General features: G+C 42.4%; 3 protein-coding genes across 4 annotated transcripts in view; 1 reads left to right on the top strand and 2 right to left on the bottom strand.

Moving 5' to 3' along the window:
* Positions 1-229: 229 nt before the first annotated feature.
* On the bottom strand, positions 230-15,142 carry ccne1 (cyclin E1). 2 transcript variants are annotated; one of them, XM_068049348.1, is made up of 12 exons: positions 15,067-15,142; positions 14,557-14,602; positions 14,337-14,418; positions 14,177-14,236; positions 12,262-12,425; positions 11,978-12,113; positions 10,771-10,917; positions 10,597-10,692; positions 10,226-10,360; positions 1,992-2,103; positions 1,754-1,911; positions 230-768 (listed from the first exon to the last, which is right to left on the bottom strand). In XM_068049348.1, exons 2-12 carry the CDS (start codon positions 14,568-14,570, stop codon positions 628-630), a joined length of 1,245 nt encoding a protein of 414 aa, XP_067905449.1. In that variant the 5' UTR covers positions 14,571-14,602; positions 15,067-15,142; the 3' UTR covers positions 230-627. The 2 variants fall into 2 exon arrangements, with proteins under 2 accessions (XP_067905449.1, XP_067905450.1); XM_068049349.1 differs by lacking the exons at positions 10,597-10,692; positions 15,067-15,142 and having other exon boundaries at positions 14,557-14,971.
* A 53-nt stretch (positions 15,143-15,195) lies between these two features.
* On the top strand, positions 15,196-49,808 carry zgc:162297 (uncharacterized protein LOC555865 homolog). The gene is made up of 6 exons (XM_068049350.1): positions 15,196-15,488; positions 15,563-15,645; positions 21,705-21,885; positions 23,842-23,992; positions 32,711-32,838; positions 40,695-49,808. The coding sequence occupies exons 1-6, from the start codon at positions 15,416-15,418 to the stop codon at positions 40,883-40,885; spliced, it is 807 nt and encodes a 268-aa protein (XP_067905451.1). The 5' UTR covers positions 15,196-15,415; the 3' UTR covers positions 40,886-49,808.
* A 5,596-nt stretch (positions 49,809-55,404) lies between these two features.
* The window catches only part of si:ch211-260e23.9 (uncharacterized protein LOC555795 homolog), a 20,245-nt gene continuing 3,560 nt past the window's right edge, over positions 55,405-72,089 (bottom strand). Inside the window, exon 3 of the mRNA XM_068049351.1 lies at positions 55,405-56,508. Coding sequence (XP_067905452.1) covers positions 56,265-56,508 — 244 coding nt within the window. The 3' untranslated portion in view covers positions 55,405-56,264. The remainder of the gene's footprint in view (positions 56,509-72,089) is intronic.

Raw genomic sequence — 72,089 nt, forward strand, 5'->3', positions numbered from 1 at the left:
AAAAAACAGGCATGGATTAGAATAGATATGTTTTAAGAATTGAGGGGAAAGGGAGATGTGGTCAATAGTTTGGCACATCTCTCAAAGACCAAACCGATCCTTGTAATTTTGAAAGTTGGGTGTGGAAAGAACAGGACAATACCAGAGGGAAATCATTTAAGCTAATGGTCACTCAGTTCACTTATTTTCTAGAGGGCAAAAAATGTCGATAGACAACTGATTTGTCCTCTGACAGCACCTTTTTATTTAAAATAAACATAGCAGCTTTAAGTACATAACAATTTCATAAATCAATACTTTTAAGACCTTACTGTTCATTTTTCCAAGAGCCACCCTCCCTAGCAGCATTCAGGATTACTTGGAAAGTACCCCTTATTTGGTTGGAGTTCTTGGCAAAGTCCACCAGTTTAAAAAGGTCAATATTAAAAACAAAGTTATAGAGATAGTTTTAACATCCAGAATTAAGTGACACTGCAACTACATGAATGCAATTAAAATTCTACAGCCATCTTCTGCATTCACAGGTAGGTCACAAGTCCACTTGGAACCCAACTTTTGTTCATTGCATTGTCATATTACTAAATTCAGACTTAGAGATGAGAAATTCATCTAGCATCAGATCTAGTTTCAGGATTGCAGATGCTGTTCGCAAGGACCCACACCAGAGTTGTGTTTCTTACTGCTTTGTGGTGGGGTTAAAATTCCAGATGGTACAGGTGAACTTCTGCTCTGTTCTGTTAGCAGTGCTTGCATAGAGTGAGCTTTATCCTGAAAAAAGGTGGAGGGACAGGGGGAAAGAAAAATGAAAGTTGATTGCTACCTAATGTTCCTCGTTTGAGGAAGACCTTTTCAATTTGTAAATTTGTTACACAAGCAGGAGGAAATGTCGACCAGCAAAATGGCTTCCAACTCTTCAGTGCCCTCTATACAGTAGTACTAATTTTTCACAGCTTATAACTAACTTGCATTTATATAGTTATCTTTCATTAATATTCCAAAGCACTTTACAATCAATTAAGCAAGCATAGTCATTATAATGTAGGAAGAGGCCAATTTGTACACAGCAAGTTCTTAAACAGCAATACAATGGCCAGATAAACTTAAAATGGTGCCAATTGATAAATGTGGGCTAGGACATGAGAATTACTCTATCTGGTGGCTGTAGGATCACATGGCACTGTGGAGGGCAGGTTTAATGTCTCACTTACCATCTGACAGTGCAGCACTCCCAGTACTACACCAAGATGTCAGTCTGGAGTGGAACTTGAATCCACTACCTTGAACCAGACATGAAAGTGCCACCACTGAGCCAAGGTTAAGGCCAGGAGTCTGAGATGAACTCACTCTCTTCCTTCCCCCCCAGAGAACCAATCTGAGAAGGAGACAGAAATCTCATGTAGTAGTGGGGTGGGGTGGTGGAGGAGAAAGAGAAACCCAGTTACTGCTCTCCCATCCCTTAGGGACTTTTTTTCTCTCCTCCCCCCCCAAAATGTTCTGCCCACCATGACCGGAATATACCCTTCGCTTGATGCATGCTAGAAAAAGAGATTTAAAAAAGGATGCAACTAATAGTGCTATCTACTAAAGGCAGTGGGTTAGTGGTTTCAGTTTTACAGGATTGTAAAAAATTAAATTAAAAAAAATCACAAACAGGTGTTACAGAAAAAACAACTGAGGCTACCAAGCTTACAGTGGTTCTACTTTATATAGTACAACCATCTATAATCCTGTATCTATATAAAATAAACCTTACCAGTAATGACAAACTGTTGGAGTGTGTCTGTATATTGTGCACATCCTCTGGACAGACACCTTTCAAATTCTTGAGTTTTATATTTCCCACTTCTCTCAAGGCCACAGCAAATGGAACCATCCATTTCACACATCCTTCTATTTCACTCCATTCAAATCCTAAGCATTAAACAAGTTTTGTTATCTGCAATACTTACTATAGAGTATTAAATTTGCATGTGTTTTAAGCATTACCCTACCTGTGACTTTGTGAACTAATTCACAAGAGGAAAAGTGATACAAAGCAGAAGCTGCTGTAACTCCATATGTGAACTCCAAACACTTGAGATCTAAGATACAGAGATCCAACAGCTGTAGATAGAAGAGTTTGGTTATTACAAAGTTATCTTATAATTCAGCTTAAAGCCAAATAATTGGTACCCATCTTTATAGAAACCTAACTTATAGCCTGTGGAACAATGTAACCCAATCATGGGCTGTGCTTAAGTTTTGAGGTTTATGGAGGGGAGTGGGGTTGGTTTGGGCTGAAAGTTGGCAAAGGCTCAGGAAACTATCCCAATATTAACTAGGATAGTTTGTGTGAAAAGAATTGAGGGAGCAGAATTCTTGAAGTGCATTCAGGAGAACTGTTTTGGTCAGTATGTAGCAAGTCCAACAAGAGGGTGCAGTTTTGGACTTGGTTTTAGGAAATGAAGTGGCAGGGAGAGCATTTTGGTGGTAGAGATAATCAGTTTGTCCTTTTCCATAATTGTTAAAACTAAGAGAACAAGAGTCAGAGTCCTCAGTTGGGGCAAGACCAATTTTACTAAGCTGAGGAGTGATTTAGCAAAAAACAGCTACTGGAAGGTAAATAGTGTCAGCAATGGGAGGCATTCAAAAAATAAAGGTTCAGGGTAAATGTGTTCCCACAAAGAGAAAACGGTGGGACAGTTGAATCTAGAGCCTCCAGGGCAAAATAAGGCAGAAAATAATTTCCTAAAATCAAGTCCAAAATTGCACTCTCGATGGACTTGCTACATACTGACCAAGAGTTTTCCTGAATGCACTTCAAGAATTCTGCTCCCTCAATTCTTTTCACACAAACTATCCTAGTTAATATTGGGGTAGTTTCCTGAGCCTTTGCCAACTTTCAGCCCAATGAACCCCACTCTCCTCCATAAACCTCTTGAAACTTAAGCACAGCACACAGTTGGGTAGCATTGTACCTGTTAGAAAAAGAGCAAGGGACAGACTAAATAATTACAGGTCAGTCAGTCCAACCAGAGTAGTGGGCAAATTATTGGAATCAATTCTGAGATTGAAGATAAACTTATCAAAGGCATAGAAAAGTTATGGCACAGAAAAAGAGCCCATCCTATCTGCACCAGCTGAAAAAACTAGCTGCCTATTCTAATTCCACCTTCCAGCATCTGTGCTGTAACCTGCAAGGCTACAGACCTACAGGTGCAGGTCCAGGTACCTTTTATATGAACTGGGGGTTACTGCCTCCACCACTGCTCTGGACAGCAAATTCCAGACACACCACCCTCTGGATGAAAAGAAGTTTTTCTTTATGTCCCCTCTAATCCTTCTACCAATTACCTTAAAATCAGTGCCACTGGTAATTGACTTCTGCTAGAGGAAACCAGTCCTTCCAGTCTGTCTAGGCCCCTCAATTTTGTACACTTCAATTAAGTCACCCCTCAGCTTCCTCTGTTCTAACAGAAACAACCCTAACCTATCCAATCTACTTATAGCTGCAATTTCTCAGTCCTGGCAACATTCTTGTAAATCTCCTCTGTACTCTTTAGAGGAATTATGTCCTTCCTGTAATGCGGTGACCAGAATTGTTCTCAATACTCCAGCTGTGGCCTAACCAGCATTTTTATACAGTTCCAACATTACATCCCTGCTTTTGCATTCTATACCTCGGCCAAAAAAATAAGCATTCCATAGGCCTTCACTTTACCTACCGGTCCTGCCACTTTCAGGGATCTGTCAACATGCACTCCAAGGTCACACTTCCTCTACCCTTCAATATCCTCCTATTTGTGTATTCCCTTGCTTTTTGCCCTCCCCACATGCATTACCTCAGACTTGTCTGGATTGAATTCCATTTGCCACTTTTCCACCCACTCAACCAAACTATTGATATTCAAAGCTAGCAAATAGAAGGACATAGATCAATCAAGGATAGTCAGCATGATTGAGAAGATAGCATCTAAGTTGATTTTTTTTTGAAATAGCAACGAGGATTGATTAGTGCAGTTGATGTAGTCTACATGGATTTTAGCAAGGCTTTTGACAAGATACCACATGGCAAACCGGTTAAAATAAAAGCCCATGGGATCCAGGGAAGTGTAGTAAGCAGGATACAAAATTGACTCAGTGGCATGAAAAAAGGTAATTATTGACTGGAAGGCTGTTGCCAGTGGCATTCCGCAGAGTTTGGTACTAGGTTCCCTGCTTTGTGGTATATATTAATGATTTGGACAAAGGTAGGGGGCATAATCAAGAAGTTTGCAGATGACACAAGTTGGCCATGTGGTTGATAGCAAGGAGGGACCCTGTAGACTGCAGGAAGTTATAAAATAGACTGGTCAGGTGGGCAGAAGAGTGGCAAATGGAATTCAATCCAGAGAAGTGTGAAGTGATGCATTTAGGCTGGTCAAACAAGGCAAAAGGAATACACAATTAATGGAGAGAATACAGAGTTGTAGAGGAAGTTAGGGTCCTTGGAGTGAATGTCCACAGATTCCTGAATGTAGTAGGACAGGTAGATAAAGTGAAGGTATATGGAATCCTTTGTTAGATGAGGTATAGAATACAAGAGCAACAAGGTTTTGCTGGAATTGTATAAATTATTTAGGCCACAACTGGAGTACTGTGCACCGTTCTGGTCACCTCATTACAGAACAGGATGTAAGTGCACTAGAGAGGCTACAGAGGAGATTTAAAAAGGATGTTGCCAGAACTGGAAAAATGCAGCTATGAGGAAAGATTGGATCGGCTGGGGTTATTCTCCTTGGAACGGGGAAGACTGAGGGGAGATCTGATTGAAATGTACAAAATAGTGAGGGGCCTGGATAGAGTGGTTGGGAAGGGCCTATTTACCTTAGAGAGGTTAGTGACTAGGGGGGCATAGATTTAAAGTGATTTGTGGAAAGATTGGAGGGGAGATGAGGAAAGGAAATGTTTTTTCACCCATAAGGTGGTGGGGGTCTGGAACACACTGCCTGTAAAAAAAAGATAGTAGAGGTAGAAACCCTCAACTATTTAAAAAAAAAGTGTCTGAATATGCACTTCAAGTGCTGTAACTGGAAGGGCTGGAAAGTGAAATTATGCTAGGTGGCTTTTTTTGGCTGGCACAGATACAATGGGCCAAAGTGGCCTCTTTCTGTGCCATAAACTATGACTTTGAAAAAAATAAAATGGCGGCAGAGTTGTGTAGGCATTGAGCCCAGCATTTCATTCTGGGGAGATGCACACTCCTAGAATTGAACCAAAACATTAGGCATTAGGGCTTTGAATCATTTTCTGTTCTTCCAATACCAGTGCACATCTCACCATTCCTTGACGAGCCTTTTCCACTGTTGGTTTGCAACAATATAGTAGAGGCTTTTCATTTCTCCTGAATTTGAAACTATTTATGCTGCCCCATTTACAACCAGTGTACACAAGTTGGGAATTTGGTGCAAGAGGTAGGAGGTGTGCTGCCTTCAGTACTTTGGTGGTTCATGCAAGCTTGAGGCAGCAATTATTTAAAAGTTTTGTCCAGTGTTTTAGTGCAAGTTAGTGTAGATAAAAGTAAATACAGATAAGAGGTATGGCAGATCAAGTTGTGCCAGGACTGCAATATGAGCATTCGTGGACAGCAAGACTGTCTGAACAAGTCTTCAGTAGATGTTGGTCCTGAATTTCTCTGGCTCACAGCCATTGAGTTGGAGATGTTCTGACAGACAAGGAAGTGGAAGTAGTCTAGAACAAACAGACTTTGATCACACCTTAGATTCAGGTTCAGAACAGGAATGGTATGACTGCAGAGTGGGGGGTGGAGGCAAGGAAAAAGGAAGCATGTATGAGAATTTACAGAAACTGATCGTATGCCAATAGGCTTGCTGCCTGTAAAGGATAAGGATACAGACTGTTGGAAGGTCTGTCAAAGACAACTACAATGCAGACTATGGCAGTTGTCCTAGGGTGGTGGAGGAAAAGGGAAGAGGATGAAGAGCATACTGCTAGTTGTAGGGGGTTCAATAATGAGGGGAGGGGAGGTGGTGTACAGATAGCATCCTTTGTAAATAGGATCAAGAGTCGCACATGGTATGTTGTCTACCTGGTACCAAGGAGAGAGACATCTCAAACCAGCTTGAAAGGCTATTGGGGAAGGGAAGGATCCTGTTAATGCAGGGGCTAACATAGGGAAGAGCTGGCAGGAGATTTTTATTCATTTTATGGGATGTGGGTGTCACTGGTAAGGCCAGCATTTGTTGCCCATCCTTAATTGCCCTTGAAGGTGGTGAGCTGCCTTTTTGAAGTGCTGCAGTCCATCTGGTGTAGGTACACCCATAGTGTTAGGAATAGCATTCCAGGACTTTGATCCAACGACAGTGATTATATTTCCAAATCAGAATGGAGTGTGGCTTGGACGGGAGCTTGCAGATGATGATCCCACTGTCTGCTGCCCTTGATGGAAAAGGTCATTGGTTTGGAAGGTCAAGTAAAAAAAGGAGGTCTCATGAGTTGCTGCAGTGCACTTTGTATATGGCACACACTGCTGCCACTGTCAATGGTGGAGGGAGTGAAATGTTTAAAAGGTGACGGTGGATGGGATGCTGATCAAGCTGGTTGCTTTGTCTGGGATGGTGTTGAGCTTCTTGAATGCAAGTGGAAAGTATCCCATCACACTCTTGACTTGTGCATGACGGCCAGGCATTGATGAGTCAGGACATGGGTTCTTGCAGAATTCTCAGTCTCTGACCTGCTCTGTTGCACTTGTGGCTGCTTCAGTTGAGTTTCTGGTCAATGGTAACCGTCGGGATGTTGATAGTGGGGGATTTAGTGATGGTAATGCTGTTGAATGTCATGGGGAGATGGTTAGATTCTCTCTTGTGGAAGATAGAGATTGCCTGGCACTCATGGTGCCAATACCACTTACCAGACCAAGCCCTGTAGAGAGTACCAAGAACTAGGAGTGTAATTCAAGAACAGGACCCCAAGGTCCCTCACCTTGGCATCAGGTAGGCAACATGTGCGACTCTTGATCGTACTTACAGAAGGATGCTATCTGTCCCCCTCATTATTGAACCCCCTACAACTACCAGCTTATGCTCCTCATTCTCCTCCCTTCTCTTCCTCCACTACCCTAGGACAAATGCCATAGCATTCTGGTTTCCTTCTGACAGACCTACAAACAGCCTGTATCCTTTACAGGCAGCAAGCACATTGTACCAGTTGGCAAAGGATCAGTTTCTGTAGATTCTTGTAAAAGCATGCATGTACACTTTTTTCATTCCTCCACCCCCAAGCCCCTCTTTGGTTTATTACCCAAGCCACATGAAAATTATTATAGGAATAATCAGATTAGGGAGGCAAAGATGTGGCTGAAGTGGTGTGGAAAAAAAGGGAGTGTTGCATTCCATGGGGCACTGGTACCAGTAATGGGATTGGTATTCTAGAAGAGAGATCATGGTAAATTTGCAGGGGCGGGCGAAAGAGAAAAACATAAAGGCAGCATATCAGGTGGAAAAAGGTAGTATAAGTAACAGCTCTCAAATTTAAATATTGAAATGGGTCAAATTGTGCTTTAAGCACGATAGGTGGAAAAAAAAAAAAAGAGGGAAAAACTAGATGCTAAAAGTTAAACCAGGAAACGAAGAAGTGGACTAAAGCATTACAGCAGGAGAGGTTAGGGTGTGGCCCAAATAAGCATTTTATACAAATGAGTATAACAAAAAAGAAAAAAAATTAATTGAATTGCAGGTGCAAATTCAACCCGGAGGGCAACAATATGGCTGCAAGACAGTTAGGACTGGGAACTAGATACATTAGCATAGATCTACAGGAAAAAGGTTGATGAGGAGGAGTAGCCTTTATGATTAAGACTGAAATCACTTCAATGAAGAGACAAGTGATAAGCAGGCAGTGCAGGTAGAATTAAGAAATAAAAAAAAAAAAGATTTAAGACTAATAGTTGTGTATTGGCCCCAGAAGCAGCTGTGAAGGGACAGAATGTGTAAATGCAAAAATTAGACAAACATGCAGAGTGGATTTAATGGGAGAAATTTTAACTTTTAGATTAGGGTATGCTTAGAATGTCAAACAGGTGGCTAATTTCTAGTGTCCAGGATAGTTTTCTGCAGCAATAAGTCCTCTAGCCAACAAGGAGGTATGGCTTAGATTTAGTAATGAGCCTTAAACTGTGTGAACATTTTAGTGATAAATTTGAAAAGGGAGGAGAAGTGTGAAACAGCTACTTAAATTCTAGATTTAGGCAAGGCAGACAGAGAATGTTCACAGTAAACAAGACAAATTTGTTAATAGGTGAAGAGAAAAGATCAGTGGGAGGCGTTCTAAGAATTTAAAATGTGATACAGAACCAGTTTATACCCCCAAAAGGGACAAGAGCTCCATTCGCTAAAAAAAAAGTTGAGTAAAGTCATGAGAAAAGTCTTTAAAAAAAGATGCAAATGGGAGAAACAGAACAGCAAAAGGATAAAACACTAAACTACAAAAAGGGAGTATGAAAGGAAACTTGCAAGGGATATCAAAATCAACGATGTTTACAATTAGCAAAAAACGTGAGGAGCACTGTAGGCCCCTTGAAATACTGATAAGTGATAGTAAAAAAAGGGAGCAGAGGAAGAAGTCAGCATGCTGGATATCAAGGAAAAGAACTGAATCAGGGACTCTCCAAAATTTAATGTAAACAAAGTAACTAATGGCACTAAAGTATGACAGACCCCCAGGATTAGACAGTTTCCATCCAGTCTTTTAAAAACGGTGGAGAGAACATTGCAGGTACCTTAACTATAATCTTCTGAAGTTCAATTTAAGAACCATTCTTTAAATTGGAAAAACTAGGCATGTCACTCTTATCTAAAAAAAAGGTAGGCAACAGAGGGAAACCAGGGAATTGCAGACCAGTTAGCTTGACATCTGTTAGGAAATTACCAGAGTTTATAATTAAGGATGGAGTGAATGACTACCTTAAATTCAGCTGATCAGAGTGCACAAGCATGGATTTGTAGAGAGTAGATCATGACTGATGGCCAGATTGAACTTTAAGGGGTGACTAAAAAAGTAGTGGACAGATCATGTTTATTATATAGACTTCCAGAAGACATTTGATAAAGTTCCTAAGAGACTGTTAGCTAATATTGAAGATTGTGGAATTGAAGGCAAATTGTTGATTTGGTGAGGAAATTAGCAGAGTGGCAGGAGAGCAGGGATAATGGGCAGGGACTCGGACAGGATGTGACTAATGGTGGCCCGCAAAGATCTGTTTGGGGCCTCAACTATTCACCATATTTTAGAGTTATATGATGGGTATAGAAAGCTACATATCCAAATTTGCCAATGACTTGAAAATAGGCAGCAGTGTAGATGAAAGTATAAAATTGAGATATTGATGGTGAATGGACAAAACTGAAATGGGAGGTCATCTACTTCGTACCTAAAAAAAAAAGGGAATTTTATAAATGGTGAAAAATTAAATATTGGAGGTTCAAAGACCTGGGGAGGGGTGGGGTGAATACAGACACAAATAATGAAAAAAAGCTAATGTAATGCTGGCCTTTTATCTAGAGGACTAGAACAAAAGTAGATAAAGTTATGTTACAACTATACAAAGCCTGGGCACCACAAACTTAAGGTATATTGTCCTTGGAGGGAATGCAGCATAGATTTACCAGGACTCCAAGGGTTGTTACAAGGAGCGAGACAGATTATACAAACTAGGGTTATATTCCATGAATCTAGAAGGTTATTGGCTGGTTAGATCAAAATTAGAAATATAAAAAAGGGGAACTGAGTTTCTCTCCAACCCGATTTCCACAGTTTGGGGAGGTCCAGTACTAGGGGACATAGTCTAAAGGTGACATTTAGAAACCTTTCTACACAGAACTCTTCTGCAAATGGTGCTGGATCAGTTGTTAATTTGTAACATTGATAGATTTGTTATCCAAAAAGGTATTAAAGGGATATGAGGCAAAAAGGCAGGTATATGGATTTAGGTTTCAGATCAGCCATGATTTCATTGAATGGCAAACTGTTTCATGGGGCTAAATGGCCTACTCCTGTCCCCATGTTTAAGAGTAAGGATCAAAATTTCTTGTAGTTACATGCCACATCACAAGCCCATGAGAAATACTGAAATCTCAGACTTGTTAGGCAAGACAAGGAAGCAAAATGAAAAACACTTTAAATGTAAAGTATCATTGCAGCACTACAACAGTAGCCAAAAAAGTGCAATAAAATGTCTGAAATTATTTACCTCCATTATTTGAACAAACATTTCTTGAGGATACTGTGGTATTAATACTTCATACATTTCCTTCAAATACGCAACTTGCATGTAGATGTTAAGCCAAGACACAATAGTTATTGGGCACAAACTCCACTTCAGAGCCTAGAACAATTTGAATACAACAGATTAATTATCTGCTACACAACAGAGTCCCATTAATCTTATTGGGACTAAAATATTTTGCAGACCTTCAATCAGTTGAGGTCACTTGAGATCTGCTTTCCATTCAAGACAATTGAATAGAAAGTCTCATTCTGGTTTCTCGACTGATCCTATACATTAATTCAACCAAAGAATTAAAAATATGCAGAACTTTGACATTTCCAATCATGAAATACCTTCAGAACAACAAGTTCCATGTTGAGGATTTCTTCTTCCGTGCAAGCTCCATCAGTAACATAGGCAAACTGGTGCAGCTTTGGTGGGTAGATTTCCTGCAGAAAACCATAATTAAGTGCACTAACCATATAGGAAACAGAAAATTTAAGTCTCGTATATAACTGTTACCTTACCTCTAGCTTTGCAGCAATAAATAAAGCTGAAATACCAATAAGCTGTAATCGAGTCTTCACGACATTTTGCTGTGTTGCCATAAACCTATCGAAGAAGTCTTGGGCTAAATAAAGTGTTTCTCTGTGTAGCTTGTAGACTTCGCAAACCTTCAGTGGTAGGAAAAATTTTAAAACAGGTTGGAAAACTTTCAATTTGGCTGTTTCCGATTAAATAACCTTTTAACTTTTTTTGAAATTTATAGAATCACTTCGAACTAAACCAGAATTGATATTTTCAAAGCCATGATAATACAGTGTTTGATAGGTCTACACTCCACACAAACCTACTGTTACTTCATATTTGAAGAAAAAGTTTGAGCAAGATAATCTACCATTTCAATACAACTGGAAGATACTGGATCTTGAGCACTGATGTGGATGTTGGATGAATCCAAAGTACTGCATTAGCATTAATAAGCATTGCAGCACTAGACAGTAAAGAGCTTTCACCAATTATGTAAATCCACATGCAGCACATCAGGCCAGAGTAATATGAAGTGGGTGGGGAGTGAAGAGAAAATATTGCACTGTTCACTGCCTGCAGCTGTGTCAGGACGTCCTAAGAGTACTTTTGAAGTACAGTCACTATTGCAATGTAGGGAAAAGTCAGCCAGTTGAGACCTTTCTGTACACAGCAATGCGATTAGTGATGTTGGTTGAGGTATATAAATATTGGTCATAACGCCTTTGGTCTTTGAACAGTGCCATGGGATCTTATTCCCATCCAAGATGGCAGCTTAATGTACTGCATTCAAGTGTCAGCCCAGATCATGTGCTTATGTCTCAAGTGGGCTTCAACCCACAACTGACTGAGGCAAGAATGTGATAATTGAAAAAAGAAAGTAATTAAGAACGACCCAGCCTCCTCCTGCTATTATAGTCCAATGGTCATTCTTGAATTCTTTACTTGCACATATCTATCACTGGGTTAAAATCCTAACTAGCAATCACCACAAGGACTGCAGCAGTTCAGGCTGATGGTCCAGCAACATTCAGGTCAACTAGAATGAGAGTGATTTTTGCAATATTACATTAACAAAAAGTTAAAACATTGATTTTAGATCATTTGAATTGGCAGTCTCAGGGGAAGATGCATTTCAAATACTGGTTTGATAAAAAAAAAAGCAAAAGTTGAACATGTAAAATGAGTATTTAGTGAAGTCCTTACCTCCATTAACCAGTCCAGAAGAATAGTCCTCATCTTTGGTTGCAAAAGTGGATGTTTTTGCAAAACATCTTTGTCTCTTAAGTAAGTCTGTTCCTTCTTCAGAAGAATATTCCATACTTCTTCTCGATTTGCCCAGCTATTAGTATTTAAGAAAAAAAAACATACTATGATTGACCTATGTAAAGCTCACTTTTCTTGCATTATGGGTAATGGCTGCTCACACTCCACACTTGATATACATCCAAGATACTAAAAAAATGTATACTGCGGGGGAATACACTTACCAGAATACTGGTAATGGTGAAGCTCTAGTTGGAGTGACTAAGCCATTTTTGAACCTGTACTGCACATAACTAGTAGAGTTTGATGTAACCACATCTGGATTTGAGAGAGATGTTGAATTGAGTCTGTAAGGACTTATACAGTTGGTCATGGTATTCCAGCAAGCCTGCAATCAATTTTGCAAACATATTAGAAGGATAACTAGGACAAAGATTGAATTCAGCTTAAATGATAGCAAAATCAAGACCCAGCCCAGTTCTAAAGTCCCAATTGAATCAGCCAATTTTTGTTTTTTAGTGGTATCCCCAATAAAGAGAAGGTTCTTGATTTGTGTCAGGTTTAACTCTGGCCTAATCAAAACTAGACATAGTATGAGATACATTCAACACCTCAATTACATACTCATTTCCTCATTAGGATGTTGCAGTTATCACACAATCCAAATAGTGGCACTTAAAAGATAGATACAGGTGTACAAGGAAATTTTACAAATACAGTAAATCCACAAGTTTCTAGATCAGCTCCAGCAATAGGACTGGAACTGATGTAGCAGTTCTACTGCCAGCCTTTAAGTAAGTCTTAGTGACATTCAGTTGTGTCCAAAGCCTTAGAGAACAGAAAAGTCTCAAGACAGACTCCCTGAATGCTGGGAAAATCAACAGAAGCATAACTTGATCTATGTGACTATATTCAAAATCAGAGTTGGTTGTGATGTTCCTACAATCAAATAACATTCAGTACTCAATGTTTGGCATCACAAGAATTGGCATTTGAGCGAGCTACTCGTACTATGGCAGTCAAAGGTTTTTAAAAAAAATATTTGTTTTTGGGATGAGAATGTCACTGGCAAGGCTAGCATTTATTGCCCATCCCCAATTTCCCTTGAAGGTGATGGTGGGCTGCCTTCTTGAACCACTGCAGTCCATGTGGTATAAGTACATTTACAGTGCTGATGCAGCATGTTCCAGGATTTTGATCCAGTGACAGTAAAAGGAATGGTGATATAGTTCCAAATTAGGCTAGTGAATGTTTCCCATGAGTCTCCTGCCCTTGTCCTTCTAGGTAGGAGAGGTTGCAGCTGTCAAAGGAAGCTTGGCGAGTTACTGTAGTGTATCTTGTCGATGGTACACCTTGCTGCCACTGGTGGTGGAGGGAGCGAATGTTTAGGTCTTTGAGATTAACATCCTGTGCCCCTATCCCAATGCTGACACTTTTTTTTTTAAAAAGATTGCACAGGTTCATACAAGAATGGCTATTTAAAGGATGGCCAGTAATGTTGTAACTAATGCCTTCAGTTAGAAGGCAAATTTGGGAAGGGGATCAAGGTGAAGAAAAACTATACAGCAAGAATTCCTCCAAGTTATTATATGTGAATTAGATACATGAAATAAAGATGGTTACTGTGCAAAGGACCCATGGAAACCCAAGATTGCTCAGATGATTAACTTTTCTGGTCACTTTAAATGTGCTAGTCACATATGGCCTTTTAGGTTTTACCCACTTGTTCCACTGGCAATGCCATTTTAGACTGCTAGGTTTGCTAGTTTGTAAAAGACTCTTCACTGCTACCCTGTTAATAAACTCCAAATTCATCTACAGTTTACTTTTTTTTTTGGAGGGAACAGAAGTATTTTTCTCAATTTAATTACACAGGAACAGTGGTTGGTGGATTCTAGTATAGTTTATATTGGGCCCATAAACGCAATGATGTGTAACCAATTAACCCACTGACAAAAACGTTCCATAGGATAAAGACTTACATTTATGCAGGAAGTATAGCAGTAGAGTCCAGTTGATAAAATGTTGAAACTGATCACAATCAGCTCAAAGTTGGCACAAGAAATTGTTCTATATATGTACATAGTAAAAAAAAAAAAGTTATGCTTAAATAAAATTGCAGACCGGGTATGCAATTACCTGACTTTCATATGGTTTCGCTGCCTGTACTTCTGTAATTTCATCCAAGTCTTGCAAACACTGCGATCAAAAAAGATTGATTACCAAATTTAGGGATTTAGGAAACGTGTTAATGCACACTGTGTTAATGTACAATGTGTTAATGTGCGGTTAAACTCACAATGGCAACGTCTGCTTTTCTCTTTCTGGAACGCAACACAACCCCTTTGGTTTCTTCGGTCTTTGTTGACTGGTCTATTTCACTAAAAAGAAATAAAAGTTAAGAAGAATACACATATGCTCATAATGGCGAAATACCTAATACAGATTAGGCCTCTGGAGATGCCCACCATGAATTATAACTAGCAACACGTACTGTTTTAATTCAAGTTAAAATGTACCTTTTTCTGGGCATCTTCGGCGTTGGTTGTGTGGGTTAAAGGTCTCCTGTAATTTAGAAGGGACAGGGCTGGAGTAAGTTACTGTCGCTTCTCAAGATTGCTGCTGCTATTACTTACAGGAGCTGCCCTCAGGTCTGAGCGACAGGCTGCTGGGCGCGGGATGGGGGTGGCTGCTCCGGCCCAGTCACATTACTGGCTGCCGGTAAGAGGTGGAGATGGAGACAGCTCCAGCCTCTGCTCCAGGAGGTCGCGGACACTGCTCTCGGCGCGCAGCCGAAGATGGCCGAAGCCGGGACCCGCGCTGCCGCCCTCAGACCCCGCCCGATCTTCAGCTGGGAGTGTTGGCAGGACCAACCCGTGGCGGCGGAATTAGCAGCCGGTGCTCAGCACCGAGGCCTGGTGTTGCCGTCCCACTCCGGCTAGTCCTAGTGCTGAGCTACTCTGTCCGGTTTCTGCCGGTGGTGTTGCTGCCCCATAACCCGCTGCTCTGACTCTAACTCCCGCTCTTACCTGGTGCCACTATAGAAAGCCGGGCAGCTGCGCCTCATTGCGCTTGCGCTGTTCCCTTTAAATCGCTGGCGGGAGTGGAGCGCGCGTTCTCCGCCGGGGGAAATGGTCACCAGGCTCCGCCTCCCCGCGCGCCAGGCCCCGCCCCTTCCCGCGCGGGCTGGTGATCCGTCAGCAGCTTGGCGCGCGATGTGGGCGGAGGCGATGACGGAAGTGATAGCAGCGTGCGGCCGTTCCCCGAATGTAAACAAATTCGGCCCCGGGCGCAGCTAAACCCATACTTCGGCCCAGGGTATTTCCAGCGTCATCGGGGTGAGGGATCGATTGAACTCGCGCTAAGGTCTCGGTCGCCATGAGGCTGCAGCAGCTGTGGGGACGCGTTCGCTGTGCTGTGCTGGGCATGGTGCATCTGCGGCCGTTGCCAGGTGAGCCCAAGCCCGAGAAGCCACCGGCTGGTAATGCTCAATCACAGTCTCACTCTCTGTCTTCTCTCTTTCAGGGGCTCCTCTCCACCGGCTGTCGGTGTCTCAGATAGCCGAGAAGGCCTGTCAGGAAGCGGATGTGTACATCAATGCTGGCGTCGTAGGTATCTCTACATTTTAACCATGCGACACACTTTTTATTTCCAAAATATACTTTATTCATAAAAATCTGTAAAAGAAAATACATTACCAGTTTCAAACAGCACCGTCAAAAAATACAAACAGTGCAAAGATGATCAGTTTGCGTCAATACAATAATGAGTTAACTCACAACCCTTCCATTTCATTTGTCATGCCATATACATTTTTACATTTTACAACAAACAAAAATTTTCCCGATACAGTTTGAGGGGTTTTCCATGGATCCAGCCCCTCCATCCAGCTTGGTGGGGGGACCTTACACAGAGGTCTTTCCCCATTGAGCCTTTGCTGCGGCTGCCCCAAGCTTTAGTGCGTCCCTCAGCACGTAGTCCTGGACCTTGGAATGTGCCAGTCTGCAACTTTCGGTCGTGGACAACTGTTTGCGCTGGAAGACCAGCAAGTTTCAGGCAGACCAAAGGGCGAATTGATAGTCCTCCAGCAGCAGTTGATGTTTATCTCTGTGTGCGTCCCTGGGAACATCCCGTAGAGCATAGACTCCTGTGTTAGAAAGCTGCTTGGGATGAACCTCGACAAAACCACTGCATCTCTTTCCACACCTGCTTTGCACAGACACATTCCAGAAGGAGGTGGGCAACCGTCTCTTCCCCACCACAGCCACCGCAAGGGCATTGTGCGGAGGGGGTGAGACTTCGGGCGTGCAGGAAGGATCTGACGGGGAGGGCTCTTCTCACCACCAGCCAAGCTACATCTTGGTGCTTGTTTGAAAGTTCTGGTGATGAGGCATTCCGCCTAATGACTTTGGCGGTCTGCTCGGGGAACCATCCGACAGGATCCACCGTCTCCTTTAACCATGCGACACAATCCTCGAACAGCTGGCTTCAGCAATTCGATGTCTGTTATCTATTTTATTTTTTCACTGCAATATGCTGACCTGAAAACACGTTCAAGTAAAGGTGGAAAGGATCCTTCCCACAATAGATTGTAAAATTGTTAAAAACTCTCTTGTTGCAAACGCATCACGTTCTTTGCTTGCCACCCATCTACTGAAATTTTCTTCATTCACTAATACAGCCTATGGTTAGAATTATTAAGTGACCGAATGTATTAATTCAGAGATTAGGAAGCTTGTAGTAAAAGCAAATTTATTTTAATCGGAGACTTCGATTTTCATGTACATTAATCAGGAAGGACAGAGTAGCTGAAGTTGAAAGACAAAAGAAAAGCTGTAAAAAGGGAATATACAAAGAAACTTTTGAAGGATAGCAAGATTAGCATGTTGGCCCAGAATATGCGGTTGTAAGGATGGCGAAACTTACCTTTTGTACATGCCGCGGTTAAATGTGGAAATCCAGAAGTTGCTGTCTGTGATTCCTCGCTCCTCCACATTATGCACTGTTGAAGTCCTCACAGATGGAAATCAATTAGAAATCACTGAATTTGCATGAACATCCACTTTTTATGCTACTATTCTTGCTGTAGAAGCCCTTGAAACAGTTACTCCATGCTGAATGATGTGTAGCTGAGTTTTTAACAATGTACTAAGTCATAATTACTGCTGAACAACCTCACTGACCCTGAAAACTAATTTTATGTTGTTGGAATGTCAAATCATTCCATAATAATTACACAGATTTTAATTTTTTTAAAGTTTGTGTATATTTCTGTACCTACCTTAATCCCATGTGTATATCCTAATCTTTATTTCAATTTCTATAAAATACATTAAAAGGTCTGACAGTACTTAGGCAATGGATAGTCTTTAAAGAAATATTACATACTCTACAGCAACTATACATTACTTCAAGGCACAAAAACCCTAAAAGTAAAGGCAGTCAACTGTGGATAACAAAGGAAGTTAAGGATTGTATAAGATTAAAAGAAAAGGCCTATAAAGTTGCCAGAAATAGTAGTAAACCTGAGGATTGGGAGGATTTTTAGAATACAGCAAAGGAGAACCAAGAAACAGCAAGCAAGCAATTAAGAAGGCTACTGGTATGTTAGCATTTATCACAAGAGGATTTGAGTACAGGAGTAGTGAAGTCTTGCTTCAATTGTATAGAAACATAGAAAAATAGGAGCAGGAGTAGGCTATTCGGCCCTTTGAACCTGCTTCGCCATTCATTATGATCATGGTTGATCATCCAACTCAGTAGCCTGTTCCCGCTTTCGCCCCATACCCTTTGATCCCTTTAGACCCAAGAGCTATATCTAACTCCTTCTTGAAAACATACAATGTTTCGGCCTCAGCTGCTTTCTGTGGTAGCGAACCTCGGTGAGACTGCACTTGGAGTACCGTGTGCACTTTTGGTCCCCTTGCCAGAGGAAGGATATTATTGCTATAGAGGGAATGCAACAAAGGTTCACCAGACTTTTTCCCGGGATGGCGGGACTGTCCTATGAAGAGAAATTGGGGAAACTGGGCCTATATTCTCTTGAGTTTTGAAGAATGAGAGGTGATCTCATTGAAACCTACAAAATACTTAAAGGGATAGACAGGGTAGATTAGATGCAGGTAAGATGTTTCCCCTGGTTGGGGAGTCACGAACCAGGGGACACAATTTCAAAATAAAGGGGAAGCCACTTAGGACAGAAATGAGGAGAAATTTCTTTACTTATAGGGTTGTGAATCTTTGGAATTCTCTACCCCAGAGGGCTGTGGAAGCTCAGTCATTGAGTATGTTTAAAGCAGAGATTGACAAATTTCTAAATACAAATGACATAAGGGGATATGGGGATAGTGTGGGAGAAATGCATTGAAGTGGATGATCAGCCATGATCGTATTGTATGGCGGGGCAGGCTCAATGTGCTGAATGGCCTACTCCTGCTCCTATGTTCCGATAAAAAGTGAATGATAAAACCTGCTTGTGACGTCCTGGTTTGCTGTCTGAGAATTCTTCAATTTGATTGGCTGCTTAGCATGCTGGATGCCACAGATCCCCAATAGCTGACGCTGGAAATAAATCAATGTCGGTAAAGGTGAAAACAACACCATAGAGCTTGCTAGATCTTTGTGGGCAGTTTTCTTCGAGGTCAGCAGCGAGTGCCGTCACCTTGCTGCTTACTGTAAATTCTGGCCCAAAAAGTTTTTACAATTAAGTTAGAAGAAAAAGAGTAGTCATGGGTAACCTGAGCCCTTTAACATGGATGCTTGTAATATGCAAATGAAAATGAGGAAATGGCAGACTTGTTGATTAATTCCTTTATGTCAGTCTTCACAGTGGAGGAAGAGGTAAATTCATAATAAATTAAGGGGTGGAATTCACTAAGTTAAAATAAGCCTGAAGACAGTATTAGAAAAAATAATGACATTAAAGACTGCCAAATCCACAAAACATGATGGATCCCCAGGACATGATGGTTTCCATCCCAGGGTTTTAAAGGAAGTAGGTGAAGAAATTGCAAATGCTTTGACCATAGTCTTCCAAAGCTCTCTCACATAGTCTTCCAAAGTATTTACAGCACAGAAACAGCCATTCAGCCCAACAGGCCAGTGTTTATGCTGCACTTCAGTCTCCTCCCACACATCTTTATCTAACCCCATCAACATATCCCTCTATTCCTTTCTCCCTCATGTTTATTTACTGTAAATGTTTATCTACCGTCTCAACTATTCCTTGTAGTATCCACATAACAACTCTGGGTAAAAAATTTTCTTCTTGATTTCCCCCTTAGCCTTTAATTCTGGTCTGCCCCACAAGTGGAAATATTTTCTGTATGGCTACCCTATCAAGTCCTTTCATAATTTTTAAGGCCTCTTATCAGGTCACCCATCAATCTTGGAGATTCAGGAATTGTCCCATTAGATTTAGAAATTGCAAATGTAACTCCACTATCTATGTGAGACACTGAAATCAGAAAATTATAGGCCTGTTGGTCTAACATTTGTTGGTGTAACGATATTGGAATCTATTAAGGGCAAAGTAACTGAGTACTTAGAGAAATTTGACCTGATTAGAGAAAGTCAACATGGATTTGTAAAGGGTAGGTCATGTCTAGCGAACCTAATTGAATTTTTTTTTAATTCATTGATGGGATGTAGACATCGCTGGCTAGGACAGCATTTATTGCCCATCCTAATTGCCCTTGAGAAGATGGTGGTGAGCTGCTATCTTGGACCGCTGCAGTCCATGTGGGGTATGTACACCCACAGTGCTGTTAATGAGGAGTGATGTTTTTGAGGAAGCAACTAATGTGGTAGATCCTGGAATGTTTCTGGATGAAGTTTATATTGATTTCCAGAACGCATTTGATAAGCTGTTAGCTAAAATTAAAACTCATGGAATTGAAGGCAAAGTGGTAAGGAGATTGGTTAGGTACAAGACAGAGAGTAGGGCTAATAGGTGTACTCAAATTGGAAGGAATTGAGTAGTGGTGTCCTACAGGATTTGTGCTAGGGCCTCAACAATGCATTTTATTTATTAATGGTTTAGATAACATAATATCCATATATTCAAGCCATATGTTCTGTGCTGTAACAGTTTTGTAATTCTGTGAAATTTGCAGGTGATCCAAAGACAGATGGCTTAGTAAGTATTGTAGACAAGAGTATATTACATTACAAAAGGACATTGATAGATTAAATGAGTGTGCAAAACTGTGGCAAATTGATTTTAATGCAGCTAAGTGTGAGGTCATCCATTTTGAACCAAAAAAAGGATAGAATGGCGAGAAGCCAGGAACAGTGAAGGTCTAAAGTCATTTAGGGGTCCATGTAAATAGATCGCTAAAATGTAGAACTCTGGTACTGAAAAAATCAAAAACACTAATGGGATTGATAAGCTGGATACAAACCTTTTCCACTGTTGGGGGAGTCTAGGACAACGGGACATAACCTTAAAATTAGAGCAAACCCAGGAGAGAAGTTAGGAATCATATCATTACACAAAGGGTGGTAGAAGTTTGGAACTCTCCCACAAAAAGCAGGAGATGCTAGCTCAATTAATACTTTTAAATCTGAGTTAGATTTTTTTTAGCCAAGTGTATTAAGGGATACGGAGCCAAGGGGAGTGGATGGAGTTAAGATTAGCCATGATAATAAACAGCAAAACAGGCTAGAGGAGCTGAATGGCCAACTACTGTTTCTATATTTTTCAGGCCTGTGTTATAAATGGGTGCATCGCTACTGCAAGCTTAACATAGGGGTGAATCAATTCAAACTTGCCCCAATTTGCACGTTAAAGTGAGAGTAGGGCCTGACCTGTTTTATCAGTTCAATAAAATGTCAAATCTGCTTTCCAAAATGTTTAGGGGTCCACCAGACCCTAAGCAGTAAGTTTAGAAATGTAGACACTCCCTCCTGAAAGCTGCTTGCTCTCCTTTTCCTATGCTGAATGGTGCATCCGTTCCAGAGGAGACTGGGGCAAGCTTGACAACACATTTCATTTATTTTAACACCTTTAACCTAGAAAAACATCACAACGTGCTTTACAGAGGCGTAATCAGATCAAAGTGAACTTTGAGCCAAAGAAGGAGATATTAGGTGGGGTGACTAAAAACTTGGTCATAGGAGTGGAGTTTAAGGCATTGTGAGACATGCCTGATTTTTAAATTGAAATTGGCTTGCAATACTGAAGTCTGCTTCTCAACTATCTGATGATTGAACTGCAGGCTGAAACTTAATAGACAATCTCATAAATGCACATTAATAATTTTTATGACTCCAAATATTTATATTGTAATTTGTGGGACAAAACAACTTGTCAGACCAGGCAATAAGGCACTGCTACTGTACAAATGATCAAATTAAATGGTAAAATGAAATATAGATAAAAAATTAGAAATTATTTTAGCAATGACTGAATTGAAATTCTTCAGGTACATTGTACTGGTTTCGAGCAACATACAATAACTGAACAATGGTTCAAGTCAAAAGAGCTCAGATTAGTTAATTTCATTTATAAAATTGTTAATCTCATTTTTAAAAGTACTTTTGGCTTTGAAAGAACTTTCACTGAGAACAAAATGATGACACTGGTTGATATGAAATAAAGATTATGACTTTAAAACGAAGTGTATTTGTTCACCTAATCCTTCTGGATTTATTTGACTTTCCAAAGGATGGACTGATTGTGGAAAATATGCATGATATTCCTTACAACATGACTGTTGGTCCAGAAGTGACTGCTATCATGGCGACTATTAGTGCTGCTGTGAGACATTCCTATCCCAGCATTCCTCTGGGTGTTCAGATCCTTTCTGGAGCCAATCAACAAGCAATGGCTGTTGCACTTGCTGCAGGTCTGTATATCAGTAAAAAATTGCCTTGCAGTCACAGATCAGGTGTAAGGACAAAATACTTGCATTTAGATGTTGATGCATAATCATAAGATGCAGTTGTAATAATCTCTATTTTTACTTAATCTACCTTTGTAAGAATCAACTGTAGTACTTTGGTAATTACTTGTGAATCCTGAAATTCTGATTGTGGTAATCAGCAAGACTTGGACAATATCCAGACTTGGGCTGATAAGTGGCAAGAAACATTTGTGCCACACAAGTGCCAGGCAATGACCATCTCCAACAAGAGAGAATCTAACCATCTCCCCTTGACATTCAATGGCATTACCATCGCTGAATCCCCCACTATCAACATGCTAGGGGCTACCAGTGACCAGAAACTGAACTGGAGTAGCCATATAAATACTGTGGCTACAAGAGCAGGCCAGAGGCTAGGAATCCTGCAGCGGGTAACTCACCTCCTGACTCCCCAAAGCCTGTCCACCATCTACAAGGCACAAGTCAGGAGTGTGATGGAATACTCTCCACTTGCCTGGATGGGTGCAGCTCCAACAACACTCAAGAAGCTCGGCGCCATCCAGGACAAAGCAGCCCACTTGATTGGCAACCCATGCACAAACATTTACTCCCTCCACCGCCAATGCACAGTGGCAGCAGTGTGGACAATCTACAAGATGCACTGCAGCAACGCACCAAGGCTCCTTAGCACCATCCAAACCCGCGACCTCTACCAACAAGAAGGACAAGGGCAGCAAATGCATGGGAACACCACCAGCTGCAAGTTCCCCTCCAAGTCACACACCATCCTGACTTGGAACTATATTGCCGTTCCTTCACTATTGCTGGGTCAAAATCTTGGAACTCCCTTCCTAAGCACTATGGGTGTACCTAACCCACATGGACTGCAGCGGTTCAAGAAGGCAGTTCACCACCACCTTCTCAAGGGCAATTAGGGATGGGCAATAAATGCTGGCCTGGCCAGCGACGCCCACATTCCATGAATGAATTAAAAAAAATTTCAAGTGATTAATAGTCAACATTTTGGGGTATTCTACACAGGTAGTCAGGATCAAATGTAGTCTTCAAGTTGGAGGTTGAGAGATAAGTATAAAGATGAGTAGCCCTATTTTTCTAATGTCTTTATCATTTTTTGTAGTTGTGTTCATCCCTTGTTGGAGTCCAAGCTAGTTGCTGTGTTTCACACGTTTGATAAACCAATCTAGATTGGATTTTATTTTTGTATGTAAATGCCATGAAATCCTTTTGATAAGCTTCCAGCTAAATCTTAGGAAAAAAGCTCCATGAGAAACAACCCCAAAATGCTATAAGCAAAATTTCTTGATGATTGAGAAAATTTGCTAATAGTTCCAAAACCATGAAATGGACCTCCTTTAAGAGCAAAAAGAGCGATTTGTTTCTAGCCAACAAATAAATGATTGCATCTCATGTTATTAAAAAAGGAGGTATAAACAACCCTTGCACAACCTGTATAAGCCAGGTCTAACCTAAACATATCAGAAGAAAATGTAACAAATAAAAATTACTTTCTGTTTGAAAGATAATGTTGGGTCATTCCACACAGTAAGTCTGGATGTCCAGACCTACACACTGAAATTATCACTGGTGTATAGTATCTCAATATCTGGTAAGCTCAGTTGCATTCTGTAATCCAGCCATAAAGCTACTTTTCTGTTCTCCAGCAGCCAAAGATTTCTCTGACATATCAGCAATCTGACATTAAATGAACATAAGGTCAAAATGAAAATGCCAGTCAGCCCATCTAGCTTCTTGCATCATTGGCTGGGCAAAAGCCTGATATCAGTAGGCAATAAAACAATGTGGATGAAGATGATTTTTGCGTCCAGCTATTCTTTCCCTAATATTTTATTTTTGGTTTAGAATCTATCTATATTCAGAATAACATTTGTGACTACAATGTCATCTTTTCTTTCCCAGATGCTGATTTTATTCGAGCTGAAGGTTTTGTGTTCTCGCAAATTTCAGATGAAGGTTTTTTGGATGCATGTGCTGGTGACCTTCTGAGATACCGCAAGCAAATAGGAGCTGAGCATATTCAAATCTTTACTGACATTAAAAAAAAACACAGGTATTGCTGAAAGTGCTAGTTGTTACGGCCCATGCTTAACTTATTGGTTCATATCAAACACGCAGCAAGCTATAAGGCATATGGGATACTTTCCTTTATTAGCCGAAGCATAGAATATAAGAGCAGGGAGTTGGTAGAGGCATAAACCCTCTTCGTGTTTAAAAAATACTTGCCTGTGCACTTTGAAGAGCCGGCCAAGAGCTGGAAAGAGGACTTAGGCTAGATAGCTCTTTTTCGGCCAGCACAAACATAATGCGCTAGCTGATTGGCCTTCAGTGGTGTATATTTTCTCTGTTTCTATTTGGCAGGTCCATCTGCATCTGATGTAACATGGGTTAACCCTCCCAATATTTGTGATAGACGTCAAGAGGATGTAGGCAGGTCGGCGGAATGGACACTTGGCAGATGAAATTTAATGCAGACAAGTGTGAAGTGGTACATTTTGGTATGAAGAACAAGGAAAAGCAATATAAACAAAGGGCACAATTCTGATGGGGGCTGCAGGAACAGAGAGACCTGAGGGTTTATGTGCACAAATCGTTGAAGGTGGTAAGGCAGGTTAGGAAAGTGGTTAAAAAGACTGCATAAAGAGTACAAAAGCAAGGAAGTTACGATGAACCTTTCTGGTTTATCCTCAACTGGAGTATTGTGTCCACTTCTGGCAACCGCACTGTAAGAAAGTTGTGAAGGCATTAGAGAGGGTGCAGAAAAGATTTACAAGAATGGTTCTGGGGATGGGGAAACTTCAGTTAGATGAATAGATTACAGAAGCTGGAGTTGTTCTCCTTAGAGACGAGAAGAGATTTGACAGAAGTGTTCAAAATCATGAGGGGTCTAGATTGAGCAGATAAACTGTTCCCATTGGAATGGTCGAGAACCAGAGGACACCAATTTAAGGTGAATAGCCAAAGAACCAACAGCGACATGAGGAAAAACGTTTTTACGCAGCTAGTGGTAAAGATTAGGAATGCACTGCCTGGAATTGTTGTGGAGGCAGATTAAATTGGGGTTTTCAAAAGGGAATTAGACAAGCACCTGAAGAGAAAAATTTGGAGGGCTATGGGGCAAGCGCGGGGTTGTGGGACTAGCTGAGTTGCTCTCGCAGAGAGCTGAGATGGACATGATGGGCCAAATGGCCTCCTGTGCTATAACCATTCTGTGATTCTAATTTTATATACTCACTTTTTAGTGCCATAGTTCCAGTTAAATGTTAAAGGCAATAAATCTATACAGAATTTGAGTGAAAGCATCAAAAATGGTATCAAGACAGGGTGATCTGATCCCATCTATAGTATATAAAAGATCTTGCATCTTTGTACACTTCATATTAGCATTACCATTATAAATTCCTGTGCCCACATTTATAATGGAAACTGCTTATGTAAACCTAGCAACTGTAATTCACTCTCCTACCAGTGCAGGTACCTTTGATGTCTCAGTTTTGCACCTCCAAGCTCCTCAACAGAGACTAAAGAGACGCTCCTATGTTCCAATAGCTCTACTCCTCAAACTGCTGTATGTTTTGGTATTCAGGTATAAGTAATAATATAAATTCAAAATATTGTATGAAAATAAGAGTAGAATATTTAACTTTGACACAGGACTGAATTGTATCTAAACTCCTTGGCCTAATTATCCCCTGTCCTCCACTCCAGCTTTATTTGAAGACTGCACTTGGTCTTGAGCCCCATGTGCAATGTCATAGGAGATCAACTAAATAATTAATAAATGTAGAATTTTTTTGATTTTATCATTTCAGGTTGTATTACTCAGATGGTTTCAGATATTCAAGAGTGTGCTGAAAACATAAAAATCATACTTCAGCAGTGTTACTTGGGAAATTTAAAAAAAGAGAGTAGTGCTTGACTGAGGACTGTCTCAGGATGTGCTATACTGTTTAGTTCATCTGAATACATGCAATGTGAACAAGTTTGACTGATTTAGGCAGCAGAGTAGACTAGGAAAAAATCCAGGTTCAATCCCTGCCTGAGTGAGTTAGTTGACCTCAGCAGAAGTGGAAGTAGAAATGCAGCAATTAGCATCAGTGCCTCCGAGGTGGGATGTGGCAGGGGGAGTTGGCCAGTAATCTTTGCTTGTAGTGGCTTTGTTTACATGTTAGTTGAGAACAGGATTGGGCTCAGCTGTAATGCAACCACCGTTGAAATAGCCAGCAGATTTTAACCTAGCTTCACATCTGAAGAACAGCCACCTGGACAACGGATCACAGAGAGTCAGCATCTCTGAAATCATACCCCAAGAAGCAATCATTGCTTTTTAAGATAATGAGGGGATATAATTGGCAAAAATTAAATACACTGTGAATTGTATTACTCAACAGCAGAAGGAACATGTGGCACCATAGTTGTGTATTAACCAAATTGAACAAATGACACGGCATATTGTTAAGAACAGACAATTGTCAACCTTCTAGATTGTAGTCAGTTTGTAACTAGGTCTGTCTGTCTTCAGTGCCTAGACTGTGATAAGTATATCATATGATCCAATACTCTGAAATCTATATCGCCTGAAACAATACAGGCCTGAAATCTATCACCCTTCCTATTATACTGCAAGATTTCAGTAAGTATGGTGGTCGGGTTAGGTGAAGTTAGGTATTTACCAGGTTAGACCCAGGCTGAATGACATCCTTAACTTCCAGCAAACATGGTTGAATTGCTGATTGCAGTTTCTTTCTGATATTGACAAACATTGAATAAACAATAACAACGAAAGCTGACTTCATGCTTGATATAGCCAGTCAGATCAGTTTGCAATCATGCCCTTACATAGGACAAACCCAGATTGAAAATTGATGTAACATCAGCACTAAGACGTTGGATACTGTTGTGCAGTTTCCAGTCTTATCCTTATGTCATGTAACCCAGGTGTTAATGAATTTCAGTCCATAAGTTGGCTGATGCAGCCTCTATAATGGACTGAACTGCAACCAATCTCGAGCCTACTACACCATGCAACTCAGTAATGCAACCTGCCAAGATTTGCAGATCATAGAGTGTTGTAAGCCCCAACTGCTTACTTCCATGTCCTAATGTTGCACCAATCAACTTGCCTTGGAAGTGGTGACAGCCATCTCTATAATCATGTAGCCTTTTTGTTTATGCCAAAATCTTAATCTAAAATGAGTTTAGGTAATTTTCTCTCTTTAATTTGTAGTGCTGCATCTTCTGTGGTCAAATACATCTGTTCCTGAAGCACCATCTCTCTCCTGTCAAAGTCCCCATCAACATTCCTGCTCAAAAAACACATTGGCCCCATACATCCTTGAACTACTGTCCCATCTCAAAATGTTTTTCCCTCAAGATACTCACTGCCTCCTAATTCAGTGTTAATTTCAAACAAAATTCATTGTTTGAATCCCTCCATTTCAGCTACCCTTCTTACAGCAACAAAATGACCCTTGCAAATGTCACAAAGGACATGGTGTATGAAGGGTCTTTGTCGATTTTCCTTCTTGGTTCTCATTTACCTTTCCACAACATTTGATTCTATTGACCACACCATCCATCTTCAGCGCTCTTTTCTGCCATCCAACTGTAATGGATTGTTCTTGCATGGTCACATTCCTACCTGTCAGTATACAGCCAGTGTATTTCCAGCCATGGCTCTTCATCCTTCCTTCACGTTGCCACGTCCGTGGTTCCCCAAGGAGCTATCCACTGTGGTGCCCCTCAGTGATATCAACTGTAACCACAGTGTCAACTTTCACTTGTACACTGATGATACAATATCTACAAGATGAAAGCTATTGATCCCCATCACAAACTCCACTTCCTTGCCACCAATTCTATCCCCCCTCTCAGGTAGACTGCACTAGACCATTCACAATCTTATGTTTGACTCTTGAATTTCAAACCCAACAATCGACAATCATCAAAACCACTTACTTCTACTTTTGAAACATTTACTACCTTTTTATATGTAATTCTTCAAGATCTGAGTGTCGCTGGCACTGCTAGTTGCCCTTGAGAAGGTGGTGGTGGATCTTGTTGAACTGCTAAAGTCCATGTGGTGAAGCTACTTCCGCAATGCTGTGAAGTAAGGAGTTCCAGGATTTTGGCCCAGTGACAATGAAGAAACGATGATATATGTCCAAGTTAGGATGGTGCATAACTTGGAAGCAATGGTGTTCTCATGCACCTATTGAAATTGTCTTTCCAGGTGGTGGAGGTTGCTATTTTGGGAGATGCTACCAAAGAAGCCTTGCTGACTTCCTGAGTTTCTGATCAATGGTGACAGTGGGGAATTTAGTGATGATAATTTTGTTTTATTTGAGGAGGGAAGCTTGCAAATGGTGATGTTCCCATGTGTCTGCTGCCCTTGTCCTTCTAGGTGGTAGAGGTTACAGGCTTGAAAGATGCTGTTGAAGGAGCCATGGCGAGTTGCTGCAGTGCATTTTGTAGATGGTACACACTTCTGCCACTGCGCTGGTGGTGGAGGGAGTGATTGCTTAAGGTGGTGGATGGGGTGCCAATCCAGTGGGTTGCTTTGTCTTGGATGGTGTCTAGCTTCTTGAATGTTGTTGGAGCTGCACTCAGCCAAGCAAGTGGAGAGTATTCTATCACACTCCTAGCTTGTGCCTTGTGTATGATGAACAGGCTTTGGGGAGTCAGGAAGTGAGTTATTCACCACAGAATTCCCAGCCTCTGACCTGCTGCTGTAGCCATTCTATTTATGTGGTTGGTCCAGTTAAGTTTCTGGGAAATGGTAACTCCCAGGATGTTGAAAGTGGGGGATTTAGCAATGGTAATTCCATTGAATGTCAAGAGGAGATGGTTAGATTCTATGTTATTGGAGCTTGTCATTGTCTGTGCCCGTGAATGTCACTTGCCACTGATTAGGCCAAGTCTGAATTTGTCCAGGTCTTGCTGCATGCGGACACAAACTGCTTCAGTATCTGAGAAATTGTGAATGGTACTGAACACTGTGCAATCATCAGCGAACATCCCCACTGCTGACCCTATGTTGGAGGGAAGGTCGTTGATGAAACAGCTGAAGGTGATTGGGCCTAGGACACTATCCTGAGGAGCTCCTGCAGCAATGTCCTGGGGACGAGATGAATGGCTTCCAACAACCACAACCATCTTTCTTTGTGCAAGGTATAACTCCAGCTAGTGGAGAGTTTTGTCCCTGATTTGCTTTCATTTCAATTTTGCTAAGGCTCCTTGATGCCACATTCGGTCAAATGCTCCCTTGATTTCAAGGGTAACTTCTCTCACCACACCCCTGGAATTCAGCTCTTGTGTCTCTGTTTGGACCAAGACTGTCGTGAGGTCTGGAGCGGAACCAATTGCTATTGAATGTCACTGTTAGACTGTGTTTTGTTGGAGATGGTCAGTGCCTGACACTTGTGTTGTGCAAATGTTACTTGCCACTTGTCAGGTTATGCCTGGTTGTTGTCTAGGTCTTGCAGTATGTGGGCATGGACTGCTTTATTCTTTGAAGAATTGCCAATGGAGCTGACTGCTGGAATCATCAGCAAATAGCCCCACTTCTCACCTCATGATGGAGGGAAGGTCATTGATAAAGCAGCTGAAGATTGTTGGTGTAGGAAGTTGGGCTGATGAGTGGAAAATGCCATTTAAAACAGATAAAATAAAGAAGTTGCATTTATACAGCACCTTTTCTGTCCTCAGCCAAACACTTTTGAGATGTAGTTATTGTCAATGTGGACAGTTTCAGCAGCTAATGTGCAAACTGCAAATACATTGACCACTTTTGTGAAGATGTTAGTTGAGCAATAAATATTGGCCAGGACACCAGGTACCATCCCTACACTTGAAGAAAATAAACTTGCAGGACTATGGGGATTCAGCAAGATGTGGGACTGACTAGATTGCTCTGCGGAGAGCCAGCATGGACTAGATAGACTGACTGGCCTGTTATGCTGTTAATGACTCCATGACGTTAGCATCATAATGAACACATGTGCATGGGTCTAGAGAGACACTATCTTACAGTGCCATGGAACCTTAATCATTCACTTGAACAGGCAGATGGCGTAGTGGTTAAAGTCCCATCTAAAAGATGACACCTCTGACAATGCAGCAGTTCCTCAGTACTGAAGTGCCTCCTTCAGTTATGTGCTCAACCCTGGAGTGTGGCTTGAGCTTCTTATTTTATAACTTGAGTGACAATGCCACCGCTGAACCAAGCTGTTACATAAATACTAGATAATGATTCTGGGAAAGGGAAATAAACAGTGAACAATAAACTAAGTGGATGTAAGATGTCAACTGTGACGCAGTGGTAGCATTCTCACCTCTGAGTCAGATAGTTGTAGATTTGATCTCCAGTCCAGAAACTTGAGCAAATAATCTAGGCAGACACTTCAGTGCAGTAGTAAAGGAGTGTTGTATTGTCAAAAGTTCTATCTTTCACGCGACATTAAATCAAGGTTTCATATGCCTGCTCAGGTGAAAATAAAAAGTCCCATAGCTCGATCAGAAGAAAAGCAGGAGAGTTCTCCTGGCATTCTGGACAACATGTATCTTTCAATCAATATCACTAAAGCAGATTATCTGGTCATCTACCTCATTGCAGTTTGTAGGACCTTGCTGAGAGCAAGCCTTTACCTACATTACAACAGAGACTACACTTCTAAAAGTATTTCTTTGGTTGTGAAGTGCTTTGGGACATCCTGAGGAATTGAAATGCACTATATAAATGGAAGTCTTGCTTTAGGCTACAGGACACAACACAGGAGAGATAGGGCAGAGCACAACTTCGAGGAGATGATGGTAAGTCTTCAGAATACATCAGTACAAGTGCACCTCAAGTTCTATGTACTACAAAAGGATATGCAGGCATTAGAACCAATATGAAAAAGGAAAACCAAGCATCATATCTAACAGGAGTTGAACTATGAGGAGTGGTTGAAAAGCTTGGATCTCTTAGACGTAAGGCAGATATTATTTAAATATTCGTGATTCTTAAAGGAATAAATAAATTGAAACCAAATAATATGAAAATGGTACAAACTCTAAAACCAGGAGACATTGGCTTAATCAGAAAAGGGAAGATGTATAAACAGTTTATATTCAACTTCTTTATGCAGGGAGTGATGAATGTGTTAGAATGGATTGGTGAGGAAGACAGTGGAGGCAGATGGTATGAAAAAGATTAAGGAAGAATTAGATAAGCAGGGGATGATTGAAATATATCAGTTTTTGGTACCGCCTAGAAGAAATGCATAGTGTTACGGTCAGGTAGGAAATGGTATGGGTGGCTTCATCTCTCAACTGACCCCAGATAATGTTTTAAAAATCGTGTTTCAGTCCCTGAGTGTTTAAGAGTCAAATAACCAAACAAACAGGTTTTCTTGAAGATTTAAAAAGAAATAACTATTTATTTAAACAATACCCGAATATGTTCGCAACCTCAGCCACTCACGCATTCACTCACATACACAAACACAAGAAAAGGTAGAGAGCGGAGGGTGGCATGCAATGAACTGTCCAATTGCTGTAAAATAGCCGTCAGCATTTTTCCGTGAAGAAATGTTAAAATGGTGTTGCAGGCCTGGTGCTCCTTGTCTTGGAATTAATGAAGCATCGCAGACTCTTTTAGTTAAAACTCAGTCCGAAGTTGGTGGTGGAAGTCCTGGTTCAGTTTTTCAGATGGGAAGCTTCTCAGGTCACCTTTGCGGTCTCTGCCTCTGTTGATTAAAGATGGTGCTGGCCGGGCTTATTGCTTAGCTGGATTGAGCCCACAGCTTCTCTGGTTGAAAAGGCTTTTCTGTCTCCCTCTCCCAGAGCAGTTACTTCTTTTAAGGTAAAAACTTAATCAGGTTTTGGTTTTAGTTAGGTGACTTGACACTGTTCCCTGGGGTGTCCATACAATGTCCCAGGATATGGGGACCATTGTTACATAATGGTGTCGGAATGTGGTCCATTTTGATAAATAGGTGTTATTTCACACTTATTATTTTTGCCTTGGCGTCGGAGTTACTCTGTCTGCAAAAGCCTTTGCTAGCCCAATTTTTAATGATAGGAGTCGTTAGCATGGAATGTTTTACATATCAATGTGCCTTCTCAAGGCAATTCCTGATGTTAATAATGGTCCTGTCTTCAGCAGACAAATGTGTTGATTGGCAGTACAGGAGGGAATCATCTGACCTCCCTCCATGTTGCCGGGTAGCAAAGTGTCCATTTTCTTGTAACTTAGTTCAATGACCTGGGTTCAATTCTGGGTACTGCCTGTGTGGAGTTTGCAAGTTCTCCCTGTGTCTGCGTGGGTTTCCTCTGGGTGCTCCGGTTTCCTCCCACATGCCAAAGACTTGCAGCATGATAGGTAAATTGGCCATTATAAATTGCCCCAGTATAGGTAGGTGATAGGGACAGGTGGGGATGTGGTAGGAATATGGAATTAGTGTAGGATTAGTATAAATGGGTGGTTGATGGTCGGCACAGACTCAGTGGGCCGAAGGGCCTGTTTCAGTGCTGTATCTCTAAATAAATAAACAGTTTACTTTTATTTCATAATTCTTCCAGTTCATTTCATATTTTATCACTGTTCCCTCTATGAGTGTGACAATAGTCTTGCATAGTACTTTGCTTTCCAATGTTTCAGGCTTCATTTTATTTTCTCCCCATTGATCTTTGGTGTTGTTAAAATCGATGTGTTCGATCTGAAGTAATACATTGTAACAGTTTACTGTGTTTTGGTGAGAGGCATTTGAAACTCTTGGTTTCTTTTCAGCTCGCATGCTCTGACATCAGATGTCAGTGTAGCAGAGACAGCCAGGGCTGCTGAGTTCTTCCTGTCTGATGGAGTCATACTGACTGGAATAGCCACTGGGGTGCAAGCAAATCCTGAGGAGCTGAAGGGTATGGAACTACTTGTGGATTGCTATTGCCTCTTAGTTCCTTTGTTTTCTTGTACTGTAAATAAAAAATATTAACACCTCACTACCTCTCTCCTCCACCTTCAAAAGCCTCAAACATATGAACAATGATGGATAGGAAAAGACCCTCTGGCCCATCCAGCCTGTCCCACACAATTATGATACTTTCACAATATATACACTCTCCACTCAACCCAAAACCATGTGATATCCTGAGAGAGGCAAAGAACGAGATAAAAACCCAGGACAATTTGAGGGGAAATCCCTTTCCAATCCCCACTTGGATGTCAAAACTAGTCCAGAGGATCACTCTGGCCCTGATAATTCTGTGCAGTACCTACCTTTTATAAGAGGTGATCTCTGCCCCAGCTAGAAATAGGTCCAACTCTTGCTTGAAGGAAATCAGCAAATCTGAGTTCTGAGCCCAAACCAGCAGCCTAATCCAGAGGTCCATAATTCTCTGGTGAAAGTGCCGCTTCCTGACATCTAACCTAGATCTGGCCTTATACCACTGAAAGTTGTGACTCCTAGTCCTCTATAACCTATTCACTCGGCACAGATGGTCAACTGAAACACAATCTATTCACTTCTTCATCTTATAAACCTTGATCAAATCCCCCTGTAGTCTGTGCTTCACAATCTTCCCAGCTCTTTTAGCCTATCTTGATAACTAAGTGGCTTTAAAGTGGAAATTAGTGTAATGGCCCTCCCCTGCACCCTTTCTAAAACCTCAGTATATTTGGAAACGAAAACCAAACATGGTATTCTAATTGAGGCCCAACCAATGTCTTGTACAAGGACAAAATAATATGCTTTGTTTTATCATCAGTTGTCATATAAATGCACCTCAACAGCCTATTCACTCTAGCTATTGCTTCAAGAACCTTTGACAGATTTGCAGATGGTACTAAGATTTGTGCATTTAGTTTCTAAGTGATCAGTGCACTCTTTCTTAACCAGGTTGAATGCTTTCACCGTGCCCACATATATAACATTGCAGTTTCCAAGCTAAACACCATTTGCCAGTTACAAGCCAAATCCCCCAACACATCAAGATCTACCTGAAGGAGTCAAGCATCGTTGACAGTCCTTACATTCGCACAAATCTTAGTATAATTTGCAAATCGTGCCCCAGGACCTACATCATTAGTAAAAAGATCAGTGGCCCCAAATCCTGCAGGAGACTACTGGTGACCAGTCTCCAAATCCTTCTATAACTACTTTCTGGCTACGGCCTTCAATCCAGTTCTCAATCCATCTAAATACATTACCACTAAAAGCAGAGGCTTCAGTCTTTTACAGAAGTTTAAGTAGACAATGTCTACTTTACTTTTAGTGATTCATGGGATTTGGGCATTGTTCTCAGCAGTTACTGTTCATTTCCAGTTGCTCTTGAGATGGTAGTAGTGAACCGCCTTCTTGAACTGCTGCAGTCCATGTGATGAAGCTATTCCCACGGTGCACTGGTGGTGGAAAGAGTGAATGTTTTTTAAGATAGTGAATGGGGTGCCAATCAAGTGGGCTGCTTTGTCCACTGGTGGTGGAAAGAGTGAATGTTTTTTAAGATAGTGAATGAGGTGCCAATCAAGTGGGCTGCTTTGTCCTAGATGGTGTTGAGATTTTTGAGTGTTATTGAAGCTGCATTCAGCCAAGCAATTGGAGAGTATTCCATGACCCTCCTGACTTGTGCCTTACAGACAGTGGAAAGGCTTTGAGGAGTCAGAAGATGAGTCACTTGCTGCAGAATACCCACCCTCTGATCTGTTTTTGTAGCCACAGTATTTATGTTACGGGTCCAGTTAAGTTTCTGGTCCATGGTGACAACCTCCACCCCATGATGTTGGTAGTGTGGGATTTGGCAATGGTACTGCTGTTGAATGTCATGGCAAACTGTTTAAACTCACTCTTGGGATGATCATTGCCTGGCACTTGTGTGGCGCAAGTGTTACTTGTCACTTATCAGGCCAAGCCTGAATGTTGTCCAGATCTTGTTGCAAGCGGGCATTATTTGAGAAGTTGCGAATGGAACTGCGCAGTGCAATCATCAGCAAACATCACCCTTTCTGACCTTATGATGGAGGGAAGGCCATTGATGAAGCAGCTGAAGATGGTTGGGCCTAGGACACTGCCGTGAGGATCTTCTGCAGTGATGTCCTGGGATGAGATAATTTTCCTCCAACAACCACAACCATCTTCCTTTGTGCTAGGTATGATGCCAGCCAGAGGAGAGTTTTCCCCCTGATTCGCATTAATTTCAATTTTGCTAAGGTGCGTTGATGCCACATTTATGTTTTCTTGATGCCTAGGGCAGTCACTCTCACCTCACTCTGGAATTTAGCTCTTTAGTCCACATTTGGATAAAGGCTGTAATGAGGTCCTCGCAGAACCTAAGCTGAACATTGGTGAGTAGGCTGTTGGTGAGTAAGTGCCGCATGATAGCACTATCGATGACACTTTCCATCACTTTGATGATGGAGAGTAGACCAATGGAGCATTAATTGGCCAGATTAGGTGTGTCCTGCTTTTTGTGGACAGGACATGCCTGGACAATTTACCACTTTGTCAGGCAGATGCGTGTGCTGTAGTTGTACTGGAACAGCTTGGCTGGAGGTGCAGTTAGTTCAGAAGCACAAATCTCTACAGCGGGAGTTATCGGGGTCCTTTAGCCTTTTCTGTATCCAGTGCATTCATCAGTTTCTTGATATCAGGTGGAGTGAATTAAATTGAATGAAGACTGGCTTCTGTGATGCTGGGGACCTCAAGAGGAAGCTGAGCTGGATTATTCACTTGACACTTCTGGATGAAGATGGTTGCAAACATTTCAGCCTTGTCTTCTACCTACGTGTTGGGCTCTGATATCATTGAAGTTGAAGATGTTCCTGGAGCACCCTCCTCCTCCTGTTAAGAAACTTAGAAAGATTTATGGCATTGAAGGAGGCCTTTCGGCCCATCATGTCTGTGCCAGCCTGATACCACTTTGCAGCTCTTGCTCTGTAATCTTGTAGTTTATGGCACTTCAGGTGCATATCCAAGTATTTTTAATTACGTTGAGGGTTTCTGCCTCTACCACCTTTTCAGGCAATGAGTTTCAGACCTCCACTACCCTCTGGGTGAAAATTTTTTACCTTAACTCCCTTCTAAATCTTCTATCAATTAATTTAAGCCTATGCCCCTGGTTATTGACCTCTCTGAAAATGGAGATAGGTCCTTCCTATGCAGTCTCTAGGCCTCCCATAATTTAATATCCCTGAATTAAATCTTCCCATAGCCTCCTCTGTTCCAAAGAAAACAGCGCCAGTCTATCCAATCTTTCCTCATAGCTAAAATTCTCCAATCTTGGCAACATCCTCCTAAATTGCCCTTGTACCCTCTCCAGTGCAATCTCATCCTTCCTGTAATTGTGACCAGAACTGTACGCAGCACTCTAGCTGTGGCCTAACTAGTGTTTTATACGGTTCTAGCTTAACCTCCCTGCTCTTCTTTATTAGCCAAGGCATATAATAGGAAAGTTTCCTATATGCCTTCTTAACCACTTTATCTACTTGTCCTGCTTTCTCCAGGAAACTGTGGACATGCACTCCAAGGTCCTTCTGTTCCTCTACACTTCTCAGTATCCTATCATTTATTGTATAATCACTTGCCATGTTTGCTCTCCCCAAATGCATTAGCTCACAATTCTCTGGATTGAATTCCATTTGTCATGATTTCGCCCACCTGACCAGTCCATTGATATCTTCCTGCAGTCTACAGCTTTCTTCCGCACTATCAACTACATATCCAATTTTTGTATCATCTGCAAACTTCTTAATCATGCCCCATACACTTAAGTCTAAATCATTGATGTACATACTACAAACATCAAAGGGCTTAGTACTGAGCCCTGGAGAATCTCACTGCAAACAGACTTCCAGTCATAAAAACGCCAATCAACCATTACCCTTTGCTTCTTGTCACTGAGCCAACTTTTCCTTGGATCCTATGGGCTCTTATTTTTCTGGCCAGTCTGTCATATGGGACTTCATCAAAAACCTTGCTAAAATCCATGTAGATTACATCAAATGCAGTACCCTTAGCGATCCTCCTTGTTCCCTCCTCAAAAATTCAGTCGTTAGTCAGACATAACCTTTCCTTAACAAATCTATGCTGACTGTCCTTGAATAATTGTCCTTGCCTTTCTAAGTAACAATTTTTACTGTCCTTCAGAATTTTTTCCAATAATTTGCCCATCACTGAGGTTAGGCTGACTGTCCTGTAATTACATGGTCTATCCCTTTCTCTCTCTTTAAACAGCAGTATGATGTTCGCAGTCCTGTAGCCAGAGAGGATTGGAAAATGATGGTCAGAGGCTCCGCTATTTCCTCCCTTGCTTCTCTTAACAGCCTGGAATACATTTTATCCGGGCCTGATGATTTATCTACTTTCAAATATGCTAAACCAATTAATATTTCCTCTCTCACTTTGCTTATTCAATCCAATATTGCACATTTCCTCTTGACTACATTGTCTGTGTCCTCCCGCTCTTTTGTCAAGTTAGTTGTTCATCACCATTTACAACTGAATGTAACTAGAGCTTTGATCTGATCCGTTGTTCGTTGATTATTTAGCTCTATCTGTAACGTGTCACTTCCGCTGTTTAGCATTCATGTAGTCCTGCATTGTAGCTTCACGACGTTGGCATCTCATTTATAGGTATGTCTGCTGCTGCTCCTAGCATGCTCTTCTAAACTCCTTATTCAACCAGGGTTGGTCCCCTGGCTTGATAGTAATGGCAGTGTGTGGGATGAACTGGGCCATGAGGTTACAGATTGTTGTGGAACACAATTTGCTTTTGCTGATGATCCACAGCACCTCAGGGATGTCCAGCTTTGAGCTGCTCAATTTGTTCTGAATCTATCCCATTTAACACGGTGGTAGTGTTACACATTACGATTGAGGGCGTCCTCAGTGTTAAGATGGAACTTGGTCTCCACAACGACTCTGTGGTGGTCATTCCTATCAATACCAAGCAGTCTGTGTAGAAATGCAGCAAGACCTGGACAAAATCCAGGCTTGGGCTGATAAGTGACAAGTAACTTGGTGCCACACAAGTGCCAGGCAATGACTTTCTCAAACAAGAGAGAATCTAATCATCTCCCCTTGACATTCAATGGCATGACGATCGCTGAATCCCCCACTATCAACATCCTGGGGGTTACCGATGACCAGAAACTGAACTGGAGTAGCCATATAAATACCGTGGCTACAAGAGCAGGTCAGAGGCTAGGAATCCTGTGGCGAGTAACTGGCCTTCTGACTCTCCAAGGCCTAGCCACCATCTACAAGGCACAAGTGAGGAGTGTGATGGAATACTCTCCACTTGCTTGGTTGGGTGCAGCTCCAACAACACTCAAGAAGCTCGACACCATCCAGGACAAAGCAGCCCACTTGATTGGCACCCCCTCCACCACCGATGCACAGTGGCAGCAGTGTGTACCATGTACAAGATGCACTGCAGCAACGCACCAAGGCTCCTTAGACAGCACCTTCCAAACAAACCCATGACCTGTACCACCTAGAAGGACAAGGGCAGCAGTTGCATGGGAACACCACCACCTGCAAGTTCCCCTCCAAGTCACACACCATCCTGATTTGGAACTGTATCGCCATTCCTTCACTGTCACTGGGCCAAAATCCTGGAACTCCCTTCCGAACAGCTCTGTGGGTGTACCTACCCCACATGGACTGCAGTGGTTCAAGAACCTGACTCATCACCACCTTCTCAAGGGCAATTGGGAATGGGCAATAAATGCTGTCCCAGCCAGCGATGCCCATATCCCATGAAAGAATTTTTAAAAAATACTGTCATGAACAGACACATCTGTGACAGGTAGATTAGTGAGGATGTGGTCAAATAGGTTTATCCCTCTTGTTGGTTCTCTCACCATCTTCTGCAAACTCAGTGTAACAGTTATGTCCTTTAGGACTCAGCTAGCTCCGTCATTAGTGGTGCTACTAAGCCACATTTGACGATAGACATTGAAGACCTCACCCAGAGTATATTCTGTAACCTTGCTTCTTCCAAGTGGCGTTCAACATGGGGGAGCACTGCGATCTCAGGCTGCTACCAGTAATAAAAATGGCGCTGCTCAATTTGTCACAAAAAACAAATTAAACCCAAACCCCTTAATGGCTGTGATCGCCGCCTCCATCCCACTCCCTCCTGCCATCGCGCTTCTCTTCTCACTCCCAGCCTAGCAGTTGCCTCCACTGGGCTGCTCACTCCCCACCTCGCCGTTGCCTACCCTCGGCCACTCATTCCCCGCTGCCTCCACTCGGCCGCTCGCTCCCCGCTGCATCACTTCGGCCACTCGCTCGCCACCTCCGGAAAAATTGCGAGGAGGCGGGAAGATGTCAGGGAGCTGGCCAGTTGCTTTTTTTTTGCCATTTTCAAGAGTGAAGACAATTGGAAAGTACTTATTTAATATTTCTGCCATACCCTGTAAGTCCTTTGCACCCTGTTCTTGGTATCATGACCTGACTGATACAGTCTTCGACAGTTCTAACTCTTCATATAATTGAAATAGCTTTTCCGACGACTTTTACAGCTGTCTAAAATCATCTTTGCCATTAGTATTTTAGCTGATCTAATAGCAGCCTTCGTTTTCTTTAGCTGTTCTTTATCCTTCAACTGAGCCTTTGGTTTCCTCTCCTAACTTCCTTCCTACTTCCCACTCACTCCAGTAAAGTAATTTGGGATGTTATGTTTCAGTAAATGAAATGCTGTAGAAATGTAAATTGTTCTGCATTCTTGTGTAATGTATTTTTTGGAGTGTTTCCTGACAACGCAGAGCATGCGCAGAGCAATCGCCGACGTTGTCAGTGTGTCCAAACATTTACCAACTTGCCAGTATGAATCTGTGCAAGCGCGCAACTACATCACTGTGCAATGACGCCACACGTAATGTCATCCGAGCATTGCCTCACCCCTGAATGCCTGCAATCGCCGCCTCCATTCCCTTCGACAGTAACCCGTTTTGGTCGTTCGCTTCCCGCCTCATTGCTCCCTCACCTCGGCTTTGCCACCTTATTCCCCCTTGGCAGCTGAGTCCTGGCCTCGCCGCTTTCCACCTCAGCCAATCTCTCCCCTTATCGTCACTTCAGCCACTCACTCGCTGCTTCCCCCCCGGGCTGATCGCTCCCCGCCGCGTTGCCCGGAGAAGTGGCAAGGAACAAGCTGCCAAGGGCGGAGCAAGTGACTGAGGGATCACGGGTTGATGCGGGGAGCAAGCGACCGAGGGGAGGCAGTAGCGAGGCAGGGAGCGAGCGACCGAGGGGAGGCAGTGGCAAGGTGGGGAGCGAGTGGCCGAGGGGAGGCAGCGGGGAGCAAGCGGCCAAGTGGAGGCAACGGGGAGCGAGTGGCCGAGGGTAGGCAACAGCAAGGTGGGGAGTGAGCAGATGAGGGGAGGCAGCGGCGAGTCTGGGAGTGAGAAGAGAAGCACGATGGCACGAGGGAGTGGGATACTGTTGGGTGTGTGATGGAGGCAGCAATCGCAGCCATTAAGGGGTTTGGGTTTAATTTGTTTTTTGTGACAAATTGAGCAGCGCCATTTTTATTACTGGTAGCAACCTGAGATCACAGACAGCGGCTTTTCAGTTGATGAGGCTGCATTTGCGCATGTGCCAGTACTACGCCACCTAGTGGTTGTGTTGTCAGCAAACGCAGCCTTTTTAGTGACAGTCTGTGTTTTGCAACATTTAGTGACTTATCACTACAATGTACAACTTACAGTGTATGGATTGAAAATGCCAAGGGATGTAAGATTTTTCCTATTTGAATTGCCTCCTTGGCCTTTCTTGCAGGGGTTAAACAAGCTGTAAGAATTCCAGTCCTCATTGGCTCTGGTGTGACGGTTGAAAACATGGAGCAGTACATGGATGCAGACGCCATGATTATTGGTTCATATTTCAAGAAAGCAGGATACTGGGCCAATGAAGTTGATTCTGAACGGATTAAGAAATTTATGACTAAGATGAATCGACTCAGGAAATAAAACTGTTTAACAAGATACTTTGCAAGTATATCTACATCTGTGCGATGAAACAAATCTGATGGTTTTACCTGTGCCTCTAATTTAAATTTAACACATTAATATTGATGCTGCCATAATCAGTTATTTTTGATGAATGTTTGTATTGTTCTTGTGTTCTAATTTTTTTTTAATGAATTTTTCTCTAGAATGTCATTTGCAGCATATGGTGCCGTTTGAACCACTCCAGTATGATTTTTCTTTTGATTTAAAATGTGATGTATATAAACAAGAATAACTGAAATAAAAGTAGTAAGTGTTGGAATGCAGCAATACTCAAAATTGGCAAAGAAAAAATACAGGTTATAGTGGTTTAGGTGTATACCAGTCATCAGAATTGAAGTCTGCAGGACTGTTGCATTTGCTTCAAGATTATTAATAATTTGCCTTAAATCTACATAAATATGATCTGAAGTTACAAATATAATTGGGGGTATAACCTATACAATTAATAAGGCCACCCAATACATGCTAAAACAAACCCCATTGTTGACTTTTGTAAAACCGTGGTTGTTATGGAATGCCTGGTATTTGAGTATGGATCTCATTATGCATAATTTCTGTAGTAAAATTGCTTCTCAAAACTGGTAATTTAAATGGTTGAGCATACCAACCAATAGGAACCCATGTGGGTTGTTCCAGCAGGGGATGATTGGTGTGCAGCACAGCTGGGACAAGATGGCCTTGATGTTGCGACTTAATATGCAGTCATATTACCTAATCTCAATTTCAGTGTTCTACTTCAAACAGGGAACTATCTGCTTTCAAATGTTTTTTTCTTTGTAGGTTTTTCTGCACACCATGCTGAGAAAGATCTATTACATAATTAGAATATAAAACAGAATAGATGAATTTCCTGTAAAGTAAACCACTTAACTGGCATGATTGATTTATGTTGTTACATCAATCAGTTTAGTTTCAGTAAACTGTTATTCCTGTGTGGTCTTTAAATGTTCTCCGGTACTCTCCCATGCCTGTCCTTTCCTGGAGAGGAGAGAAATGCTGGGGTTGTATATGCTGCCTCAAGTCTTGAAGTACTTGACTCTCGTGCAAGCCTATGCTGTAAGGCCAATGTGATGTTTAACTGTGTAGTCCATTACAAAATCAGCCTGAGCCTCTCCAAAAATGTTTGTATGTATGCACTAACAGAAGAGATTATTGTATAGCAATTTTTCCCCTTATCAAGCAATGAGACCAAGGACAAGACCAACTGTAGTACTCTTGTCATCACCCCAGCTGACAACAGCTAACTCAAAACAGAAGTTACACTAAAGGTCAAACTTGGGAACTTCCCGGGCTATATAGCTTAGTGCAGTACTCCCATTGTGGGGCAGATGATGTAGTGTTGAAGCTGTGCCGTCAGTATCACAGCTCTTGAGAGGTTGCCTGAATAATTTTACCTCACTCCTAATGCCAGGTCAGCACCTTGTCATTTGCTAGCATTCCCAACATGTAGCACACAATATAGTGAGAGTGTACTAAGATCATGGGCCAGATTTTCAAAGCAGGGTCGGAAGCCCGATACCCTGATGAATTCTAGGTCCCGACCCCATGCTTCAGCTGTGTCATTCTTCTGACGCGATCTTTGAATCCAGTGCCCTAATCGGGCAGGAGACGGGAACTGTCTGCCTGGCGCCAATGACAAAGGCAGGTGGCAGCCGTGTTTGGGGCAGCCTCTGCCTTGCCGAGGAGAGCAGCCAGCTCATGTTAGGGCCAGGTTGGTAACAACGGCAGACAGTGGCCATGGAGGTACAGTGCTCCACTCACTGCTAGTTGGCCCCTCAAACTTAATCTCATCACACATGGAAACAAACTTGATTTTGCCCCGCACAACCCTGATGGCTGTGTACGAACGTGCACCAGACTGTTCGGGATCACCAAAATCTGATTTAAAAATTGCCTTCCCAAAGCCCACCCCCCAGCCCCTCAACAAGCTCGTAAAGGAGCTTAATGAGCCGTTAATTGTCAGTGTGCGTGTTCCCCGTTCCTCCCCCATCCCTCAGCATTGAAAACTGTAAACTATGCCGGAGGCGTCGGGATCCTGAGACAACCTCCAGGACCCTGATTTGCAAATGGCACCTGCAGTGGTTCCTGACCCCGTGGCCCTTTGAAAATCCGACATCAGGGGTAGCATCTCCAGCATCAGCAGTACATAAACAGGTGCTTGCTCATATGATCAAAGGACCATTCTGGATCGCAAAGTAGAAGAGGTGGTCAACCAACTAAAGTCAGTCTTTTAAGGCCTAATAGTCAACATGCAGATAAGCTATTTGGAAGTACAGGATTACTAATGTAATTAAAATATTTGTTGTGCCCTTCCACTGTAGAACTCATTTGTGTGGCCAAAGCATATTTTTTTTAATTTATTGATATGATGTGAGCATCACTGGCATTTACTGCCCAGTCCCAATTGCTTTTGAGAAGGTAGTGAGCCATCTTCTCAAATACAACTGAGTGGCTTGCTAGGCCATTTCAGAGAGCAGTTAAGAGTCAACCACATTGTTGTGGGTCTGCAGTCACATTAAGGACAGCAGATTTCCTTCCGTAAAGGACATCAGTGAGCTAGATTTTGTTTTACAATAATCCAGTTGTTTCATGGTCACCTTTACTGATACTAGCTTTTTATTCGAGATTTTAATTTAATTAGCTGAATTCAGATTCCCGGTGCCATGGTGGGATTTGAACTCATGTCTGTAGGTCATTAGTGCAGTGCAGTAACACAACCACTATGCTACCATATCCTGTAAGGCACTCCAGACAAATTATGAGGTTTGAGACCTTTATATTACTTAAATAAATGTTGAACCCTTAATAAGTTTGGGTGCAGGTTCTGAGAGCCATCAGTACTGACCAGCCACATGGGATGGTGTTAGGCCCATTGAGTGTGGTGTACACCTCAAGTAACTAAAAAGAATAATGTAGGGGTACACATCAGTATAATAGGAGCTACATATCTCACTTTGGCCTAAATATGTACATCAATCTGTACAGCTGTATAGTAAAAATAAGTAATTTAAACTAATTGAAAGTACACCTGGGAGTTTTTTGAAACAACATTAATACTTTTGAAATGTGCTCCTTAGGTTTTCAGTTTGTCTGAAATATTAATGTCATAGTTGAAGTTGTCTTGTGATTCACAATCATTCTGATTAGCTTAAAAATCTTCAATGTAGTTTTGAAAAAAGCCAAATGCCCAAATTACTAAACTTTTGAGATAAATTATTTGTTTATACATAAAAGAAAGGTGATTAAACTTATTAAAGCTTACCCCTCTAGTATTCCAATATTTCCTTACATCCCACTTGCACTTTGAATTCCCCTAATGTCTGTCTCCATTGCCATACCTGCCAGCTTATTCCATACATTTATCACCCTTTTAAGTAAAGTTATTCCGAATACCTAAAATTGGTTTTGACTAGTTTAAATTTATGTCCTAGGGTCCTATTTAATGCACGATTCTGATAATCTTCCAATACTGAACCACAAAGCTCGACAAAATGAGCTGAATTTTGTTAACTGGTGAAAATCAGTTCAATATGGTTAAGCACTGGTGCTAATACTGCCAGAATCCTAAAGTGTTAATAGGAGTTGAAATTGCTGGTTCAGCTTTGCTGCACAATTATTCACAGTTCCAGATGTAAGTTTGGGAAGGCATAGGGAACCAAGGGCTGAATTTTATCAGTGCACCGAGCTCCGCGGCGGCAGCTGTGAAGCCACTGCCTTCCGACACGGAATTGCCGCCACAGAGGCCCCCCCCGATATTTTGCGCGGGAGCTCATTTAAATAGAGGGGGCGGAGCGGCTGCCCCGATGACATAGAGGGGGCGGCCGCCGCATTCCCGGCAGCGGCGTCCAGCGCCACCGCGCAGGCATTGTAGGGGAATTTGTGCACATTTGTTAATAAAATGTTATTGAAACCTGGAGGCCCGATCAAACACAACCCCCCCCCCCCCCCCGATGTCTGTTTTAGAGCCACTGATCATGACTAAGCTCCCCGACTAAACATCGCGAACTCCCCCCCCCCCCCCCCCCCGCCAACCTTTTGACGTTTGCCCTCAACCTCTTCCCACCATCCCCACAGCCAATAAAAAGTGTTTTCCCCGCTCCCCCACCGGAGTTCCGAAGACGCGCGAGTTGCGGCTGCTTGGCCATAAAATTGGGTGATTCACCCTGATCAGACCTGTACTGTACCCGGCAGGAAGATCTCTGACAGTCTCGTGCTACTCAGGGATACGATCGCCTACGTACGGGACAGGAGGGTGGACACCTGCCTCATCAGCCTGGACCAGGAGAAGGCTTTTGACAGGATATCACACACCTACATGATGGACGTGCTTTCCAAAATGGGGTTTGGGGAGGGAATCTGCAATTGGATCCAACTGCTCTACACAAACATCAGTAGCGCAGTCTCAATCAACGGGTGGGAATCGGAAAGTTTCCCGATCAAATCTGGAGTCAGACAGGGCTGTCCTCTCTCCCCGGTCTTGTTTGTTTGCTGTATTGAACCCTTTGCTGAGTCTATTAGGAAGGATGCGAGCATAAGAGGGGTGACAATCCCAGGCAGCGGAGGCACTCAGGTGAAAACCTCCCTGTACATGGATGACGTCGCCGTCTTCTGCTCGGATCTGCTGTCCGTGCACAGACTGATGAGCATCTGCGACCAGTTCAAACTGGCCTCGGGAGCCAAAGTTAACTACGGCAAGAGCGAGGCCATGTTCTTTGGGAACTGGGCTGACCGATCCTTTGTCCCCTTCACCGTCAGGTCAGATTACCTGAAGGTGCTGGGGATATGGTTTGGAAGGGCTGGGGCGTGCACCAAAACATGGGAGGAGCGAGTAGCCAAGGTACGACAAAAGTTGGGCATGTGGGGGCAGCGATCTCTCTCCATTGTGGGTAAGAACCTGGTCATCAGGTGCGAGGCGCTCACGTTGTTGCTCTACGTGGCGCAGGTCTGGCCCATACCCCACTCCTGCGCTGTGGCAGTCACCCGAGCCATTTTCCGCTTCGTCTGGGGATCTAAAATGGACCGGGTCCGGAGGGACACGATGTTCAAATCTCTGGACAAGGGCGGGAAAAATGTACCCAACGTGGCCCTCATCCTGATGACCACCTTCGTGTGCGGCTGCATCAAGCTGTGTGTAGACCTCCAGTACGCAAACTCCAAGTGTCACTACGTGCTGAGGTTCTATCTGTCCCCGGTGGTGTGAAGGATGGGCCTGGGCACATTGCCGCGGAACGCTCCATGCAGTTGGGCCGTGCCGTACCACCTATCCTTCGTGGAGCAGTTTCTGCGGGAAAACACCTTTGACCACCGGTCCATCAGGCAGTGGTCTGCACGGAATGTCCTCAAGGCCCTACGGGAAAAGGAGACGGTGGATCCTGTCGGATGGTTCCCCGAGCAGACCGTCAAAGTCATTTGGCGGAATGCCTCATCACCAGATCTTTCAAACAAGCACCAAGACGTAGCTTGGCTGGTGGTGAGAAGGGCCCTCCCCGTCAGATCCTTCATGCACACCCGAAGTCTCGCCCCCTCCGCACAGTGCCCCCGCGTTGGCTGTGGTGGGGAAGAGACGGTCGCCCACCTCCTCCTGGAATGTGTCTTCGCAAAGCAGGTGTGGAAAGAGATGCAGTGGTTTTTGTCGAGGTTCATCCCAAGCAGCTCTGTAACACAGGAGTCTGCTCTGCGGGCTGTTCCCAGGGACGCACACCAAGACAAACATCAACTGCTGCTGGAGGACTATCAATTCGGTGAAAGACGCCCTTTGGTCTGCCCGAAACTTGCTGGTCTTCCAGCGCAAAGAGTTGTCCACCACCGAATGTTGCAGACTGGCACATTCCAAGGTCCAGGACTATGTGCTGAGGGACGCACTAAAGCTTGGGGCAGCCGCAGCAAAGGCTCAATGGGGAAAGACCACAGTGTAAGGACCCCCACCAAGCTGAACTGAGGGGCTGGATCCATGGGAAACCCCTCGAACTGTATCGTTGATATTTTCTTTTGCTGTAAATGTAAAACTGTAATTGGCATGACAATAGTGAATTGGAAGGGTTGTGAAGAAACTCATGATAGTATAGAAGGAAACTGATCTCCCTTGCAATGTTTGTATTTTTTGGTGCTGTTTGAAACTGTTTGGCAATGTAATTTTTGCAGATTTTTATGAATAAAGTATATTTTGGAAATAAAAAAAATAAATAAATAAAATTGGCTTAGGACGGCCAGCGACAGCAGGTAAGTTCATTTGCATTTTATCTAATTTCAATATTTTAATGAAGGCCCCGCAACTTAGCCACTTGGCGGCAGGGGGACTACACCGAGGCCTCGCCGCCGTCGCCAGTATCTGGCGGGGCCTTCTCGGTGTCATGGGTCGTGGCGGACCACTCCCACTAACATTTTACACGCCACGCCGCACAGCGCGAGGGGCTGGTAAAATTCAGCCCCAAGTTTTTATGGTGAATTAAACATTGCGTGAAAAAAAAGAGTGGGGACAATTAAACTGGAAGGGCAGGCTGAACCACAGATTAAGTGACAAAAATTCTGATAGCTCAAGAACTTAAAAGACATCTCATTCCAAGGGACACATAGGTTTACATTGCAGTGCACCTGGAAGGAGGTGGAGGCGAGCTTAAAAATTCAACTGGCTAATGCTATCATTTGTGCCAGGCCTGTTGTATCCTTGGAGGATAACACAACTTTGCATTTGACATTCTACTGACACAGACTTTGTGAAGATAGTTCTCGACAGTCATTGACAGGTAAATGTAACAATGCCTGGAAATATAATTGGTAGCATCTTGATAGGTGTGACCAGCTTTGCTGATGGCTGACCATCCTGACATTCTATCCTTTGTGCAGCACCATGTAAAGCAGAAGTATGTCTGAAGAATCATCCAATATAACTGTTAGGTTTTCACACACAGCTCATAGTTATACAGCACAGAAACAGGCCCTTTGGCCCATCGTGTCTGTGCCAACCATCAAGCTCCGATCTATTCTAATTCCATTTTCCAGCACCTGGCCCCTAGCCTTGAATGCTATGGTGTTTTAAGTGCTCGTCTAAATACTTTTTAAATGTTGTGAGGGTTCCTGTCTCTACCATCCTTTCAGGCAATGTGTGAATTTTATTTCCCTCGAATCCCCTCTAAATCTCCTGTTGCTTACCTTAAATCTATGCCCCCTGATTATTGATCCCTCCGCTAAGGGAAAAAAGTTTTTTCCTATTTATCCTATCAATGCCCCTCATAATTTTGCATACCTCAATCAGGTCCCCTTTCAGCCTTCTCTGCTCTAAGGAAAACAACCCGAGCTTATCCAGGCACTCTTCATAGCTGAAATGTTCCAGCCCAGGCAACATCCTGGTGAATCTCCTCTACACTCTCTCCGGTGCAATCACATCCTTCCTACGGCTGTGCCATTGCCCCAACTTTTACAGACTACTTTCAAAGTTGGAGCTTCAATGTGCAACAATCATCTGCAAGTGAGGTCTGGTCACCTGTTTGCAGATGTGGTTTTGAAGGTAGGCATGGAGCACCTCATACAGCCTGTCCTGCTGATGCAGTTTAAGTGCACTTCCTCTTCCAAGCATTTCAAATAGGTGCTCATTGGGAAAAACTAGTGATGTCAGTAATTGTGCTGAAGGCACCATAAACAAAAACAGTTGGCAGAAATACCCAGGGGAACCTACACGCCAAAACAAATCCTGAAAAACAGTGCTAAAACTAATGAATGAACCTCCTTTCTACCTCTTTAAACTTATTCCAGCTACTGTTCAGTACCTGCCCATTTATATGGGTAATTAGAAGCAAAGTTGACAAATGGTTGCACACTGAACAGTAAAATTGTCGCCAATTATGATGGCCAGTGCAAGGAAGACATTGGCCTAGATTCTGCAATTGTGATTACAGTGAAACTGTCAGTGCTTATCATCGTTATTGTGTAAAACTGACAGCAACTTCTGTCATCTGCACATGTACAGTTAAACACAGAAATCTGGAAGTTGCCGTCAATGGCACCCTGTTTCTCCATGGGTGTGATGTTGCAGTCTTCACAGATGCAAACAACATATGATCAGTACAAAGTCATAGTTACTGCTGAACAACTTATCTCGCCCTGAAAACCTAATTTTATTGTGTGGAATGTCATTTCCTCCATTCTGTGATTAAAAATTCTATTTAAAAAAAAAAGCTTTTATTGTTTGATATTTCAGTTCCTACCTTAATCCCATGTGTATGTCACAATCTTCATATTGCTGTCTGGAAGATGATGAAAAAGTGAATTATTTAATCCATGTTTTTTGCTTCCTTGTTTGCTGGCTGAGGGAATTCTTCAATATGATTGGCTGCTCAGCCAGTTTGCTGACTTTACTGATGCTGAATGCCACACATCCCCTACAGATGGCACCAGATTCAAGGTCACATCAGAATGGGGGTTGGGGAACGTACTTGAGCCTGCTAAATCTTTGTGGGCAGTTTTTTTTTTATTGGGTCAGTAGCTAGTGTTGACCCCTCGCTGCTGACTGGAAAATCCTGACTAACAAATATCTGGCCAGAATTTCCTCAGAACTGTTCCACTGCCATAACTGCAGGAATTGTAGAAACCCTGTTTGTGTGTGTTAATAAGGTTTCCGTTGTATCTCCAGTGAAGTTAAGGTGATGGAGCAGGAGTAATGCTGAACAAATTCTCAGCAGCATCTCAGAATATGAATGCTTTCTCCCAGGAGCAGTGAACTGGAAAGTAAATAATGAAGTTCTTCCACATAGCAAGAAAGAACATCAAGCCTATAGGATCTATCCCTCATAAAACTGAATAAAGCATGCAAATCTGTGGATATTTAACAAACTGTATTATACCAATTAACCCTGAATAAAATAGGAGTTTCACGCAATTGTACAAATTTTGTGGCTTCGTGGCTTTTACTTTAAGCATCATTGTGAATATCTAGTGGCATTGGTTCAGTTGTTTCAACACTGCTATATGTTTTGAATAAACTTGTAAAGCCACTTTCAATGCATATAGGAATTCTTTAATCACCTGATATTTCTTGCACATTAACAATAATCTACTTTTATACCTTGTATTAGTACAGCAAGTGATTCAGTACTTTTTAAAGTGATGTCAAGAATGAATTACTCCAGTCATCTGTTTTAAGAAACATCCACCACTTACAAGCAACTACAGGAAATCATAAATTTTGTGCACTGCAGAATTTTGTGTTCGTCTTTAGACTGGAACATTTAAGTAATTTTAAAACACCCTGAAACACGGTCAATCTTTAAAATTGAGAGAAGTTTTAAAATATTTATAGACGCTATTTCCATTTATACATGCAGCTACATAACAGGTTAACCAGTTATTCTCTCTACACATTTTTCTTTTACAAAAAAAGCCAATTAAAAAGCCACAGTTAGTGAAGGATTAAGTGAAGAGTGTGCATATAATAATGTGACTTACCAATATATGAGAGAATATTTAAGAGCAGGTGCTGACCTTTTGGATTCCAACACAAAGGTTGAGGCATCCTTTGGTTATTCTGTTTTGACAATATTGTAATCAAATAGTCGTTTGGTAGTACAGAACTTGAGTATTGCTGAAATTAGAGATGTTGTCGAAGCTTCTCGTCTTGCACTCATCAGGACAATTGGCAAGAATACCAATGTAAGGGAAAACAACTTCATACTGTATGAGAGTGCTGATTGGTTGGCAGAGTTCACTCATACAATATAAAGTAGTTGTTTTCCCTTACATTGGTACTCTTTCAGATTGCCTTGATGAGTGCAAGACGAAAAGCTTCGACAACATGTCTCTATTTTCAGCAATACACAAATATTGTTATCATTATTATGATCATCTAATTCATGGTTTGTATTAATATTTTTAGATGTCACTTTTAGTTTAGGGAAAATTAAATTGGTAGATGAGGTAATTGAAACTTTAGAATTTAGAAGATTGCCAGACCATCCCAGATATACACTTCAAAGATTGTTCCATGTGTATAAAAAGGTCAGAGTTAGAGAGGTGAGAGCCATTAAACAGCAGGTACACTCGTTTAGTTGGGGAACTGAAGTCAATAAGTTAGAAGAGAATTGCCCTGTCTTTGTTAGCAATTTGAATTATTCATGTGGGTACCCAGAATCAAAGAGATGTTTTGGAGTTGGAGTTAATTAGCTATCTGGGACATTCCAAATGTACCACAGTGCAGATGTACCACATTGCTATGGAGTTAGATGATGCAGGGTGATGCCTTTTGGTCAGATGTCTTAGCTCTGTGATTGCTCACAGAGAGGCTTTGGCTTTGAAAGCAGCTGAATGAGGCAGAGAGATAACTGCCAGCAGTTGGCATTGGGATGCAGCTGGATTCAGTAGCTTGGGCTATCAGGAGCTGGTGTGCTTTCTGATTCAAAGTCAGTGCGTAAGGTTTGCGAGTGAGGTACGTGCACACGCTGGGGGAAATCCAGATTTGTGAAGTGTTTAAAGGAGAGCTGGAGGGTTCGCCTACTGGAAGCTAGAGGGAGAATCATCAAGAAATCTCACCTCGGAGAATCAAAGTGAATTCCTGAGAGCTGTTGTATTCTTTGGATTGGTCCCAGGAGAAATGAATGAACCTTCAAGATCCTGAGAAGTATAAGGGACCTGGGTGAAAGTAAAAGTCAAACAGGGAGTGTTCTATTGAGATTTTAAGTTTAAAGTATAAGTGATTACAAAATATAGTGTTAAGTTAATAGCGCTTGCTTTGTTTAACTTTTGTCTAGTATTTTTGTTTAAAATGTGAAATCTTGTGTCATAATTATTTCAGTAATAACTGGGAGTTCAAATATCTTTTTAAAAAGTTATTGGTCTCTAGTGAGATCGTAACATCATGAAAGATTCTTTTGGCCGTTATTACTGTTGAAATCATACGCTCATTCCAAAAGAATGCTTTTTAGAATTCTACAAGAAATTGCAGACACAGGAAATATTCACATTATTACAAAGTCACTAATATGTAGCAACCAGAAGAGAGTTCATCCCAATAATGCTAACATTAATGCCTTTAAATACCAAATGAAAACAGAAAATTCTGGAAACACATAGCATCTCTGGAAAAAGAGTGTACATTTCAGCTGGATGACCTCATCAGAACTACCAGGTATTAATACCTGGTCACTGTTAACAATTCATCAATACTTTTATATTACTTGAGTCACACAAGAAAAAAAATTTAAACAGACTTGAAAAATGGTACATATCCTCCGAGTGCATTGAAATCATAACGTCTTTCCTTTTACAAAATTAAATTGGCAATGTAAACTGAGGGTTATTTGTATGCATGTGAATACTGCAAATTATTCCAATATAGAATCAACAGCTTCCTTAAGCTTTGTCCTAGTTCTCATCCAGTAAGAGTTTAAAAAGTGATAGCACAATATGAATTACATATTTCAAAAGGTTTGCTATATACAGGAGCTTTTAACCATTTAATAGGGAAGCAGTCATCATTTATTCTTTGAAACCAATATGTTCAGCCAGAAAATCTGCTGATGTGGGATTCATGTGGTACAGAGGCTTGTTTGACTGGATGGGGTGAGTGGTCACAACTATGTTGAGAATAACCATGCAGAATTACTGTTAAAGGCACAAGTCGTGTACAATTGATTCCATCCTAAGAAAAAAGACATTATAAGATGAAAAGTAATTATCTGCTGAGTAGCATATTCCAAGTGCAATTTATCAAGTTCTTTGTCAGCAGGGATTGACATCTGAAATTATACAATCATTCTCCTTTGAAAACTGTTTAGCGTTGGTCTATGCCATTTGTAAACAGAATGTGGCATTGCTGCTCATGATACTACAAAAAAGGAAAATATTAGGGGTTATTTTCCAATATTTGTTGGTGGTGGGGAAGATCACCCATCGTCAGAACATTAGAAAACTACAGGCATGTTGCCACAATTAACATGAGCTGGCACCAGGCGAGATTCCACACCACCAGGAATACTCGTCTAACAACCACCAGCATCAGGTAAAAAATCTCTGTTCATTATTTTAGTTTTTGCCAGTGTGACTTTCATTATAACAATGGCCCTGGGAAAAGAGAGATATAGGGTGGTGTTAACTTTAAATTAATATTTTGTCAGGTCTAAAAGAGAAATCCCCCACCATAATTGAGAGATTTCAAACCCAGTGACTGAGAAATCCATAATTGTAGAATTTCTATTTGTTCAATGTGAAGTGCACACCCTCTCTCTATCGAACACAATATACTTGCCCAAGTCAAGGCCTGGCAGCATCTCAATGTGCAGAGGTATTGCTAGAGTCTAACCAGATAAAACTATGGAGTCTACCAATACAGAATGCTGGGAAACTTCCTCCGACGTCCAGTGAGAATCACCCTGCTCATTAGGTATTGGATTCCAGGTTTATCTGGAACCAAGTGGGCAAAATCCCAGCCTGCAGTAACAGGTCTACCCCTTTAGATTTGATTAGTGAGCCAGGTTTGCTGGCCACCATTCAACAGTACTTGCCAGGTTCTGGTACTGGATTACTCAGTGGCACAGATTTGAGTTTTTGGTAGGTGGGCCACAGACAGCATAGACTCTTCACACATGTTATAGTGAGAAGCACAACCTGCAATATAATGTGAGTGCACTGCCATCATCTTGACCACAGCATAGGCACACATCACATCCCACTGAACAGTTGTCTCATCTGTTAAATTTCAACAACAGGTGCTTGCCTCCCTAACCAAAACATGACAGAGCACTGGATAAATAATCATGTCTTCCCATATGTAGCCTCCAGATAATATTTTCTGGCATCTTTGAGATACCTCATTAGCAATGTAACAGATATGTGCCTTGTACAGTTCGAAGGCCCTACAAAAGGCAGCATGCATGATGTCAGTCCACTTGAAGTTCTAGTCCATGCGAAAGGTTTTAGCAAAGTGGTATGTTCACCTTGAGGCTGACTCCACAGATGCTGACAGGTCAATGTGGACCAGAATCCTGTGTTTGCAGACACTTCCCCTTTTTGCCATAAATCCACTTCACAGCTTAGTTCTGGATCTTGCACATGGGTCAGTGAAAGTTCTTCCACTACATACCCAGGAGTTCCGAACCATGAAGGAAAATTGTTTTGAGATGTATGCCACAAGTCTTAAAAACCACTGCAATTTCCCTCTCATGTGACCCTGAACTGCCTCGCCGCATTTAAATAGAGGGCAGCACCGTCACAAGCACTATCTGCACTGCAACGTTTGTCATAGGAGAAAGATAAGGAAAATCACAATGGCTTTTTGTCCTGAAGGTCTGTGTTGACTAAAGTTGACATCCACTAGGATTTTAGATACTAATACAAGTCTATAATTTGAGCAGCTGGCCCCTGCATTTTCAAATCATTATCTTTAAGATCCACTCTTGGTCTGTGCAAAGCCATACCTCTGCATGTAGCAGCACCATAGGGAACTGGTGAGCACAATAGCATGAAAATGTATTAGCTGCACTTTGTAATTCCTAGAAGGTAAGCTACTTTTACAATATATGGCAATGTAGAGGGAGTTTCATTTTATATCCAGCTTGAACCTGGCCTGGATGTGTTTAATGGGAGAGTGTAGAGGAACAATTAGAAAGCATCCACCCTTGGCTCAGAGGTAGTGGTCTCAGTCAGAGAGTCATAGATTCAACCCCATTCCAGAAACATGAGCACATAATCTAGGGCAAAATGGTACTGCACTGCTGAAGGTGCCATCTTGTGGAGGAGGTTGCCATCTCCAGTGAGCATAAAAGTTCCTATGACATTATCTGAACAAGAGCAAGGGAGATCCCCATGTGGTGTGCCTAACATTTATCCCTCAATACTGTTGTGGGACTTTGACATGTGCAAATTAGCTGACAAATTTCCTGCATTACTGCAGTGACAAATTCAAAAGTATTTCATTGGCTGTGAAATACTTTTGAGATATCCTGAGATCATGAAAGGTGCTATATGAATGCATGTTTTTTTCTACATACAATTATAAGTCCTCTAATTTACAGGTTTTGCTTTGTGAGCTCTCAATTTTCAAAGCTTTATATAATGGTTATATATAAGTGGTTAGCACCGCAACTTCACAGCTCCAGCGACCCGGGTTCAATTCTGGGTACTGCCTGTGTGGAGTTTGCAAGTTCTCCCTGTGTCTGCGTGGGTTTTCGCCGGGTGCTCCGGTTTCCTCCCACAGCCAAAGACTTGCAGGTTGATAAGTAAATTGGCCATTATAAATTGCCCCTAGTATAGGTAGGTGGTAGGGGAATATAGGGAAGATGGGGATATGGTAGGAATATGGGATTAGTGTAGGATTAGTATAAATGGGTGGTTAATGGTTGGCACAGACTTGGTGGACCAAAGGGCTTGTTTCAGTGCTGTATCTCTAAATATAAAAAAAAATAATGCCAAGTCATATTAGTAATAATGCCTGTTAAAAGTAAACATTCAAGAATGCAATATAAATTACTTATTAGCAACGGTAAACTAACAGTTTTAACATATTCAATACAGATAGTGCAGCCCTAATGTGGGCTCTGAATAATGTCACTTTACTGTGAAAAGCAATTAAATAAGCTGTGAATGACATTTTCCAATATCCTATATAAAACTATTGAGGGCTTATTTTCTTGGGTACATCACATCACCACTACCCTGGTGTTAGACAAGAGCAGTGCACTGCTCTGGTCCACCCTGGGATTTTCCACCCTGGCCCATTTACTTGGCTCAAGGAGAATGCGAAACAGGTCTGCAGATATCTGGGTCTAGTAACAAGAGGCTCATGAAAATGAGGTGCAACTGTGAGCTTGGTCTGGGTATTTGGAACCTTCTGGATCCTCATGGGAGAACAGCAGCCAGAAAGCCAAAATAGAACAGGATACCAGGGCATGGGCTAACATCAATTCTGGAGGGCTGCTTGTAATCTATCAGGCTGCCTCCTGAACCATCTGGCTACTGGAAATTCACAGAGCAGCTCATAGTGCCATTCTTTCTAGATGTCCTGCACTGGGGCACTTAGCAAGTATTGAAAACAGATTATGGGGTGAAAGTCCCTTCCTGCCTCATTTAAATAGACTAGCTCTATGGCCCCATGGAAAACTTCAAAGTCCTTTTAAAATTTTAAAAGGACAGACAGGCAGCAAAATATTATTGTATCTATCTCCATGAAACTGAACATTCCCAGGGAAAGGGGTGGGGGCACAGGAAAATAAGCCCTTTAGACACAAAAGTAGTAAACATACAGGTGTAGAACTCTTGCAAGATTCTCCAAATCTCCCAAAGTTACAGTGTGAGAGCCCTTACAGAAATTATACCCCTTGAAGTTTACCATCCAAACCAAACACAAAAAGCTTCCTTATTGCCTTGAATATCTGGAAATGCGTTGACGGGGTTGTTTGAAATGTCTGGAGCTTTTGTCTTTAGTAGAATGTCGTTTCCATGCTCTATTTTGCCTCAAAAGTTGATTGTGGCTTAGCTTTCTTCGCTCAACATGTAATTTGGCCCGTTGCATGAAACTCATGTGACTGGTATGTACCACACCACCATTTCCAATCAAAGCTGACATTCTTCGAGGGATATAATGAGCAACTGTAATAGCCCTAAATAGAACAGAGACTTTAACTCACAACAGGTTTCAGAATATAAGTTCATACTATGAGACAAAGGTACAGTAATACTATATTATTAACTCCTATAGGAAAGGAGCATGTAGTGTTTATACTTTTCCCCAATACATCCACCTCTGTGAAAAGTTGTGACTCCAAATGCTAATTTGATATTCATACACAGGATCCATATGAAGTTTGCTGAATTTACAACTAAGTTACAGTGGTGGAATGGAAACAGTTCAGGCAAAAAAAAAAGTGTTCTTTTAAAAAAAGGAAACATTCAAGTCACCATATCTTGTAATAGGTGCTCACTTATACAATAGAACATTTTAATACATTTAAATATTGCATTCATATTCTCTTTCAGGGAATCCCCTCCAGCCACACATGCTGTTGGCTTACGGTGTTCCATTATGTAGCAGATCCTGGAAATGTCAAGTAAAGAACAAAGAAAATTACAGCACAGGAACAGGCCCTTCGGCCCTCCAAGCCTGCGCCAATCCAGATCCTCTACCTAAACATGTTGCCTATTTTCTAAGGGTCTGTATCTCTTTGCTTCCTGCCCATTCATGTATCTGTCTAGATACATCTTAAAAGACGCTATCGTGTTCGCATCTACCACCTCCGCTGGCAACGCGTTCCAGGCACCCACCACCCTCTGCGTAAAGAACTTTCCACGCATATCCCCCCTAAACTTTTCCCCTCTCACTTTGAACTCGCGACCCCTAGTATTTGAATCCCCCACTCTGGGAAAAAGCTTCTTGCTATCCACCCTGTCTATACCTCTCATGATTTTGTACACCTCAATCAGGTCCCCCCTCAACCTCCGCCTTTCTAATGAAAATAATCCTAATCTACTCAACCTCTCTTCATAGCTAGTGCCCTCCATACCAGGCAACATCCTGGTGAACCTCCTCTGCACCCTCTCCAAAGCATCCACATCCTTTTGGTAATGTGGCGACCAGAACTGCACGCAGTATTCCAAATGTGGCCGAACCAAAGTCCTATACAACTGTAACATGACCTGCCAACTCTTGTACTCAATACCCCGTCCGATGAAGGAAAGCATGCCGTATGCCTTCTTGACCACTCTATTGACCTGCGTTGCCACCTTCAGGGAACAATGGACCTGAACACCCAAATCTCTCTGTACATCAATTTTCCCCAGGACTTTTCCATTTACTGTATAGTTCACTCTTGAATTGGATCTTCCAAAATGCATCACCTCGCATTTACCCTGATTGAACTCCATCTGCCATTTCTCTACCCAACTCTCCAATCTATCTATATTCTGCTGTATTCTCTGACAGTCCCCTTCACTATCTGCTACTCCACCAATCTTAGTGTCGTCTGCAAACTTGCTAATCAGACCACCTATACTTTCCTCCAAATCATTTATGTATATCACAAACAACAGTGGTCCCAGCACGGATCCCTGTGGAACACCACTGGTCACACGTCTCCATTTTGAGAAACTCCCTTCCACTGCTACTCTCTGTCTCCTGTTGCCCAGCCAGTTCTTTATCCATCTAGCTAGTACAGCCTGGACCCCATGCGACTTCACTTTCTCCATCAGCCTACCATGGGGAACCTTATCAAACGCCTTACTGAAGTCCATGTATATGACATCTACAGCCCTTCCCTCATCAATCAACTTTGTCACTTCCTCAAAGAATTCTATTAAGTTGGTAAGACATGACCTTCCCTGCACAAAACCATGTTGCCTATCACTGATAAGCCCATTTTCTTCCAAATGGGAATAGATCCTATCCCTCAGTATCTTCTCCAGCAGCTTCCCTACCACTGACGTCAGGCTCACCGGTCTATAATTACCTGGATTATCCCTGCTACCCTTCTTAAACAAGGGGACAACATTAGCAATTCTCCAGTCCTCCGGGACCTCACCCGTGTTTAAGGATGCTGCAAAGATATCTGTTAAGGCCCCAGCTATTTCCTCTCTCGCTTCCCTCAGTAACCTGGGACAGATCCCATCCGGACCTGGGGACTTGTCCACCTTAATGCCTTTTAGAATACCCAACACGTCCTCACTCCTTATGCCGACTTGACCTAGAGTAATCAAACATCTGTCCCTAACCTCAACATCCGTCATGTCCCTCTCCTCGGTGAATACCGATGCAAAGTACTCATTTAGAATCTCACCCATTTTCTCTGACTCCACGCATAACTTTCCTCCTTTGTCATTCAGTGGGCCAATCCTTTCTCTAGTTACCCTCTTGCTCCTTTTATATGAATATAAGGCTTTGGGATTTTCCTTAACCCTGTTTGCTAAAGATATTTCATGACCCCTTTTAGCCCTCTTAATTCCTCGTTTCAGATTGGTACTGCACACATTTCCGTTCTTTCCAACACTGTCTCCATTTCTTTTTTCTATATGTCTCAATATGTTAGTGTATCTCTTGCAATGGAGAAAATTTCTAATTGTTTCTATGTTTTTTGATGTTAGGAGCAGAGGAATAGGAGTAGACCATATAGCCCTTCACATCTGTACCACCATTTAATGAGATTCTGTCTGATCTGCATCCTAACTTCATCCACCTGCAATGGCCTTTTTAAAGAAAATTCATTCATGGGATTTGAGCATCACTGGCAAGGCTTGTATCTGTTGCCCATCCCTAATTTCCCTCGAGAAGGTGGAGGTGAGCCACCTTCTTGAACTGCTACAGTCCATCTGGTGTAGATACACCCACAGTGCTGTTAGGGAGTTCCAGGAGTTTTGACCCGATGACCATGAAGGAATGTCAATTTAGTTCCAAGTCAGGATGGTGTGTGGCCTGGAGGGAAACTTGGAGGTGGTGTTCCCATGTATATGCTGCCCTTGTCCTTCTCGGTGGTAGAGGTCATGGGTCCAGTCAAAAGAGGCTCGGTAAGTTGCTGCAGTGCATATTGTAGATTGGACACACTGCTGCCACTGTGCGCCGATGGTGGAGTGAGTGAATGTTTAAAGTGGTGATTGGGGTGCCGATCAAGTGAGCTGCTTTGTCCTGGATGGTACTGAGCTTCTTATCAGTTGTTGGAGCTGCACTCTATCACACTCCTGACTTGTGCCTTGTAAATGGTGAAGTCAGGAGGTTACTTGCCACATATCCCAGCCTCTGACCTGCTCGTGTAGCCACAGTATTTATATGGCTGGTCCAGTTAAATTTCTAGTCAATGGTAACCCTCAGGACATTGATGATAATGTCGTTGAATGTCAAGGGGAGATGGTTAGATTCTCTCTTGTTGGAGATGGCCATTGCATAGCTTGAATGTTACTTGCCACTTATCAGCCCAAGTCTGAATGTCATCCAGGTCTTGCTATATACAGGCAAAACAAGCAGAAAAATAGCCTGTGTAGTACAAGCTTTTTTAAACAAATTTTCTTCCCCCACATCTGTAAACTTTGGAGCGAACATGGTAAAATTGTATTTTATTTGCAATTTGAATTACTCATGTTCTTCATTGCTACTCAACTAATGTTATTCATTCAATTAATACTGAGCATGAGGGGGTTTCATTAAAAAAAACCCATGAGACTCATTTTGGTCACAAAATATATGTTTTGCCCAATCTCAACTGAAATAGGCCCAATTTTACTGGCCAATACAGTCCTACATATTCCCTGTAGTAGTACCCAAAAACTCAGTTCACTTACTAAGAATGGTGGGCAGTGCCTAGAACTGACCCAAAACAGGCAATCAAAAGTTATTTATTTTTTCAACGTCAAGCCAAGCTCCTGGTTACCAGTTCAGTACTACCACATTCTAGAAAAAGCATACAGGCCACATCAGTTGGGATAGGGACAGATAGTTGGTGGGTTCTTTGTAAGTATGCAGTGCTAACTACAGAGTTTTTGTTTAAAGTATAAATAGAAAAACTTGCTGAATTGGTGACATAAAGGTGCAGGGGTGGGAAGGAATTTACCCAGGCCCTTTGAGGCAGATGGGACAGGAAAATCTTGAAGAACAGAGCGTGGGCCGGCTCCCCAATGAGGTCCCATCTGCAACCTCTTATTCCAAGGGCAAGTTGGATCCATGGATGGCAACCCATCCAACAGCAGCAGGATGCCGATTAAGGCCATTGAGGGACTAATTAACCAGCATTTTCATACCACAATGGCAGTTTGCCCAGGGTGAACAGGACTCCTGCCACGTCTGCAGCATGTCTCCTCAAGAGGATGCAGTGGGAGCTCGATGCATCATTACCTGAGTTTGCATGCTCATGTTTAAAAAGGAGCAGAAAGGTTTTATACTGTCATTTGGAGGCATCACCCTTGTGGACTGATCCAAGATGGTTCTTCCTGCAGGATGCCATTTTCACCATTAGAAGAGCCATTCCATCTTGTGGCTCTCCCTCAGTCTCAGTCTGCCTGAGCAGTGCTTACTTTTCCAAACGAGTAGGGCTGGCAGCTGACACGGGGGAAAAGAGCAGGGAGTCAAGACCCAGAAATTGGGTTCCTAATGTGGGAAAATTCAGCCCCAAGTTTTCCCAAATGAAGACCCCAATTCTTTTTCCCCCTCCTCTTCCTACCCATCAACCTTCTTTCCTCTACTCTTGCTCTTCTGACAGCACTCACTCCTTGGGGAATTCTATTACTGGTAGTGAAATACTTGAGCTTTCTTAGTAGAGTTATACAGCACTGAAACAGTCCCTTCGACTCATCGTGTCCGTGCCAGCCATCAAGCACCTATCTACTCTAATCCCTTTTCCAGCACTTAGCCCATAGTATGATATGGCATTTCAAGTGCTCATCTAAATACTTCTTAAATGTTGTGAGTTCCTGCCTCTACCACCCCTTCAAGCAGTGTGTTCCAGATTCCAACCACCCTCTGGGTGAAATTTTTTTTCCTCAAGTCCCCTCACCTTAAATCTATGCCCCTTGGCTATTGACACCTCTGCTAAGGGAAAAAGTTTCTTCCTATAGAGCTTATCTACCTACTCCTTGAACAAAGCATGCAGTGCTCCAATTTGAAAAGGTCGGGGCTTCATGGCACAAATTTGTAGCTTAGTTAAAAAGTCCAACATTTTTAACTTGGCAGCAATAAGTTAGCATTGACAAGAGGTGGGAATACTATGACATATTCTTCTGCTTACCTTTCCTCCCATACTAGCGAAGGTGGGGGAAATCATTAAGAGTCAAATTCCAGAAACAAACGTAAAGCAGTCAAGTAACATCCATATTCGAGAAAAAAATAGATTTGCATACTGGTGTTTTATTAAAGCATTCACTTGGTCAGGGGAGAAAAAAAAACTTCTGCTTATACAAAAATAGGAAACAAGATAGTTTCAGTCATTTGCATTCAGAAGGCCTGAAGCTAAAAGGTCAAAGACATTATGCTGCATAAAATAGATGTCAGTTTTGTTACCCAAAGGCAAAGAATTTCAAGCAATTGCCAGCAATGGAGTGTTACTTTTTCATTAACTTTAGGCTCTGGTAAATTGCCTGCAGCAAGAACATGCTGCTGTTCATGTTTACTGATGTCATAGTAAAACAAGACTATAAATATTGATAACAAGTGACAAAGCTCAAATATTGATATTACTATGCATCTTATAAAGCCTCAATACATGACAGCATGAAATGCACATTTACAGAAAAATTCATGAGACTACAGAAAGTCAGATTTATGCACGTGTGTACGTTATATTACGTTTACACACTGAGGTTCTATTGCACACTGAGGGCAAGATTTTATCCATCTTGTGCCTTTTCCGATGGTGGAACCAGATGTTGGTGGCAGTTCTGCTCCTGCCCTTTTCACTGGCTCCCACACAATTATAAAAATCAAAATTTAAGTTCCGGAGGTGGACACAGAGACACTTGCGATCATACGGTGGGAAACATATTTCCATTGGTGCATCCAGATGTCATTTAACTGAGCATCATTTAGGGCAGGGCTGTAAAATCAATCTTTATTGCAATCATGGAAGATAATTAGCTTTGCCAAATTTCTTCAGGAGACAGTGATTTCTAGGTTCTTTCCCTTAAATTTAGTCGAATTTCTTACCCACCCTCATTTGTCTTTACACTCTCCCACACCATAACCACTTCTCTTTAATTTTGAGATCACCACCACCAAAATGTCAGACCAGCCCCATACTTCAGTGATGCCTCCCAGCAGGTGCTCCACCAGGCCATCAGGGAAAGGCAGGAGATCCTCTTCCCTACAGATGGCATAAGAACCTCCCCCGACCATGGCAGCCTGGACAGAGGTGGCAGAGGTGTTGAACCGTAGGGTTCAGAGAACCTCGGTGCAGGAAATGTGCTAATGACCTGCTCAGAATTGCAAGTGTAGGTGATGCAGCTGAAGCTTTACAAATGATATCTTATGGGGTCAGTAAAACTTTGTCAGTGGGCATCCATGCCAAGCAGGTGAATGCATGATCAGCCTTGGTGCCACATAGCAATTCTGTCCACAGAATATGCAAGTCTGGTGTCTGGTAGTACTTAGATGCAGCACATGACTGACAGGCCAGAATGACTGATGAGGATGATGAGAGAAGGAGTGTTGACATGTCATCAACTCAGCACTCTTAAATGCAAGACAAACAGATCCACAAATCAGCGAGAGCAAAAGAAGACAGGAGGTGGTGTACCTGATTGGAGACTCCTGATCCCCTGGAGGAGGCGGTTCAGATTGTCAGAGAGGAGTAAGGATGAGTCATCACAGATGGGGAGGCTGGATCGTCAAGGTGTAAGGATGAAGAGCCAACCTTAATGTTGAAGCCATATGGGCACACAGGATGAATGTACGAAAGTGACAAGCTTATGCTGTGATGCTGCTTAAATGTGCTGTTTGTTCTGCACTGCAGGTGCCCGCAACCGAATGATAGCACACCGAGATGTTGACTCTCCTTCAGGGAACGATAGTGCACCTGCCTCTTCTGCAACCTCTGCCAGTGCAGCTACATGTGCACAGCCTGCAGGTGGTTTGCGCATAGAGTCAGGGTCACACTCTGGTGGGCATGACCCAGACATCCCAGCAGCTGAGTGAGATGTTCCAGCCGAGTCCCCTGACATTCAAGTGGTCTGCTGGGTCTAGTCATGTAGCCAGGCTTTAAGAGGTGTTGCCATGGAGATTGCACCAGTTTATGGTGACTGACAGTTAACTGCCAGTTTTGTTTGCAATTTAAACCAGGCAACTTGACTGATTCCTCAGGGCAATGCCTTAGCCATTTGCTGCTTCATTAGTCATTACTTATTTTGTTTAGCTGAAACAGGTGCAATGTGTGTACATGTTCTGTCTGCAAAGACCAGGCCCAGTCTATCAATATATGTAGCTTCCAGAATGCGCAAATGTGCCATAGTGCGAGCCAAACTGAATCTTAAATTGGTTGTTTGTGTAATTCTTTGGACCAAAATTACTGACAACCAATTTAAGATGGTCAGTCGGGCTCACAGTGTGGTGCATTTGCGTGTACTGGAAGCTACATATGTTAATATACAGGGCCCTGTTCTTTGCAGACAGAAAGAATGTGTTCAAACATTGCACCTGTTTCATCTGAACAAAATAAATTGACAGAAATTTGCTGGTTCATTCCTCAGGGCAATGCCTTGACCAGAGTCAAGCTGCCTGGTTTAAATTTCAAACAAAGCTTGGCAGTTAACTGTCAGTCACATAAACTGGTGCATTCTCCATGGCAATGCCTCTACCAGAGTCCACTTGCCATCCAATCAGCACTCTATTCAGAGTATAAATGTTGCTTTCCTTTACATTGGTATTCTTGCAAATTGTCCTGATGAATACAAGATAAAAAACTTCAACAAAATATCTCTGCTTTCAGCAATACTCAAGTTCTGTACTACCAAAAGACTATCTAGAATTCCCTTTGTAGCCTTATGTCCTCTTCACAAGTTACTTCCTATCTATCTTTGTGTCATGAGCAAATTTAGCAACCATACCTTCGGTCCCTTCATCCAAGTCATTTATATAAATTGTAAAAAGTTGATGCCCCAGCACTGATCCCTGTAGCACACCACTTGTTACATCTTGCCAACCAGAAAAGTGACCCATTTATGCCTTCTGTTCCCTGTTAGCTAGCCAGTCTTCTATCCATGCTAATACATTAGCTTCTACACCATGAGCTTTTATTTTCTACAATAAATTTTGATGTGGCACCTTTTCAAAGGCCTTCTGGGAATCTAAGTACAGTACATCCACCAGTTCCCCTTTATCCACAGCATGTTACTTCTTCAAAGAACTCCAATAAATTGGCTAAACATGATTTTCCTTTCACAAAACCATGTTGACTCTGCCTGATTACCTTGCATTTTTCTAGGTGCACTGGTATAACATCTTTAATAGCTAACATTTTCCCCAAGCTAACTGGCTTGAAGTTTCCTGCTTTCAGTCTTCCTCCCTTTTTGAAGAAAGGAGTTACATTCACTACCTTCTGGGAGTGGAGCAGAGAGGAGCAGACCTGTGGGAGAACACAGAGAGGAGCGGATAAATATAGCCTGAGGATCATGGCCGAGATACTTACCTTCCAAGAGTGGAGAGAGGTCCAGGTGCGCCGGAGTTTTGAAAAAAAGAAAAAAAAATCAGTGACATCACAGGAAAGCTGCAAGGTGATTGGTTGGGTAAACAGTTAGTGCCTGTAAATAGCTTTAAAAAAAGGGGGAAAAGTGCAATTTATTAAGGACTTTAGATTGTAGTGGGTAGTGTTTGGAGTAGAACAAGGCCCCTAGTGTAATTAGTATTTTAATTAAAGGGAGTAACTAAGTAATCTAAAGGTAAGTCATGGCAGGAGAGCTTGCACCCGTGATATGCTCCTCCTGCGCTATGTGGGAAATCAGGGACGCTTCCAGTGTCCCTGATGATCATGTGTGCAGGAAGTGTATCCATCTGCAGCTACTGGCTACCCGCATTATGGAGCTGGAGCTGCGGGTGGATTCATGATGCTGAGATCACCATGAATAGCACATTTAGCGAGGTGGACACACTGCAGGCAAATGCTGCAAAGGCAGGAAGGGAATGGGTGACCACCAGGCAGAGTAGAGGAAGACAGGTAGTGCTGGAGTCCCCTGTGGCCATCCCCCCTCTCTAACAATTATACCTCTTTGGATATTGTTGGGGGAGATGGCTCAGGGGAAAGCAGCAAGAGCCAAGTTCATGACACCATGGGTGACTCAGCTGCACAGGAGGGGAGGAAGAAGAGTGGCAAGGCTATAGTGATAGGAGATTCTATCCTAAGGGGTACAGATAGGTGTTTGTGGCTGCAAACGTGACTCCAGGATAGTATGTTGCCTCCCTGGTGCTAGGGTCAAGGATGTCAGAGTGACTGCAGGACATTCTGAAGGGGGAGGGTGAACAGTCAGAGGTCATGGTTCACATTGGTACCAACGACATAGGTAGAAAGAGGGATGAAGGCCTGCAACAAGAATTGAGGGAGCTAGGTAGTAGATTAAAAAGTAGGATCTCTCAAAGGTTGTAATCTCTGGATTACTCCTGGTGCCATGTGCTAGTGAGTATAGGAATAAGAGGATAAAGCAGATGAATGCATGGCTGAAGAGATGGTGCAGGAGGGAAGGCTTTAGTTTCCTGGATCATTGGATCAGTTTCTGGCAAAGGTGGAACCTGTACAAGTTGGACAGGTTGCACCTGAATGGGACCAACATCCTTGATAGGAGGTTTGTTAGTGCTGTTTTGGAGGTGGGGGGGGCTTAAACTAATTTGGCAGGGGGTTGGACAGTAAGGGTTGATGGACAGTCAAATATAAAAGAGAAACGGAGTCAGTCTGGAAGGCGGAGCAAATATAGACCTGTTAAGGCACAAGTAAACAATGCAAGGCTGGATTGCAATCTATTTTAACGCAAGGAGTCTTACTAGTAAGACAGATGAATTGAGGGCATTGATTAACACATGGGAATATATTATTGCTATCAGAGACATGGTTGAGGGAAGGGCAGGACTGGCAGCTCAATATTCCAGGGTATAGCATCTTCAGGCGTGACAGGGGAGGGGTAAGAGAGGAGGTGCTATTGCACTGTTGATCAAGGAGTCAATTACTGCAGTAACGAGGGATGATATCTTAGAAGGTTCCTCAAATGAGACCATATGGCTGGAAATAAAAACAAAAAGGCAGCAAATCACTTGGCTGGGAATGTACTTTTTTATTCATTCATGGGAAGTGGGCGTCACTGGCTATGCCGGCATATATTGCCCATCCCTAATTGTCCTTGAGAAGGTGGTGGTGAGCTGCCTTCTTGAACAGCTGCAGTCCATGTGAGGTAGGTACACCCACAGTGCTGTTAGGAAGGGAGTTCCATGATTTTGACCCAGTGACAGTGAAGGAACGATGATATAGTTTCAAGTCAGGATGGTGTGTGACTTGGAAGGAACTTGCAGGTGGTGATGTTCCCATGCATCTGCTGCTCTTATCCTTCGAGGTGGTAGAGGTCGCGGGTTTGGAAAGTGCTGTCTAAGGAGCCTTGGTGCGTTGCTGCAGTGCATCTTGTAGATGGCACACACTGCTGCCACTGCGTCGGTGGTGGAGGGAGTGAATGTTTGTGGATGGTGTGCCAATCAAGCAAGCTGCTTTGTCCTGAATGGAGTCAAGCTTCGAGTGTTGTTGGAGCTGCACCCATCCAGTCAAGTGGAGAGTATTCCATCACACTCCTGACTTGTGCCTAGTAGATGATGGACAGGCTTTCGGGAGTCAGGAGGTAAGTTACTCGCCTCAGGATTCCTAGCCTCTGACCTGCTCTTGTAGCCACTGTATTTCTATGGCTACTCCAGTACAGTTTCTGGTCAATGATAGCCCCTAGAATGTTGATAGTGGGGGATTCAGCGATTGTAATGCTATTGAATGTCAAGGGGAAATGGTTAGATTCTCTCTTGTTGGAGATAGTCATTGTCTGGCACTTGTGTGGCGCAAATGTTACTTGCCACTTATCAGCCCAATTCTGGATATTGTCCAGGTCTTGCTGCATTTCTACACGGACTGCTTCAGTAGTTGAGGAGTCCTGCATGTGCAATGTTCAGCACCAATCAACAGCGAACATCCCCACTTCTGACCTTATGATTGAAGGAAGTCATTGATGAAGCAGCTGAAGATGGTTGGGCCTAGGACACTACCCTGAGGAACTCCTGCAGTGATATGCTGCAGCTCAGATGATTGACCTCCAACAACCACAGCCATCTTCCTTTGCACTAGGTATGACTAAGCAGCAGAGAGTTTTCCCCCTGATTCCCATTGACTCCAGTTTATTCTAGGGCTCCTTGATGCCATACTCGGTCAAATGCTGCAATGCAGGCCTCCAAACAGTCAGGGAGAGATAGATAGAGGAGAAAATATGTAGGCAAATCTCAGGTGCAAAAATAATAGGGTAATGATATTAGAGGATTTCAACTTCCCCAATATCAACTGGAATAGTCTTATTGCAAAAGGCTTAAATGGGGTGGAATTCTTAAAGTGCACACAGGAGAGCTTTTTGAGCCAGCACGTAGAGAGTCCTACAAGAGAAGGGGCAGTACTGGACCTAATCCTACAGACAAGTGGTAGAAGTATCAGTGGGGGAGCAGTTCGGGGATAGTGATCATAATGCTGTAAGATTTAAGGTAGTTATGGAAAAGGACAAAGATGGACCAGAAATAAAATGTACTGAATTGGGGGGAACCGGGCGGGAGTGGGGAGGAGAAGGCCAATTTCAATGAGGAAACAGGATCTGGCCAAAGTGGACTGGGAGCAGCTACTTGTAGGAAAGTCTACATCAGACCAGTGTGAGTCATTCAAAAAGGAAATAGTGAGTTCAGGGCCAACATGCTCCCATAAAAGGTGAAAGGTAGGACCAAGAAGTCCAAGGAACACTGGACGTCAAGGGATATAGAGGGTTGGACAAGGAAAAAAAAAGGCGGATTATGGCAGATTCAAAGCACTGAAAACAGCAGAGGCACTAGAAGAGTATAGGAAGTGTGTGTGGGTGGAGGGGGGGGTTGCAGGGTGGCACATAAAGTAATTAGTAGAGCGAAAGGGGGACATGAGAAAACACTGGCAGGCACGATAAAATAAAATACCTTGCGATTTTCCCAAGTATATTAAGGGCAAGAGGATAACCAGGGAAAGAGTAGGGCCCCATTCGGGGACCAAAGTGGCAATCTGTGTGTGGAGCCGGAGGACATAGGCGAGGTTTTAAATTATTACTTTTCATCTGTGTCACTATGGAGAAGGACGATGTAGGTGTAGAGATCAGGGAGGTGAATTGTGATATACTTGAACATATTAGCATTGAAAGGGAGGAAGTATTAGCTGTTTTAGCAGGCTTAAAAGTGGATAAATCCCCAGGCCTAGATGAGATGTATCCTAGGCTGTTATGAGAGGCTAGGGAGGAGATTGCAGGGGTTTGGACACAAATTTTCAAATCCTATCTGGCCACAGGAGAGGCACCAGAGGACTAGAGGACAGCAAATGTGGTACCATTATTCAAGAAGGGTAGCAGGGATAAACAAGGTAATTACAGACCAGTGAGCGCAACATCAGTGGTAGGGAAACTATTGGAAAAATTTCTGAGGGACAGGATTAATCTCCACTTGGAGAGGCAGGAATTAAATCAGAGATAGTCAGTATGGCTTTGTCAGGGGGAGATCGTGTCTAACAAACCTGATTAAATTTTGAGGTGGTGACTAGATGTCTAGATGAGGGTAAAGCAGTTGATGTAGTCTACATGGACTTCAGTAAAGCTTTTGAAAAGGTCCCACATGGGAGATTTGTCATGGTAAAAGCCCATGGGATCCAGGGAAATTTGGCAAATTGGATCCAAAATTGGCTTAGTGTCAAGAGGCAGAGGGTGATGGTCAAGGGTTATTTTTGCAAGTGGAAGCCTGTGACCAGTGGTGGACTGCGGGGATTGGTGCTGGGACCCTTACTGTTTGTAGTGTACATTAATGATTTAGATGTGAATATAGGAGCCATGATCAGTAAGTTTGCAGAGGACACAAAACTTGGTGGTGTCGTAAATAGTGATGAGGAAAGCCTTAGATTACAGGACGATATAGATGGGCTGGTAAGATGGACAGAGCAGTGGCAAATGGAATTTAATCCCGAGAAATGTAAGATGATGCATTTTGGGAGGACTAACAAGGCAAGGGAATATATAATGGTTGGTAGGTCCCTGGGAAATTCAGAGAGTCAGAGGGACCTTGGTGTACTTGTCCATAGATCACTGAAGGCAGCAGCACAGGTAGATAAGGTGGTTAGGAAGGCATATGGGATACTTGCCTTCATTCCCCGAGTCCTATAGACTTCATCCTAGGGTCCTCAATGAAGTGGCTAGTGAGATAGTTGATGCATTGGTTTAGATTTTTCCAAAATTCCCCAGATGCAGAAGGTTCCATTTAGATTGGAAAGTCGTCAGCTCATAGAGTCAGTTGTACAGCACAGAAACAGGCCCCTCAGCCCATCGTGTCTGTGCCAGCCATCAAGCACCTATCCTATTCTAATTCCATTTTCCAGCACTTGGCCTGTAGCCTTGTATGCTATGGCATTTCAAGTACTCATCTAAATACTTCTTAAATGTTGAGGGTTCCTGCCTCTACCAACCCTTCAGGCAGTGTGTTCCAGATTCCAACCACCCTCTGGGTGGAAAAAATGTTTCCTCAAATCCCCTCTAAACCTCCTGCCCCTTACCTTAAATCTATGTCCCCTGGTTATTGACATCTGCTAAGGGAAAAGCTTCTTCCTATCTATCCTATCAATGCCCCTCAAATTTTGTATACCTCAATCATGTCCGCCCTCCCCCTTCCTTTTCTGCTCCAAGGAAAACAACCCTAGCCTATCCAGTCTCTCTTCTTTGCTGAAATGTTCCAGCCCACGCACCATCCTGCTGTGGCCTAACTAGCATTTTATACAGCTCCATCATAACCTCCCTGCTGTTATATTCTATGTCTCAGTTAATGAAGGCCGCCAAAAGAAATATCTTGCTGGTCTTGAGCTTGAAGACAAACATCTATTCCAATGTTGCCCTTGTGCCAAAGAGTAAAACACCTCAGACAACTACACAAAGCCGACTGGTATGCACAACCTTTAAATGAAGGTGTACCAGGTGCCATGAAATTTCTGCGTACCACTGACTGAATATGGCAGGTAGGACTTAATGCGTATTCGTGGTATGCAAATATATGAGAAGTTGGAACCTACCACATGGTGCTAGGTCCGACCTGCTACAAACACACTGCTGACTTAATCTAAAATTGAACCTATTGTTGGGAAACTGAAATAATCACCTCCTACCTAATTAAGTCACCCCACTCTTGCAGGTCCCATAAAATTCCCAATATTTCAGGAAAGTTGACTGAACAAAAGCAATGAAGTTATCATGCAAAAGCAAGTCTGGAGTTGTACAAGGTATTAACAGAATGCTTTCTGTTTCTACCATGACTCCAATTTAAGTTATTGGGGTAAGTATCCTGCAAGCTGCACAGTGTACCCAATGTTATGATGGAGGTGGGAGGAGTGCATGGTCTTCAGTTCCACTTCTCCACAGTGGAGAACATATATTTAAATGTTTACCTGGTTACTGATGCAGACCAACCAGGCTTCTTTAATGAACAAAATTATCAGTTTATCAAACAAGGCTTATCCAGTAACAAAGCAAAAGTATTAACAGACTAAAACATGAAATGTCCCTTTTTAAAATTCCACAAAAAAAAAACTCTGCAGAAGTCTGTTACAATGAAAAAAAACCAGAAAATACTTGCTAATTCTTGAAGAAAAAAAATTATGGAAAGAAGTCAGTTGGCCTTTTTGGTCTGACGTCTGGGTATAAATAGACGGGCCACTGGGACCTTTTCTAAAGCTGTTCTTTTCAGGCAGCATTGAGAATTAATCTGGCAGGTTTTTCCAGCTTCAGGAGGGATGCAGCACCAGAGGAGATTTTAAACTCTCCCATGCTGGATCTTTGCAGAATTTCTTCAAAGGAGGTAGAGAAAGAAGTGATCTGGCTGGTTTCCTTGGCAGGCAAAACACCAACTGTTTTCAAAACAGTTCACACCCCAACTGAACTGTAAACCATATTCAAACAGAAAGTCAACCTCCTGACTGCCATAAATCTTGACACGTGGCTTCCCTGTAAACATCTTCCTCAGATCACCAAGGTTTCTGTTGCTTATCAAGCTTAAAAAGCACATGATTTCCAGAAAAGGTTGTTTGAAAACATCAAGTGTCTTTTCAGTGAACTTGGTTAAAAAAAAAACACATCGATGGAATTTTCAGTTTTAACAAGTCCTCAAAAAAAATTTTTTTTAAAAAGGAAGCACTTTAACACCCAACAAGGTTTTGATCACTAATAATCAAGTTCCTTGCTCATGGCCTTGGTCATATTACTACTTTAAAGTCACTATATAAATGCAAATCTCAAATGAGCTTGTAAAAAGCTAAATTTATGACTAGTTCATTTTGAGCAAAGAGTGATCAATACTGTGATGGCATCCGTCGTTGTAAAATTTTTTTTTCCAAAAAAAAAAGAGCCTGAGAGGGAAACAGAAATGGAAACCAAAACTGAAACAGAAGCTGGAAAAATAACTTCAGTTTTCCAGGGAAACTGACATGGTCACCTTTTATCTGGTTCGAACCAGAGT

This window comes from Heterodontus francisci, chromosome 17 (assembly GCF_036365525.1).
Source record: "Heterodontus francisci isolate sHetFra1 chromosome 17, sHetFra1.hap1, whole genome shotgun sequence".
In the NCBI taxonomy this organism is placed as follows: Eukaryota; Metazoa; Chordata; class Chondrichthyes; order Heterodontiformes; family Heterodontidae; genus Heterodontus; species Heterodontus francisci.

Excerpts from the sequence above, each read along its gene's own strand:
- ccne1 (XM_068049348.1), bottom strand. Across the intron at positions 1,912-1,991 it reads ATTAGTTCACAAAGTCACAG|GATTTGAATGGAGTGAAATA; the intron begins GTAGGGTAATGC and ends TTTAATGCTTAG. Across the intron at positions 769-1,753 it reads CCAACAGTTTGTCATTACTG|GATAAAGCTCACTCTATGCA; the intron begins GTAAGGTTTATT and ends ACCTTTTTTCAG.
- zgc:162297 (XM_068049350.1), top strand. The coding sequence starts at position 15,416 with ATGAGGCTGCAGCAGCTGTGGGGACGCGTTCGCTGTGCTGTGCTGGGC. Across the intron at positions 15,489-15,562 it reads GCATCTGCGGCCGTTGCCAG|GGGCTCCTCTCCACCGGCTG; the intron begins GTGAGCCCAAGC and ends TCTCTCTTTCAG. Across the intron at positions 15,646-21,704 it reads TGTACATCAATGCTGGCGTC|GATGGACTGATTGTGGAAAA; the intron begins GTAGGTATCTCT and ends GACTTTCCAAAG.